General features: G+C 35.8%; 1 pseudogene; it reads right to left on the bottom strand.

The window, feature by feature from the left end:
- Window positions 1–46,153: 46,153 nt before the first annotated feature.
- On the bottom strand, window positions 46,154–46,435 carry LOC121032644 (coiled-coil domain-containing protein 167-like; annotated as a pseudogene).
- Window positions 46,436–72,089: the final 25,654 nt, after the last annotated feature.

Genomic DNA, 72,089 nt, shown 5'->3' with positions numbered 1-72,089 from the left:
TTCAGCTCTTTAAGATCGACTTAGGTGGTTTTTCTTACTAACTATGCTGCTTGGTTTTCATCGACATTCTTAAATCCATGGGTTGGCATTTTTAATCATTGTTGAAAACAATTTTGGCCAGTATCTTTTTTTTTTTTTTAATTTTTTTTTAACGTTTTATTTTTTTTATTTTTGAGACAGAGAGAGACAGAGCATGAACGGGGGAGGGGCAGAGAGAGAGGGAGACACAGAATCGGAAGCAGGCTCCAGTCTCTGAGCCATCAGCCCAGAGCCCGGGGCGGGGCTCGAACTCACGGACCACGAGATCGTGACCTGAGCTGAAGTCGGAGGCTTAACCGACTGAGCCACCCAGGCGCCCCTGGCCAGTATCTTTTCAAATATTCTTCTGTGTATTCTTTTTCTCCTTTCCTTCTGAGAAGCCAATTCTCATGTTAGAACTTTTAAGTGCATTCTACAATAGTTCCCAATTTCTGTGTTATACACTTCATTTCTTTGTCTTTTTTACCTCTATGATTCACTTTATAATTTTCTATTTATCTAATTTTGTATTCCAATATTTGTAAATAAGTCTACCAGATTCTTCATTTCAGATGGTTTATGTTTATCCCTATAGTATCCATTTAATTTATTCAAATAGATGTCTATTTGCTGTTGAAATCTTCCATGTTTTCACCTGTTCTTCCCATTTTATCCTCTACATATTAAAAAGTTAATCATAGTGATTTTAAGAGTCCTTTAATGCTAACCCCTATATCTGGATTATCTGTTTTCTGTAGGTCTGTATTAATTATACGTTTTTCTTCTTGATTATTGATCACTTGGTTTTTATATGTCTGATTTTTCATTATATTCTGAATATCATATATATATGATAGAATATCATATTTATGTATGTATATATATAATGTACAGATGATGGTATCATCCATCAGTGAGAGTTCACCCTTTCATCTATTAAGCGTGAAACTAGGACACTTATCACCTAAATCCATCAGAATCTAAGTTTCTCAAGGACAAATTGCAGTTTTATTGAACTTTAATCTGTCTCTGATTTGTCTCTGTTCTTACTGAATTATTCTCAAGAACTTTCACTTGAATATCTGGCAGATCTTTTCATCCTCAGTACTGAAAAAATATGAGAGATTAAATTCTATAAAGTTTTCTTTTAGTAATGTTTAGTCTCTTGATATAAACAATTGAAAGTTTGGCAAAAATTTTGAGATTGACAATTTTTTTGTATGTGTTTTTGACATTCCAGTTTTTCCTGTCAGCCTTGCTTAAATCTTACATATCAAAATTTCTACTTGTAAAAAAAAAAATCTACTGGTATCTTCAGCCTCTAGAAGGGCCTAGAGTCAGTTTATATTTTCAGGTGAAATGTGACTGTGAATCCTCAGTTTCAATTTATATCTCCCTCTATAACTTTATCTCTTGCATGTTTTTACTTCAGTACTCCTCTACCTGGATTACATTTTCATTCAAACCCCTGTAAAACTACAGATTTCACTCTTCCTTTGAGATATTTTAGATTAGTTTTTTTAACTGAGTTTTAAAAATTGATGTATATATAGACAGATAGATATGTGTGATATTTATGATACATATATATGTGCATCCCATAAACTACACTAATCTTAAGGATATACCTCAATAAAGTTTTATACATGTATACATTTTCTAAATCACAAAATTGATCAAGATGTAGAACATGTCCAGAACTCCAGATCCTTTTTTTTCTCATTTAATATTCTTAGGACCCTAATGAGCTTTAACACTTATGATTCTTCCCATCCAGTTCCCTCAGGACCACAAACCCTAATTTCCCTTCCTATTATATAATCCCAGAGCAACCATTATTTTGACTTTGTTCACCATATCTTAGATTGCTTATTCTTAAAGTTCATGTCAATGAAATCATGATACATACATTTTTTTCATTTTATCAGCCTAATATACATATTACATAATAACATGTAAAGTATGTTATATAACATATTATGTTATATGCATAGGTATTAACTTCTCTATCTTCTTGATAATGATTTTTTTTTCTAATTTTAGACTGGTATGTTTAAGGTTTCTCTGATCATTTTTATATATGACTTTAATGGGCATATGTCCTCATTTCTCTGGGGTATTTAGTGAAAAGTGGATTTTCTAGTTCATAAGATAAGTATATGTTTGGCTTTCGTAGATACTGCCAGTTTTCTAAAGTTGTTGTCCCAATTTACATTCCCACCAGAAATTCCAGTTATTTACATCCTCACCAACACTTGGTATTTTTAATCTTAAAAAAATTTAGTCATTCTAATACATGTGTTGTCTTATCTCATGATAACTAATGATGTGGAGTATCTTCAAATGCTTATTAGTCATTTTAGTTTTCTGTTTCTTTAGTGTCTATAAATTTTGTCTATTTTTTTAAATTGGGTTGTCTTTTTATTGGCCTGTAGAAAAATTTTAAATTTATTCTGGATATAAATCCTTGGATATCTTATTGCAGTCTATTATTTGCTTTTTATAGTCATAATGATATCATTTAATGAACACAGATTTTTAATTTTATTCAAGTTTAATTTATCAATGTTGTTTCCTATGGTTAATGCATTTTTTTGTCCAATTTAAGAAACACTTGCTTAAACAGTCTTATAAATTCTGTGTTGTGTGTTTTATTTTGTTATGTTTTGTTTGCCAGTAATGTTTTTTGCTATAATCCATCTCACATTAATGTTCTTTTGCCTACTGCCGAGCACAATTTATTAATATTTTTGTTTGCTTGTTTTGTTTTTGAGAAATTGGCTTTTTATTTGAGGACTCACAAGTCTTCAGTTTTGTCACTCTGATCCTTCACAATCTCTCTCCCTCACTTTGCTAATTTCCTCAAGTAGCAGTCATCCTCCACCTGGACCAAGTCCTGATCCAAAGGTCATGCCCAGAATAGGTATTTTTCTGAACAAAGATGGGGGGGCCAAGAAGGCCTTGGACAAGTTTAGTCATGGACAAACTTCTGGATTGTTTTTCCTTCTCTGGAATGTCAATTCATCTTGTCCTTTTTTCCTGCCACACTCTTATACTTTTGTAATTTGTCTGTGTTTGTATAGTGGGGAACAGAAATGTTGCCTGCCATGACCTACTAGATCCTACTTAGAAGCAGAGGTCTTTACTTGCTTAGTTATTGAATTTGAAATAAACTCTGTATTGCTTGAATGAAACAACTCATCATGTCTTATTATATATTTTTATATATCTATGGATTTGGCATGCAGGTTATATTTTAGGTATAAGTATGAGTGGCTTTTTATATTCATTTCTTATAATGACATTGTCAGATTTTGGAATTAAGTTTATTGTGGCCTAATCAAACAAATTGGAATGTATTTCATCATTTTCTAATCTCTGAAAGACTGCATAATTGGCATTACTTCCTTCTAAAATAATTGGTAGAATTCTCTAGGCAGTCATCTGTGCAGGCTATATAAATTGTATTTTTGCAGGAATTATCTGTTTCTGAATTTTAAAATGTACTGGAAATAAATTCAGTGGATACCTTTTTACAGTCTGTCATAGGTTTCTCTATATGTCATTTTCTTCAGGTACAGTGGTAATATGCCTTCTGTTTTTAATTGATCATTCTTTCCAGAAGAATATTAAATTGATTTTTTTTCAGAAAATTACTTAATCCATTGGTTACTTGATCATAAGTTTTAATATATTATGGATAAAAATCCTTTGTATGATATTCTCCCAGTATATGGTTTGTTTGTTTTATTTAGTCTTAATGGCATCTGGTACTATTAAGAAAGTAAACATAATTGTAAATGTGTTTTTAATTTGATTGATTTCAGCTATTATGTAAGTTAACTTTTTTCTACTTTTTTGTGTTTGTGTTTAGTTCTCTAATATCTTCAAGCAAATTTGATTCCTTAGGGATTTTACCTGCCTTCCTGAAGTTTGGCTACAACTTTAAATTAATTCATTTATCCATATATTTATATGGATATATAATATATATAACATTATCACAATTTTCCTGGCAACTAAGTAGGAAAAAGTTTTTTTTCATAATATCTAGATATCTAGTCTTAGGAGTTGCTCAAAACAGAAGACATTATTTTTACTTACCCTATCTTAGAATGATCTCCATCCTTTGAAGGCCGATATTAAATTCTTCCTGGATGACTTTTTTCTCAATTCATTTTTCCCTTTTTATTGTTTTGGAAGTTGTTACTTTTTCCCAAGTGGCTGTGCTAATATATTTCCATTTCAAACTTTGGAACTCTAAACTTAATCACTATTGACCTGCCTCCCAAACACTACAAGGTCCTTTAAAGGCCTTAACCCTGATGACTCCACTTCCTCTCTTATGAACTACTGATATCTAGTTGTTTTTTTTTTATTCTCACAGTTTTAAGCTTTTTTATTTGAAATGTTTTTAATCTTACGGGAAGTTTTCCATGAGTAGTTCAAAGAACTCCCATATCAAAATTACCAGCATTTTAACCTACCTATTTAGCGAATCATTCTCCCATTCTGAACCTTTTGTAAATTGTAGATATAATGCCTATAGAAATTTTCTATGCACTTACTAAAAATGAAGACACTCTCCCACATAGAGTGCAATCATCAAAACCCTAAAGTTGAAATTAATACTATAATGCCATGTAATCCACATCATTAATAAATTTTCCCAGTATCACTTGACAGGTCTAGTATTTAATTCTGGATTGCTTTCTCCATTTAGTAATCTTGTCTCTCCAATCCCTTCAATATAGAGCAATTCCTTTGTCTTTTTTTTTTTTTTTAATCTTCATGACTTGGACATTTTCTAAAAAATAACAGGCTAGCTACCTTGTCAAATACCTCTCAATTTGGGTCTGAATTTTCCCTAAGGTTGTGTAACTATGGCAAGTTATGCATCTATGACAGGAACACTGCAGTGCATCCTATCAATAGGTGCCTGATATCAATCCTTCCTGTTGCTGGAGATGCTAAATTTTGAAACTTGGTTAAAATAGTGTCTGCCAGTCTTCTCCACTGTAAACTTAATAAGTATTTTATATTTATTATTAATAAATGTTTATTTTTTGCTGTCATTTCTGTAAGATGAAGCCTTTTTATGTCATTTATGTGTTCTGTCACTTATATATGAATGTGGACTCAGGATTTCTCTTTTATTTAATTAGGTATAATCTATGGCTATCATTATTTATTTTGAAGGTCAAATTGTCATGTGTTTGAACAGTGGGAGTCCTTTCCATCTAGTTTATTCCTTGAGTACTTTCTTACTTAAAGGCACAGTAAGCTGTTCCAGGATTCATCTTATACTTTTCCCCACTCCAGCCGTGGAATCAACTATTTCTCCAAACTCTGCTGATATCCTATAGCAGAAAATTGTATTTGAAAACCAGGATATGGGTGTCAACTGTGCTAATTTCTCTTGAGGTACTAATGCTTTTAGATTTGTTGTAGTGGACAAAGTTAAGAAATACATCTGCATATGGACACATGTACACACATATACTGCATCTGTATACATATCTATACATATTAAAATATTATAGGGGTGCCCAGGTGGCTCAGTGGGTTGAGTGTCTGACACTTGGTATCAGCTCAGGTCATGGTCCCTGGTTTGTGGGATCAAGCTCTGCATCAGGCTCATGCTGGGAGTGGAGCCTGCTTAAGATTCTCTCTCTGCCTCTGCCCTTCTCCCTGACTCACACTCTCTCTCAAGTAAAAACAAAAAGTAAAAATATATATATTTAAAAAATAAAAATATAAAATATCATAAAGTTTATGCCAGTAACTCTAATTGCAGGAAGTTAAGTTTAGCTTACTCCTTTCCATATTCATAACTTTCTTCTCTGACAATAAACTATCTAAGTTCCATTACTTTTATATATTTTTTATTTGCTCAATTGCTTTGTAATCAACTTTTCTGCAAGTTGAATCCCCTAGTTGCTGCTGATTTTGTGGGCTACCATGTGCCAGATGGGAACCTTCCAGTCATGTAAACTCCAATGAACTGCATCATAAGAGCACTAGGGAGAAAAAGAGGAAGATAGAGAACCTAGTTTGCGCTTTTTTTTAGGTTATTCTTAATCTACAAGTTAGGGATAATTGCTATCATTATAAACAATCCTATTTGTCAATATTTATTTGCTGAATATTTCTTCTGGCATTCCAAATCTAACTTCTGGTATCATTTAACTTCTGCACAAAGGATATCCTTTAGAATCTGGTTTATTGAATGTTGGTGTTTTTCTGAAAACATTTTTTATTTCATTCTCTTGCTTAAAAGATAGTTTTTCTGATTATAGAATTTTAAGTTGACATCAATTTTGTTTAGGTACATCACTGATTTATATTATTATACAACCTGACTTCCATTGCTGATGTTGAGAAGTTGGTATTTGGTTGAATAATCATTCTTTCTCTTTTCTTTCTGGCTGCTTTTACACTCACATCCTATCCATCGACTTACTATAGTTTTCATGTGCATCCTTATGTATTTTCATTTTGCTTTCATGATTGAGATTTTATTAGGCTACTTGGATTCAATAACCGTCTTTCCAAATGTTGCCCATATTTTGAATGCTAGAAATGTTTGAACACTATCTTCCCCTGTTCCCTGTTGTCTTTCTTTCTTTCTTTCTTTCTTTCTTCTTTCTTTCTTTTTTTTGAGTTTGGCTTTGATATATATTAGAACTTCCCGTATTGTCCTCCATCACGTCTATCACATTCTTCATTTCTTTGCCTCACTGTGCTGTGTTTACAAGAGTAAACACTGAAGATACAGAAGTATCTTCCTCTTCATTTATTCGCTCTCCAACTGTATCTAATCTAAATAAAATATAAGACTTTATTTCAATTGTATTAATCATTTCTAGAAGTCACATTTAGTTCCTTTCAAGAGATGCTTATTTTTCCTTTATACCCTCCTTTCCTTTTTATGAGATGAAGACTTCATTTGGTTTCAAATATTCAATGTCGGCACTTTATATACTAACGTTTTTGATATTAAAGTATTGTGTCATTCTATTTTTTGGGTGGTGTTGATTAATGGTGACTTGTTTCTTTGTGCAGTTGTAATTTTTGACAGTGAGTGTTTTCTCTGGAAATTAATCTTAGAGATTATTTGTGCTCTGGGTTAAAGTAGCATTTTTCCTTGAGAATAAAGAGAGGATTTTTGTTTGCTTATGTCAGTCCTCTCTTGGGCACTATCTTAAACCATTCTAAACGAAACTCTCCTCTTTATGTTTTAAAGATCCTCACAAGAATTAATATTATAGATTTAAACTTACACACATTCGGTCCTGTCATTAGAAATTCTCAGAGAAGATTATTTTTCTATCAACTCAGGATAAATAATGAGACAAATAAATTTAGTCTTTATCATTTTTTTGCAGCAGATTTATTTTTCATTTAGCCCTTAGGGATTTCTACTTTATGTATGGGCTCTTATTGGATGTGCTGATCTGGCAATACTCAATGCCATATCTATATCTATATCTATATCTATATCTATATCTATATCTATATCTATATATCTATATATCTATATATCTATATATCTATATATCTCTATCTATCTATCTATCTATCTATCTATCTATATCTCCTTTTGAGGGCACTAAAGCAAAGTTTGAGGTCTCTAAGGTTTGGCATAAACCTTCAAGTAAAGCCAGTAGAGTGATTATTTCTCAGGCTTGGAGCTTTACTTTACTTTGATCACTGAAGATTTCTTTCTCTCTGGCTACTTTGGCAATTCTTTTAAACAGAAATACATATATCAGCATTTGGTTGTTTTGAATGGGAGAGTTGATTGGTGTATTTAGTCCACCAATAGCTAGAAAACAAAGCCAGTATTCAACTCAATGTTCTTTACACTACTTCCATTTATATATTTGGCTAACACATTTTCTCTCATCTTCTGTTTGTTCATATTCCTTTGTCTTGGAATTCAAACCCATTCTTATTTTTTTTCAGAAACTATCTTCACAATATTTTCCCTTTTCCTGTATTTTATATAACTGCACCCCAGTCACATACCACAAAATATTTGTAGTGAGCATTTGACTTTATAAAGAACTCTGAGGTACATTAACTATCTCAGTGGACCCTGTCTACACTGCTTTAAGTACCAGCATCATTGCCCCATTATGGAGAAGATGAAGCCATGTATCAGACAGGACAGATGGGGCAACCAAGTTCATATAGCAAAAATGTATAACATTTAGCAAGCTCCTGTATGCCAAATGTAACTCAGATGCTGTAAGTTTTCTTCCAAAACTTATTTGATTTTTAGTTGTTCTGTTGGACTTTAAGAGATGTATTTAACTTGAGCTTTTGAAAGAAATTTTTATAGAAAAAGAAGAAAGGACATATCAATGTTTCCAGATAAGGAGACTATATGTCTCACAACTAGATCAATGAATAAAAATGTTGGGTTCTCACATTATTTTATGAAAAAACAAAAGGCAAAACTTGTCAAGACCTTCTGTCTGTTCTTTATATATGATCTTATTATTTGACTCCTCAAGGAGGAAGTAGAAAAGAACCCTCATTTACCTTCATAAACAAATTTCTATTTATCATAAAAATAACTTAAAACCTAGTAAAGATATTATTGAGAAAAAGAAAAGAATCATTTCACTATCTTCTTTTTATGCTTCCTGTTCTTGGTTGAGTTTGTATTAAATTAAATCTTTGATGTTAAGAATGATGGTTCTTTTCTTCTTTTTTATTTTTTACATATAAGTAAGGAAAACTTGTAGCTGTTTTAGTGCACAGTATCTAGACAAAGTTGTATGATGCCTCAGATACTGGCTTAGCTCCTGTGAAGTAGGTGCATTTATCTTTGGCCAAAGGATCCACCCATTTCCATTCTCCCTGTGACCCTCTTCTTATTATGCCACTCCATCCTGTCTGTACCAGCGGCTTGCTTTCAGCATCTTTTAAAATTAATATTTGTTAAGGCTTGATGATAAAGACTCACAGAACAACTATTGAAATATACTCCTCAATTGTCTGTCTGTAGCAGAAAACCTGAGGTGCCTGTTAAACGTGCCTATTTCTGGTCTACCCTACCCTTGGGCCTACTGAATCAGATAATGTGAATATGGGGTTCCAAAACCTGTACTGTAGCATTTTCCCAGGTGACCATTATGTACCACAGAGTTCGAAAAGCACTGATTCAAACGCTTGCATTCCTTGACCTATTTCACCTTCCACTTAACATGTCCCCATCCATCCAAATCACATACACAGACAAACTAAGAAATTTGCATTCCAATCAAGGGCATAAATGTCCAAAATGAATCATTAAAATAAGGGATTACTTGTGATTTGTTCTCAGGTACTTTGGGGAAAATTAAGGAATATTTTTTCAGTACAAGAAATACTCAGAATTCATGAAATTGTATAATTGTCTATTCTTCCTACACATAAAATAAGCTCTGTGCCAAGAAGGCTTCTTAGCTCTTTACACTGTAGCTGCAGGTGAGTGCAGTTAATCACATGTTGAAACTGAGGTTGTGTGCGGAGTTTAGAGGTACCATGTGGAAGATTTCGGAAGCTCTCTTTACTGGTTTGTAATCTTTGTAATATTGTCAGATCTCAGGAAATCATAAGGAAGAGGAATAATAAGGAAAATAAGGTTCAAATATAGTTGGATATATAACTCAAATATTATTTAAAGGCCTTAGTAGCAGGGAGTCAGGAAGATGTAATAGGCAGAAATTTAAAAACAAAACAGATACTAGAGGGCAAAACAATATAGGGTGTTTAGAGTTTCTGGAAGCACCTTGAGGACTTCAATGGAGTTTTATCAGACAATCAGTGTGATAGAGGATGCATTTCAGTAACATTCAAAATGGCCATTTTGAAGACCATTTCTTGTACTCTTTAGGAAAATAAATTGTAACACTTCCTGAGTCCTTCAAGCATAGTTATTATCCAAGCATAATATATGAAGTACCTAATAAAGTAACACATACATGTAGCTACACACAGATCAAGATACAGCACATCATCAACACAGTGGCTTCCTTTGTGCCCCTTCTGGTCATTATCCACAGCACAGTTAATCACTACTCAGTTGACATAAACTTGTTTTATTTGTTTTTAAATTTAACTTGCATAATGGACGGACTTATATATGAACATTTGCAGTTGACTTGTTGGCTCTACATTATGCTTGAAGATTCATTCATGTTCTTGCATACAACAGTAGTTCACTCTCTGAAATTGCACACTATGACATTTTATGAACATACAAATGCATTTTTATACATTCTAGTGCAGATGAACATTTAAGCTTTTTTCAGTTTTCTGTTACACAGAATGTTCCTAGGAACATTGTTTTTGTATGTCTTCTGTTTCTCACATTAACGTATTCTGAGGGACTGGAATTGCCGGGTCAACGGTAAGAATGTTTTCACCTTTAGAAGACACTGAAAAAGTTGTTAAAATATCCTCACTTACATTCCTATAAACAGTTCTGAGAGTTGCAGCTGCTCCAAATCCTCCTAATACTTTGAATCATGTTATTATTACTGTCATTATTTTGTCTCTTTTTGTCTCACTTTTAGTTATTCTTTTTTCTGGTATTTTTGTTTGTTTTCATTTGTATTGTATCATTTCTCTTTTTTTATTTTCTTTTCAAATTTTTATTTAAATTATGATTAGTTAACATAGAGTGCAATATTAGTTTCAGGAGTAGAATTCAGTGATTCACCACTTATGTACAACATCCAGTGCTCAACATAACATGTGCCCTCCCCTCCTTAATACCCATTACTCATCTAGCCCATCCCCACCCACTTCCCTCCATCAACTCTCAGTTTGTTCTCTATAGTTAAGTCTCATGATTTTTCTTCCCCTCTCTCTTTTCTCCCTCCCATATATTCATCTTTTTTTGTTTCTTAAATTCCACATATGAGTGAAGTCATATGGTATTTGTCTTTCTCAGACTGATTTATGTAGCTTAGCATAATATACTCTAGCTCCAATCATGTTGCAAATGGCAAGATTTCATTCCTTTTGATGGCTGAGTAATATTGCATTGTGTGTGTGTGTGTGTGTATGTATGTGTGTGTGTGTGTGTGTGTGTGTGTACACAGCAAACTTCCTTATTCTTCTTTATCCATTCATCAGTTGATGGACGTTTGGGCTGTCCCCATAGTTTGGCAATTAAAAATAGAACTACCCTATGATCCAGCAATTGCACTACTAGGTATTTATTTACCCAAAGGATTCAAACATACAGATTCAAAGGTGGTACATACTCCCTGATGTTTACAGCATCATTATCAACAATAGCCAAAGTACACCATTACGTTTTAATATGCATTTTTCTAATGACTAGTGTTGTAGAACACCTTTCCACATTTGAATTTTCTTTTTTGTGAATTGTCTGTTTAATCGTTTTGCCTCTTTTTCCATTAGTTTTCACTTTTAAAAATTATTACTGATGTAAGAGTTCTGTATATTATCTAGGTGTAAGCCCTTGGATATACATGTCATGCATGTAGAGCCCCTTGTAATTCCTTATGCATTTTAGAATCAGTTTGCCAATTTCACAAAAGGAAAATCTTTGGGATATAATTGAGATTCCATTGTATTTATATTTTTAATTACAGTGAATTGATACCTTTATATTTAGTCTTCCAATCCATGAAAATAGTGTTTCTCCAAGTGTTTAGGTGTTCTTACAACTTTCTTAATTTTATATTATAGTTTTTAGTGTAGAGGTTTTGCATATTTTCCCTTAAGTTGTTTAATAGGTATTTTATTATTTTATTACTCTAAATTGTAACATCTCTTTAATTTTTTCCTATCTGATTTGTTGGTATATAATAATACATTGGTTTTGTATATTGCCTTTTATAAATTAATCTTGTTAAATGCATGTGTTAATTCTTAACGTTTTAAAAGATTTTCTGCAAACTCTCTTGTTTGGTGGGTAAACCAACAAGTTTTTTTTTTCCTTCCTTTCCACTTCTTATGCATCTGGTTTCATATTCTTGCTTATAGCACGAGCAATGACCCACAGTAGGTTGAATGAAAGTGGTGATACTGGGTATCTTTGTTTATTGCCATTCACAGAGTAAAGCCTTTGAGTACTTCACCATTGGATTTAATGTTTGTTCTATATAATTTTTTCTTTTCTTAATTTTTTTAAAATTTATTTTTGAGAGAGAGAGAGAGTGCAAGTGGGAGAAGGTCAGAGAGAGAGGGAGACAGAATCTGGAGTAGGCTCCAGGCTCAGAGCTGTTAGCACAGAGCCTAATGCGAGGCTTGAACCCATGAACCATGAGATCATGACCTGAGCTGAAGTCAATGCTTAACTGGCTGAGCCATGCAGAAGCCCCTGTTCTAGACATTTTCTTGGTATTCTTTTTTCAGATTAAGAAAAAATTCCTTCTTTTCTGGTTTTGTATATAATTATATGTGTTAATTTTTATACTTTTTATCTATTTATACAAACATCTTTTTTTATGTTTTATATTAATGTGGTGAATTGCTTTGCGTTTCTAGCTTACATATTTGCATTTGTTTTGCTCATATTTTATAAGTAAAATACAATATAATGAGAATTGCTGACTTTCTAATTGACTCAATTTTATTATATGTACTTATTTATCTTGGTATTCCTAAGGTCTATTTTTATAAATATTAGGATTTACTGATAATATTATTAGCTTTCCTTAGCTTTATGTTTGCATTACTTCTGTCATTCTTTTATTTTCAAATGTCTTTTTCCTCATAGTTTAGAATTGTAAGCCATATGTAGTGGATTTATTTTTATAGCCAGTTTGCAATGTTTGTCATATATTTGTACACTAAGTGTAATTATGAATATATCTGAATTATAGTCACTATATCAATATTTGTTTCCATATGCCTAATTTATTTTGTTCCTTTTTCTTATGTTGCCTTAATATTTCATCCTATCCATTGCCTGATACCCCTGTTAAATTATAACTTAAACATTATGCCACTTTCTTTTTCTCTTAGTGGTTACCCTGGAGACAGGAACACACATCATTGACTTAATAGAGATTTACCACATCCTAAGTAATAGTTCACCATATAGACCTTTAGGTCCATTTATCTCTGCATTTTTCTATTGTTATTAGCTCTGTAAATTCAACAAATTTCAAGTTTGTATTTCAAATCCCAGAAAACATCATTATTATTGTTTAAATGGCAAATATTTATTTATAATTACCTACAAATTACTTTTACTTGTTTTTCATTTCTTTCTATATTGCTTTACTTCCCTCAGGAATCTTGTTTCATCCATGTAAAGAAATTCCTTAGACAAGGTTTTTATTTTTGTGTAGATCTGTTCTCAGCAATTATTTTTCCCAATGATTTGCATTTTAATTTCATTTTTGAAACTTATTCTTACTAGGCATTGTATTCTGACTTGGTTATTTTCTTTCTATGTTTTAAAACTGGCATTCCAGTGTTTTCTGGATTCAAGTGTTTCTATTAAAGTATCAGCTGTCTTGTTATGCTTTGAAGATAAATATTTATTTTATCTGGCTGATTTCTTAAACTTTTTAATTTATCTTTAAGTTTCCAGAAATTTCCTCTAATGTGCATAGGTGTATCATTCTTCCAACTCACTACTTGGTGACTATATAGATTCTTCATTCTTTGGCTTTATGTTTTTCACTAGTAGTGGGAAATTCTTGGCAAGTGTACCTTCAGATATTTCATCTGTCTCAAATATCTCTTCTGTTTCTTGCGTTTAAATTACTTACATTTTGACCTTTCTATGATGCTCTATATATTTTTATCCATTTGTTTGTAATTAGTTTTTATAATACACTTTTTCTGGTTATTTTTGCTTCAAAAAGTACTGGTATTTTGTACTTACATGTCTTATTTTGGGATATTTTATTTTCTGCACTACACATTGTACTGTTAAGCTCATGTATTGAATTATTAATGGAAATTATTGATGTTTTAAATTATTGTATTTTCATTTGATCGTTTTATAGATACCAGTTTTCTGATAAAATTTAATATTTTATGAAATCTATTTTTAAATACAGATAACATCATGTTTATTTTAAAGTTCATGTCTGAACACTAATATCTTCATTTTCCATTGGCCTAAATTTATTGACTATTTTTTTTTCACTTGAATTTTGATCATTTTATTTTCCTAGTGTGGCTGGCAAAATTTGTTTTTATACTGTACAATATAAGTGAAAAAGTACAGAGGGCCCAAATATCATTATCTTATGTCCAGAAATAATATATGTGAGATAGAAAATGTATGGTATACTGCTATTTCATCTGTGATTAACACCAATTAATATTTCTTCCATGGTTACAACTAAAATGTGGGTTTTTAAGAAGGATGGCTTCTATTTATTCATGACTTTAAACTAAAAAAAAAAGTCTACATAGACTTTTAGTCCCTTAGAAATTGCTTTTTTTTTTTTTGATGTAACCATACCTATGTGCAACTGAAGAGTCAGCAAATTGCTCAAAGGAAGTTATGTGCAAAATGTTAAATTCATCTTTGAATGTTTGCTCTTCAGAATCTTAGCTCCCAAGTTTTGGATTATTTTGTTTCTTTTTCATACTTTCAAACAGTTATTCGTTGATTTTCATTTCTAGTTCTTGCTATGAGCATTCATCTAATAATAATTTGTTCTTCATAGCAAAAGGAGGACATTGGTTTATGTGTATTTAAATTAATAACATCCACTGTATTTTTCTCCAGATAGCAACAACTATTTTCTATTATCAGAAGTTTATGAGCTTTGTTATATCCCTACTTACTTACCAACGTTTTGCAATGTAACTGGTGTTGTTATATCTAATCTTGGAAATGTTTTCTTGTTGTTGTTTTACTTTTTTCTTTGTTTTTCTTTGTTTTTTGTTTGTTTGTTTTTTACTGATACATTTAAACATATGTTCATGTCCTCAATAATTTATGATTTTTTCTCCTCTATAAATTTCTCATTTCAAAATGATTTATATATACTCTGTCTTCAGGCTCTATTGTCTATTAGTCAAACACTTCATTTAAGTTATAATATCCTTAGCTTTCATTTGACTGATGGCTTCTTTCCTTTTTTGCTCTTAAGTGGCTGATTCTTGTTTGTTTTGGAAGATTCAGCAACATCATCTTTGGCAAGGAACCTTCTTTGATATCTAGACAAAACATTTTTGGTAGAAAGAAGGTTGGTAGAATATACAGCTCTGTACAGGTTGTAACAGAATAGGCCATATGGTACTAATTGCCACTACAGTGGACAAAAAGAGCAAAACCAGTTACCGCTCACAAATTTTCTAAGAAAAATTCCCACAGTTTCTGTTAAGAGCTTTAATTTATGTAGTCTCAGACTCAAATGCCCAGTTTTGCAGAAAGGCAAATGCTGTGTTGTGATTATTATCCCCGACACTGGGGTAAAAATCTACTTCTCTCAGGAGGGCTACATCCCCTTACTGTAGTTAAGACATTCCTTGGCTGATGCCCCAGTTATTTTGAGGTTATCCCTGGTAATAGCTGCATAACAAAGGTAATTCACTGAAGTCCACTTAAGAGAATTACTGGTAAAAGAATAAAGCATTTATCGAAATCAATTCTCTCTGCCCCAAACCTCTCAATTATAACTGTAGCTGTTAAAGAAATTGCTGCTGCTGAATGAATAAAACAGATTTTAAACCGGGATCTCTGAAAGGCATTTAATTCCAATCACATGCTGATTACTGGAAAGACTCCCCACCACCTTCATTTTTTGGCACTTGAACTTTCATGTTAAGTTTGAATGTGGATGGAAAGCTACAAAGGTTGGAAATACAGAAAGTGGCAAGGTTTCCTGCAGTTAAATGGGTAAATGTTCTCTCCCTAAGAGAAACTAGAGCTGTATGGTGACAAGAACAGTATCTTATACACATGTTTTGTCTATAGGAGGAGAATCAGTAGGTGCCCAGTAAATCACTCATGATGAATATGTAATTGAATTGAACTATTATTTTAATATATTTTCTGGGAAAATTTCCTGGATAGAGATCTACACAGAGAACTCAGAATAGGCCCTGCCCCCAAAGAACTGAAATTTAAATGGAATAATAAAATATAACTTTAAAAGTTAGTGTTCAATACTTCCTAAGTATTAAGATACTACAAAAATTGAGATGTTCATCATTTATTGCCATAGGGAAATCTTCATGAAGGAAGTGAGGACTACAATGAAAGACACTTGACCCCTCATCAAATTCTGACCAATCTACTATTCTTCAGTACCCTATAACACATCAGTGAATTGTACAAATCTTCCTAGTTTCCCCTGTTCCTCAACCAAGGGTTGTGAAACACCCATTAGACTTTCAAGGACAAAGATGATGTCTGTCTGAAGAATGTTGGTCTTTAATGTAGATATTCTTGAATTTGAAGTACATCCCTAACACTTATTTTACATCCTCAAACTGATTATTTAACACAGTGTTTGCTCAGGTACCTCATTTGTCAACTTGGAATGCCAATATAGGTCGGAACTTGCTTCATAGGTGTGCTGTGCGTATTAAATTAAATAATTCATATAATTCACAGCCTGACTCATGGAGATAACTCTAAATACTATCCATCTTGATTATCATTTTCATATAATATTTTTAGTTATTTTTTTAAAGTTTTTATTTAAATTTCAGTTAGTTAACATACAGTGCAATATTTGTTTCAGGTGTACAGTATTGTGATTCAACACTTCCATACAACACTGAGTGCTCATCACAAGTGTACTTCCTAATCCCCATCACCTATTTCACCCATTTTCCCACCACCTCCCCACTGGTAACCATCAGTTTCTTCTCTGTAGTTAAGAGTCTATTTCTTGAGGGCGCCTGGGTGGCTCAGTCAGTTAAGCATTTGACTTCGGCTTAGGCCATGATCTTACAGTTCGTGAGTTCAAGCCCCCCCATTGGGCTCTGTGCTGACAGCTCAGAGTCTAGAGCTTGCTTCAGATTCTGTGTTTTCCTTTCTTTCTGCCCCTCCCCCGGTTCATGCTCTGTCTGTCTCTCTCTCTCAAAAATAAATAAACATTAAAATTTTTTTGAAAAAAGAGACTGTTTCTCGGTTTACCTCTCTCTTTTTTTTCTCTTTTGTTCATTTGTTTGGTTTGTTAAATTCTACATATGAGTGAAATCATATGGTATTTGTCTTTCTCTCACTGATTTATTTTGCTGAGTGTAATACTCTCCAGCTCCATCCATGTCTTTGGAAATGGCAAGACTTCAGTCTTTCTTATGGTTAAGTAATATTCCATTGTGTATATATGCCACCTCTTTTTTATGCATTCATCAGTCATTGGACACTTGGACTGTTTACATAATTTGGCTATAATGTTGCTATAAACATTGGGGTGCATGCATCCCTTTGAATTAGTATTTTTTGTATTTTGGGGTAAATACCTGGTAGTGCAATTGCTAGTTCATAGGGTAGTTGTTATTTTTAACTTTTCAGGAACCTCCATACTGTTTTCCAGAGTGGCTACACCAGTTTGCATTCCCACCAACAGTGCAAGAGGGTTCCCCTTTCTCCACAGCTTCGACAACACCTGCTGTTTCTTGTGTTGTTGATTTTAGCCATTCTGGCAGGTGTGAGATGATATCTGATTGCAGTTTCTTTTGTATTTCCCTGATGATCAGTGATGTTGAGCATCACTTCATGTGTCTGTTTGCCATCTAGATATCTACTTTGGAAAAATGTTTATTCATGCCTTCTGCCCATCTTTTAACTGGATTATTTGGGGGGGGGTTGAATTGTATAAATTCTTTATAGATTTTGGATACTAACCCTTTATCAGATACATCATTTGCAAATATCTTCTCCCATTCTGTAAGCTGCCTTTTAGTTTTGTTTAGTTTAGTTTTGTTTCCTTCATTTTGCAGAGGCTTTTTTTTAATAGTTCCAATAGTTTACTTTTGATTTTGTTTCCCTTGCCTCGAGAAACATATATAGAAAGAAGTTACTATAGCTGATGTCAAAGTAGTTACTACCTGTACTCTATTCAGGAACTTTTATGGTTTCAGCTCTCAACATTTAAGTTTTCAATCTATTTTGAATTTATTTTTGTGTTTGGTATAAGAAAATGGTCCAGTTTCATTCTTTTGAATGTTGCTGTCTAGTTTTCCCAACACCATTTGTCAAAGAAACTGTCTTTTCCCCATTGAATTTTCTTTCCTACTTTCTCAAAGATTAATTGACCATATAGTTGTGGATTCATTTTTGGTTTCTCTACCCTATTCTATTGATCTATGTGTCTGTTTTTGTGCTAGTATCATACTGTTTTGACCACTACAGCTTTTTAATACAACTTGAAGTCCAGAACTGTGATGTCTCCAGCTTTCCTTTTTTTTCAAGGCATTTTCATATAATATTGTATTCCAATACCTACCATAGTATTTAGCCAGTAGAAGGACCTCAGTAAATGTATCATATATAAATTAATGTATGAAGTGACAAAGATTTGGCATCAGATAACAAAGTCACCCTGAGGAAAGCAAGAACCAAGGCATTAGCATCACTTTATCAGTTCCTGGGAGGCAAAATCAACATCTTATCTTAATTTTCTATACTTATTTTAGCATGTTTAGATAACACATGTAGGTGAACATATAAACTTAGGCAAAGAATTCGCTATTTTTAAAATGTTAACTTAGTTAATAAATGTGCAATAAATGATAAAATTAGCTTCCACTGCTTAAATTCCTATTATGTGCCTCATACTTCTGCTAAGTCTTTTAAATATATCTTCACTGCAACTTTTTAAGTAAAGTGCAGTAAATGAATTGAAAATTGTGCTAAAATATATAACCTAGGAAAAGATTAGAAAAAGAGAGTCTACATAGATCTGCAGTCTATGAGACATCAAAGCTGGTACGTGTTAGATAGTTTACAGGCTGGTGATATAAGAATTAGATCTTCAGGTAGAATAATTCAAATAAAAATCTCAATCAGGTGAGAATTCTAAAAGGTTAAATTCAGGAAAGAAGAAAATGTCCTCCAGATATTCAAAGAGAAGTGTGTAAGTAATAAAAGTTGCATGAATCAGACAATTGGTAGAAGTTCAGGCATCTGTGCCTAGTTTGGCAGGAAAAGCAGATGATCGAGGTGTGAAAAGCTTGTGTTCAGAGGTGAGAAATCTACTAGGCAGTGAGGCTACCAGTTAAAACTAAAGTCAGCATGAGGAACTTGATTTCTTTAGATTTCCAATAGGTTCTCAGTTACCTAGAATTCATTCTCAAAGAAACTTTCTGAAGAAATTAAATACAGGACCTCAATCAAGTCACTGGGGAACTGGGTGAAAAGTTCAGAGCAAAATGAACAACTGGGCCAACTGAAGAGGAGGGAGAGATTTACATTTGTATTCTTCTTGGTCTAGACAGGAAGATGAAGGAGGTCCTGTGAAAGGTGTTGAGGCCTCCAGAAATAAGAACCAAAATGATTTTAATTGCACATATGAAAAATTTCTAGTTATAATTTTAGCACCTATATACTAATCACATGTTAATTCTGTCCATAGCACATCTACCTTACCAAAATTGATAAGTGAAAAAGATACGTATTCTAATATTTAATTATCAACTATCAAGCTTCATCATGAAATGACATGTCAATCTCAACTTTGCCATTAATATTTTGTAAAATTCTTTTCTGTTTGTTTTGAGAGAGAGAGAGAACATGTGTGTGTGTGTGTGTGTGTGTGTGTGTGTGTGCACAAGAGGGGGAAGGGGCAGACGAAGAGGGAGAGAAAGAATCTTAAGCAGACTCCATGCCAAGCGTGGAGGTGGATGCAGGGCTTCATCTCAGGACCATGAGATCATGACCTAAGCCAAAATCAAAAGTTGGATACTTAACCAACTGAGCTACCCAGGCACCCCAATATTTCTTGAAATTCTTAATATTATTGAGTACACATGATAAGAACAGCATATACAATAAACAAGCTAAAACAAACAAAAAACAAATAAAACAAACCGACATATTGAGCATCTAATAGGAAACCCAAGAATTTACCTTGATACTTCCACTTAGCTCTGTGATTTTAAACAAAGTTGTTTCTTGTTTGTTTTAGCTCTTTGGCCTTCTATTTCCTCATCTGTAGTAGCTAACCATTACATACTATTTAGAATATAATAGGCATTCTTCTCAAGGCTTTACACAATTTAATTTATTTTGTACTCCTCAAAGCCCTAGATATAAGTAACACTATTGTCCCCATTTTACATTAGACAAAACTAAGACAGAGGATAAATTATTAGCCTAGATCGCATATCATTGGCAGAGCTGGTGACTGAGCCCAGCGGTAATCTTTACCATTCTCAGTTTTTACTTTATGCTTTATTTGTACATTTATTTATATCCACAGAGCTTACACAATTTTTAGCCTATGTTAGTTAGAGTAATCCAAGAAACAAATGTCAAGACAAGATTTATTGTGCAGGAATTTTATTAGGGATGCTTGCGTGAGAGAAAATGGGAGGGAGCCAAGAAAGGCTCTGAGGACTATAAAACTATGATACAAATCAGATCCCAAGTGAAGTTCAGAGGGAGTAAATATGGGGTGGAAGGATCCTAGACTGCTGTGTCAACCACAGAACGTGTGGCATAGACATTAGGGAAGCCCTAAGTTTCCCAGAAACAGGTCAGGCCTTAGTGTAGCCCCGCTGAAGTGTGGTCTCTTAGCAAATACAGACATAGACTCCAGAGTGAGGCTCTTGATCAGCTATACTCCTTAGAGTTGGAAGTCAGTGAGGGGAAGAGAATGAATTTTCGTGGCTGCCACATAGTTTAATGATACATCATTTTTTATTACCTTTAAATTATTTCCTATATATTAATCTTTTTAACTAGGACAGAAACACAGAAGATGGTAAACACATAGCAGGTGCTGAATATTTCTTGTTTTTTTTTATATGAAAATACTTGAATATTTTTTAATGGAATGGACTATTTAAGATAATTTCCATGTAAATGACCATATTAGAACTATTTTATATTATTTCACATTACAACCTTTCATAGAATAGCAGAAAAGAAGAGAGGTTTCTATGCAAAAATTCTGTTTTCAAACTTTAAAGGATTCTTTTGATATCATAGAGAAATTAGCAATTATTTATCACTAAGTGTCATCTTCAACAAAGGAAAGGGCTAAGGTTAAATAAAAAAGGTTGCACCACACTGTGAACTGGTTTTAAAGCTGAAACATGAACTTCATGTCTGGTTTTCCAGCCCAGAAGTACACTATCATGCTGCCTCCTTCCATGCCAGCTGTGTTACTTTATCTCTCATATATGAGATACTGATTTCTGGATTGAAATGTATGCATCCCTCACACTTATGCTTTAGCAGAGCAGTCAAGCTTGACATCGTTAACCATTAACCTTTCTGTTTGCCTGGTACAGGAGGTGAGAGAGGGTAGCAGGCAATGAGCCCTTAGGGTGCTGGAGTAATGCCAATGCAATTATGCTCCTCTGGCTCTCTGAGCTGGCAGCTGGGGCTGAGGTGGACAAGGAGGGTAGGTGAGGCATCCCTGGTCACCAAGATGCATGAAGACTTCAGTCATCTGCCAGTCAGCTAGGCCTGGCAACCTGAGAGCCTGTATAGCCAGTTCAGCCTGGGACCCTTTGGAGGGGAGGAAAGAAGGACTGAGTACTGGGAAGCCAATAGATGAGGGCTGCCTATCTGAGCCCCACGCAGAGAACTGCCCTCCGCCTGTCACTCCTGATTACTGTGAGGAGTACTGTGTGCATGATTAAATAGTGATGGCAAGGCTGCCCCTTCCATAATCACATCTTCTGACCTCTTGACGGGGTGGCGGTGGTTGCAGATGGAGTCCCACAAACACATAACAAGCTTTTGCTTTTTTTTCATGTAATGTTATCTCCCATGGATATATAGTTTAATCATCTTTTTCCCCCATTATATAAAATTCAACTGAAATTTTGAAAGACTTCCCCTATAATTCCGTTTTCATATACTGAAACCAGTATCTCTGTTGTCAATACAGAGTCTGATGATAGATTCAAATCCAGGAAAATAGCAATATTTTCTGATTTCTGACCTATTTAGGATAATATTTTATTTATATATAATAAAGATGTGTGTGTGTGTATATATACATATATATATATATATATCTGCACTTAACATGCCTAAAACCAAAATGAGATATAAAAGCACAAATGACAGAAAAATGAAATAGAATATCATAAAGTATTAAGCTAAAGAAAGACTCAAAAATTATAGTAATAAGCACTAAGAACTAATGATAATGTTATAACAATAGTATTTGTCATTTGTATAAAGCTTAGGAATGTTATGGCCATTTCACTTAAGACTTTTCCTCACTAGAGCTTTTGGAGATGGGAACAAATTATTATTTCTACACTAAAGATCAACATGTTCTTAGAGTGAGATGGTTTTTTTCAATTTCATATAACTATAACATGGCAGAATTTGGAAAGAACTGTAATTGATTGACTCCTAATAATATATGTCATGGGCAATAACAGAATTATCGAATGGAGTTATCAGAATCTTTCATGTTGATGTTGGGAGTTGAGAAAGTAAGATCAACCAACAAATGCTTATAGACCACTTTTACTCTGGGTCCATTTCTGCATGGAGAGCACTGCAAGACCTAACATCAGAGAGAGAACATGCAGAGGGTCTCCAATTATTCTACGCTGAGGTAACTCCCCAGGCGGTCACACCGAAGGGCCATTTTCCTAGAGGTAGCTGGTTGATTACTCTAACTTCCTTGAAGGACAGGTCACAAAGCTATTCCTTGACAATTGAAACTTCTAATAGAATATTTTAAAGGTAAAAAGTTTGAATTTCCCAGAATTCTTGTGAGATTCTAAATAAATCCCATGATATAATTAGAAAAGAAAAAAGAGAAAAAACACAGTGTATTCTTAAATGCTAGGTTTGTAGTTAGAACTCTTTGGTGCTATAGAAATCCAGATAATCCATTGTTTTATATTCAATAAATGCCTCCTATAAGAGATGTTACATTGATGTGGATCTGAAACAATAGGTAAAATTTAGATGAATAGGAAATAAAAGCACTTTAAAAAAGAAAGTTGTGGGGTGCCTGGGTGGCGCAGTCGGTTAAGCCTCCGACTTCAGCCAGGTCACGATCTCGCGGTCCGTGAGTTCGAGCCCCGGGTCTGGCTCTGGGCTGATGGCTCAGAGCCTGGAGCCTGTTTCCGATTCTGTGTCTCCCTCTCTCTCTGCCCCTCCCCTGTTCATGCTCTGTCTCTCTCTGTCCCAAAAATAAATAAATGTTGAAAAAAAAATTTTTTTAAAAAGAAAGTTGTGTTCAGTGAGAATGGTTGGGTACCTTCTGTGTGCCCAATAAAATTTTCTGCTGGGTTTGGGAAACTATTTAGATGAAAGAATTTTAGGGAAAGAGATCTGCTAAGGTCGTGAATCATCAATTCTCACTACCCAGATCAGAAATCCAAGTGTTTCATCCTTTAAAGTATTGTGTAGTAAGTTTGAGGACTTGTCAAGGAATATCATTGTGATCTGACCTATCAATAGTTAGGACTAATAATCAACTCACCACCTCAGGGAGAATGACCTAAGAGGAGTGCACCCTGCCTGTGTGGGCAGTTACCTCAGTAATACCCAATGGAGAGAGTAAACCTCAATATTAGGAGCATGCCTCTCCCATACTTTCATATTTCTGTACCTGATTATTTCTTCCAAAATAAAGCACAGACAGAAAACAAAAAAGGCAGGCTAGAATATTAGCCCCACTATTTAATACTAAAAATAAAAATTGTGTAATTGGCAAATATTTGTTTGAAGAATATCTCACTTTGCAGTGTTCACTCACCTGCCACTCCAGACTAGATGCTGAAAGTATTCTACACAGCCCTGTTCCTGGACTGTAGAAACTATAGTCTCCTTTTATACCCTGCAAAGAGTCTGATGAAAAAACTCTTCCTGAATGGCTTTTTTGGCTTATGGAAAAAGCTACTAGAGTAGCCAGTAGTGGCATAAGATCCAGTAATACTAGCTATTTACAGGATTTTAAACAAATTGAGATCTCTTTTGGTCTTAGTAAATGCTGGTGTTGGAGAAGTGATCTCTAAGGAATTTTCCATCTCTAATGCTTTATGATGTTACAGGAGAGATGTGAGTTACAAATGAATGAATGAATATAAAAGTTCTTCTAATAGCAAAATATATTTAATAAATGAATGTTGTGAAAATCATTCCAGGAAGTATACTCATAATATCCTGAAAGGAACAGCATCCTGGGAAAAGAATGACCACAAACATTGTTTGCTGATCATTTGCTCTTTGATCTCTCACATTGAACCTGCTTAGCCAGGCCCGTTGCCTATTTTGCCGCTTCTGCATTCCAAACATGGAGGATTAATCTCAATGCAAAGACCTTATGCAGCTACAGGGCTCCATCTCCAAAGATACTAGGGCAGGAGCTTTTTGGCAAATCACCTCCAGCCATGGAAATTACAGAGCCATTCTTAGACTGATTTGCTTTTTCAAGACAAAACTGGAAATTTGCGCATCCTGTTACAGGCACTGTGTCCCCATGCCACAACACATTCTACCTCCTTCTTTACTGTTTGTCTCTGTTTTGCCTGTTATTTCCATCAATACGGAGCAAGGCTAACAATGCAGGCATAGTGCCAGCTTCCATTGCTCCCTGATGGTCTGATGGGCTTTGGTTATATGCACATGTTGAGGTGACATTTAAATGATGTTTGTGTGCTACACAGTCAGAAAAACATTTCCACACTGATTCCTTTGATCTCCTAAAAGCCAGCCCTCATAATACAAGAGGATTTTTTAATAGATATAAATAAATCCAGGTGGCTCCAGCTTACCCCATGGGGCCTCATGTAGCTCCACTGGCTTATCCAGGTTTGCCTTTCTCTCGATTTTAATGGTCACAATGATTACTTTTCAAATAGGCTTGAATTACAACTACACAATTTGAAACAAATAAACCCCCTTTATACTAAGATGGCAAAAGGTCAGTGTTTGAGTTTAAAAAAAAAAGGAAAGAAAGAAAGGGGGAATCACAGTTTCTCCCATCAGAAAAACTCATGGATTATTAGCAGCCCTGAGGCAAAACAAAAGATTGGTTTGACTTCAGTTTAAACCTGGTGCCAGCATCAAAATACAGATAGCACTCTTAAATATGGAGAACAAGCAGAGGGTTACTGGAGAGGTGTGGGAGGGGGGATGGGCTAAATGAGTAAGGGGCATTAAGGACTCTACTCCTGAAATCATTGTTGCACTATATGCTAACTAACTTGGATGTAAATTAAAAAAATAAATTAAATAAAAATTTAAAAAAATACAGATAGCAACAAGTAGTAAATAGTGGATGGCAAATTCATTTGAAGCAAATTGGAAGGGGAGGGGATAACTCAGGAGGGGATAACTCTCCAAAACTCAAAAGACTTCACAAGGGAGGCATTTGACATGGAGAAAAAGAGCATTTTTAGCAGAGGAGAATCTATATGAGAAAAAAGAAGCAGACAAAAGCATGGCATATTCTGAAAGTTGTGGCAAGAACATATGGTGGGGCATGTATTGGGTGAGGGGGTAAAATAAGGAAGAGGTAAAATAAACTAGTAGGGGATGTTTGGACATCTGACTGAGAAATGGCAAAGACCTTAATTAAAGATGGCAGTGAGGAAAAAACAAAACAAAACATGGCAGTGAGGCTGCAGATGACAGAAGAGTGAAACGCCTATTTCTACACAAAAGGTAGGATTAGGAAAGCTTGAGTTGCAAATAACTATAAAAACTCTAGTCGGAGTTATTGAGTGAAAAATAGGGCTAAAAATACAGGAGAAAAATGTGATTTGGTAAAGTTAAGTTTTGTGTGCATTGCATCAGATACACTCATCTGGCCTGGATATGGAATACCTAAGCAGTTGCTGGAAATATAGGGCAGGATGTGAGAAGGAGAAGGGCTGAAAACTTAATGACAAAAATACAGGGCCAAGAGCTTAAAATTTGTGTAGCTTGGAAAGAGTTGGGAAGTTCCAAGGATAGACAGATGAGGGAAGTGATGGGTGTGGTAGGAAACGAGTGGTCAAGAATCAGGGAGAAACAGGCATGTGCAGGACATGAAAATGGGGACAGGAGGATGTTTCACAGAGTGTATACCTAACATTGTAAATATCACAAGGAATTCCAGAAATGTGAGAAAGAGAGAAAGTTGATAGGTGTGGTAATTAGAGTATTAACAGTACAAATAGAAGAGCCATTTCACGAGAGAGATAGGAAAAAGCAAAATCCCAGAACAGTGGGTGAGAGATTGTGAACTAGAGATTGGAGTGTAACTCATCTTTAGAACCATTTCAAAGTGAAGAGAAGAGCAATAGGAGGATACCATTGCAGTTTGAGGAGAAGAATATGACAGGTGAGGAAAAGTAGAGGGTGAAAGGAAAATTTGAATATATCTCAAATGTCAATCCCAACCACCGAGCCTCCGATCATCTCTTTGTAGAAGTTTTGGAAGAGAAGGTGTCTCAAGTATTCTAGGTTATCACCTTGGCTCCCATTTCTCAAGTTGTCCCTGTTAGCTGTTAGTAACCACCTAGAAGCTTTGTGTACAGTTTTCCTTGTTATGATGCTGCAGCTTCCACCCAGGCTTTAAAGAAGAGGACATGGTGCACTTTTCCACATGCCCACAGGCCAAATGGATGAGTAAGTCTCTATTAAGATGTTGCAGTAACTCAAGGGAAACAAGAGAGGAAATCAGAATCTAAGCTAATGGGAACAAGCAATATGACTGTTAAGAAAACTTGATGTTACATCTGAGTTGCTACATTCTCAATACAAATGGGACAGAAAAAAGAAAAGTTATGTAGAACATATGGCTTGTGATTGAATTTATATTCTAGAGCCAGAAAGAGAGTGAGGAATCAAGATGTTTGGCAAAAGAAAGAGACAGACAGGTAAGTCTGGAACAAGCAGGTAGAAGGATTGATGTTGAATCAAGCAAATGGGTTAGTAGGAAAGGGTACAAAACCTCAGATAAGGGTACTGAACCAAATGAGGAAATAAGTAGCAATTATCAGTACCCAATACTTTTTCCTCTGCAGAACTGTAGTTAGGCAAAACCCCAGGGAATAATTTAAAGTTTAAATGGTGGACTCTCTGATCATACCTCAAGAAGCAAGTCACATACACCCAAAGTACGTTAGAGAGAGCTGGTGTGGAGGTAAATACAGGCAAAGTGTCAATTCAAATTGCAGTGGATGAACTTTGAGAGCACCTCTCTGCATGTGAAGAGCAGTGACACAGATGTGACCAACTGGTGGGGCCTTTGTAATAATATCAGTTTTGATTGTTCCTGTTATATTTCATTATGATTTCCTCTCTACTGATCCACACAATAACAATGTTAGCAAAAGCAAGGGTAGAAATAATAATCACCATTTGTAAATGAGAAGAGGGTGAGCTAGCATATTAAAGTAATTATCTCAGTCTTTAAATTACTGGCTGAGTCAAAACTAGAACACTTGTGACTCCTTGTCTAGGGATTTTTTTTGGTGGTGCCCTATTTCTTTATAAATTTCAGTGATTAAAGCAAAATGATTGAGTAGCCTGATATGACAAATACAATTTTTTCTTCTCTCTTGTCTCTCTTTTTTCCTCAGGTTAAAGGTATGACAGATTCAGAATTCTACATTCCAAGGTAAAAAGCAATTCCTTTTCTTCTGCCCTCCAAACTTCTTAATGAGAGGCTAATAGGATCAAGAAGGATTTGATAAAACTGAAACAAATCCCAGGAGACTGAGATTTGTCTGCTTTTCCCTCCTCTGCTTCTCCTTGATCTGCAAACATTCCACACAGAAGGGCAGCAGCTAAGTCACATCTTCCTCTTGCTCAGATTCAGCCCTCCCCCTCTTTTTCTGAGGTCTTCCGTCATTTAGGAAATTAACTGAAATAATGAAACATTCCCTGTGAATAGTCCTGTAAATGCTACTAGTCTAGTCATTTAGAGCAATAGCTCTTCATCTCTGTGGGGGAAACAAGAAGTGAGTGGAGAGGGGTTTGAGGAGACAATAAAAATGACCAGCTAAATCTCAGATTTTTTTTTTAAATTACCAAAAAGAAAAGAAAGATTAACTGTTTTCTCAATGGTGGAGCCTTCCAGGAGACCAAATAAGTCTTCTATAAACTGATTTGCCTTCCTGACTGTGATTTACCAGACTGACACCTAATTTGTTCTGAGCACAGTTGATGCCTCAGACACAATGGCGGATGACAGCCCACATAACCTCTCTTTCAGCTTTCATCTCATATATTCCATTTGAAGTTGAGTTCCGACAAGAGAGAGGCACAGAATTAATATTACCTTGGATCAGCTCAGTCTCCAGAGGGAGCAGCAAAAGCTTTTCTGGAAACAATAAACCCTTTAAACATGACAGGGGGAATGGGACCTTAGGAGGTCTCTGAAAGTATCCATTATTAAAGAAAAGGGGGGGGGATCCTCGTGGACGACTTTGATTTTTTTTTTTCACAGCAAAAGCAGTGATGAACTGGTGCCAGTTTTACATACAAATTTAAAGATCTGGGATGGTTTATGCTAAAAATCTCTCTTTCCCCTGTCCCTTAACACAAGCAGTGGGGAGAAAGAATTCATTATGAATCAGGTTTGTTATGACATTGATACTCCCTTCTTGTTTAATCTTCACTAAAATAAAATAAAAATAAAAATCGATAACAACTTCAGCAATAAAATTCAGAGGTAAAATACATTATACATGATCACATATATAGAGTCAAATTTAATTATCCAAATGTACACATAAGGAGTATGTATGAGTCTCAAGAAACAGAGAAGATTTTAATTGAAAGTTAACCATGTGAATTTCCATGAGATTCAAACAGGAAAAAAAATCACATACATATGCATATATACATATGTGTGTATTAATGGATTTATAGTTTATAGTAGTGTGATACTTCATTACAATTAAAAATAAGTGTATTTACTCAGCACTTAGTACAGATGGTCTGATATTTTTCAAATCATTTTTTGTTTAGTAATTTGTAATAGCTTCTCTATGATATTTAAGGAAATAAAAAAGGTAGCTTCAGTATAATATTGTTGAACCTGGAGTCAAAAATCCTACTTGTGCAAGTTTTCTGGGCAACAATAGCATTGTCTATAAAATGGATATGATAATATTTATCTCAAAACATCTTAGGAGAATCAAGGGAGTCATTTATAGGAGTTGTTATAGGTAACTAGTGCTGAGGCACACTGGAACTCAGATTTAGGACGATGGGTACATGGGGCTGAGCATGGGCTTGGTTGGGCTAAGAGGCAGAATGAAAAGGTCTTGAAGTCCAGCTTCTACATGGTGCTTATCAGTGCTATAAGAAGAAGGGCCAGTGTTGGTGTCTCACTAGAACTGGGGAAACTGAGTGTTTTAATTATCTATTGCAGTATAACACTTTACCTCAAAATGTTATGACTTAGATCCACAGGCATTTATTATCTTACAATTTCTGTGGGTCAAGAATCCAAGCAAAATATAACTGCAAGCCTCTGACCCAGGATCTTTCACAGGCTGTAGTCAAGGTAATGGCCAGGACTACTCTCATCTCAAGGCTGGACTGGAAAGGATATGCCTCCAAGCTCTGTCACTTGGACGGTGGCAGGCCTCAGAACATCTTCGTCCAAACTAATTTGGCTAACTGTGGATAAGCCTCAATAGACATAAGTTCCTGCCTACACACAACATGGAAGCTTGCTTCTCCAAGAGTGGTGGCTCAGAGAAGTCAGTCTGTTGTAACTTAATCTTCAAATTGATATCCATTACTTCTTATGTAGTCAGTTTGTTATTCATTAGGTCCAGCCTACACTCAAGGGAAGAAGGTTACAGAGGACCAAAAACAAACAAACAAACAAACCAAAAAACAAAAACAGGGGCAAGGGTCCATGGGGCCATTGAAAGGCTGCTTACTACACTGGGTAACAATCAGAGGCTTGGAAGAACCTGATGGAGAGCACTCTGGAAACTCCAGAAAAGGTCAACTCTCAAAGAACAGGAAAGTAAATCATACAAGTTCAGGGGTTAGGACTTAAGTTCCCTGCCATCATGGCCCACAAAGGAAGGGAGATGTTTTAAGCACTTGGAAGTCAGAAGGAGCTTTTAATGATTTTAACATTTTCCAGCCTCCCTTTGTTACTAGAAGACTTGTTATTTTTGAGAATCTTATTTAACTCAGTTTTAAAAATTAGATCATGGAGATATGTATTCCCTAGTTGAAAGCTGAGGAGAAAGTCTGTGATATGTCCAGATAGTTTGATACAACGCTAGACAGTGGGTTAAGCTAGGTCTGGAACCCAAGTGTCCGTGGGTTAAGCTAGGTCTGGAACCCACATGATTGCTAGCCTGCTTCCTTTTAAGGTTGCCACACCCTCCTTAATGTGAAAGACACATGACCATGCAGAGCAGACCATTCCATGGCATAAACATCTGTACTGATGCTTGGGGTTTATTCATCAGGCACAGGGGATCCTGGCAGAGATATTTTTAACATCTCACTATGGAACCCGTGAGACAGGTCATTCAATACAGAGTTGCTCAAGAAGTGCTTTGCAATTTACCCTCACTTACTAGGTGCAAGGAACTGGAATACAACTGAATTCAGTCAAGTGCTCAAATACCGCACCCCGAGAATTTTTCTTTGAGGAGAAAGAAGCTGATTACAGTAAAATGAGCTGATGTTGGCAATTTTTCTCAAAAAACCACTTCCTGGCTATGACCTGAGGTTGGGACATACTAACTGAATTTCTTACACACTTAATTGATGTCCCTGAGGGATCACAAACTTACTCATTTATTCAAGGAAGATTCAGTGATATTAACCAGATAGGAATTAATGAGGCAAGAACATAGAACCACACATTTGAGAAAGTTTTCCACAGCCAAATGGGATTCAAGGTAATTGGGGTCTGGGGGTAGACCTGTTTCCCCGACTAAAGTAAAATAAGATGAAATCACCAGAGACTACCATAAAGGATGACCTATATGTGAAGAGCCAATCTCTTAAATATATTTAGTAGTTTTAATTTCTTCAGGTTAAAAGTAATACCACTAAGGATCTAAAATTCAGTTAAATTAAACTAACTGTAGTTTATTTTGTTAAGCCATGCCTTATTTTTTACAAAATATTTTTATATACATTATATCCAGCTAACTTCAGACATAGGCATTTGCCCATTACAAAAGCTTATTCGAACTTTTCCCAGGTGAACAACTTTGTCTAGATTTCTCTTGCTCATTACCATACTACCTAACCATACTTCTCCTGACACACACATACACACATGCTCTTCCCCTGGGCAACTCCTGCTTCCACTTCAGATCTCAGCTTAGCCCTTACCTCCTCTATAGTCATTCACATCCTGAACTGAACCTTAGAATCAACTTCAACTGGAAAGGCCATCCCCAGACCAATTATGTCAGGATCACTTGGAAAAGAGCCAAGCACCCATATCTTTTTAAAGTTCCCCAGGAGATTTCAATGTACATTCAAGGTTGAAAACCACTGCTTCAGATCTATAAATCTGAGTAATAAACTAGAATTGAAAGGTTTTGCATTGGAGCAGGCCTGGTTTTAGTCAGACCCAGGCAAACCAGAACTTAAATGTATTCTATCTTGTGAAGTTCCCAGATCCATTTCCCTGGACTGTGAGTAGCTATTGAACAAGGACTACTATATGCCTTTTGTTTTTAATATCTCTATGGCATGTAGCTCCTCTGTTGGTGAGGATGTGGAGGAAAAGGGAACACTTGTATACTGTTGGTGAAAATGTATATTGTTCTAGCCACTGTGAAAAACTAGCTGTACATCAGAATCTCTAGGGAAGCTTATGAACTACAGAAATTAGCTGGCCTGACTCCATACCTATGGAATCAGAGTTTGGGGATTCAGATAACTCTGATACTGTAGATTGAGGAGATTCATCTAAAATTTAGATGACATCAGTGTGAAGGGGCCTCGGAGTTCAATTACTTTGAAAACTTAACTAAAGCATAAACCACATACAAAACCCCCTGATAGATGCTTCAACATTTTCAGTGACATAATGTTCACCATTTTTCCTCAAGTTCACTTCCCTGTTAGACTACTGTGACATTAGCCCATTCTTGCCTATATTGTTTGAAAGCATATTTTTCTTTATAACAAATATTTATTAGACCTTGCTGTCATCTCTCAAAAATATAATAAGTATGTGGTTACAGTAGTAAACATGATAAATTGCTTGGCCACAAGAAACTGAGGGGTGCAAATTAAGATAATATGTTAAGTATTACCAAAGGAGTTCCAAACAGGGTAATGACGCAGGCTTATAGAATAGGTATATGTCAGTCTCAGGGAAGTCCAGGAAGTTTTCCTAGAGTAACTGAGGACTAAGATGAGGGCTAGAGGGTTAATAAGAATCATCTAGGTGAAGCATGTGTGGCTAGAAGGGGAGAGGGCATAGCAGTAAATAAGGGTATTGCAGAACAGTGTTTTAGGCAAATAGTTTCTCCAGAGATTAAGGTGACCAACAATACTCATTTGCCCTGGACCTTCCTAGTTTTAGCAGTGAATGGTCCATAGTCCTGGATTAGTAGCTCTAGAGGTTTAAGAGACATTACTGTGATGGGATGACCAAAATTATTTTACCAAAAAGAAGACTGTTAATAAAGTTCATCACTGATGCTTAGCCTTCTGTGAACATGCAGAGGTTAGGGAAGGGCTCTAAAAAGCATGGAAAAGGTGATTAAAGAGACACTAGGATGATAATAAGGACATATTTGGCCAATTTCACAATTTTTCTTGCATTATCTTGCTCATGCTTTCAAAATGACTGTGTGTATCATCTTTAACACAAATGCCATAGATAGAGACCTGAATCTTGTGCTAAACAGGTGCACCAGATCTAGTCTTCAGACAGACCTTGGAGAAATACTCAGGATAGAGGAACTCATTAAACCCAGAAACAGGTTTCACCAATCTCAGGTGATAAGAAAAGAGTTTGTTAAATTGCTTGGTCAATTTCAAGATTTAAGATGGAAGATTACCAGGAACAGGATACTCTGATCTCAGACTTAGAGAGAAGGCAGATGTGATGGGAGAAAGAAGACAGATGCGAAGCGATGCCCTAGAATTTCTTGGAACAGAGTTTAATGAAAAGTTCTTTTAAGTGGCCATGCTAGTGGGATTTTTAAAGTTGATTAGTTGACAAGACTACTTAGCATATTAGAACACTGAATACTCCAAAGTTAAAGATTAAAAAGATTTTTTTTTCTCCTACTCTCACTTAATTGCTTTTTGCAGCTTCCTTGAAACAGCTGTCTTCTTATCCTATCCTAATGAGGCACGACCGCTGGCATGGAATATTCAATGCCATTTTTCAAATGTGATTCATGGAAAAATAAAAATCCCTTTTTCTATAATTTTCCTGGTTGACACAAGGAATTAGGAGACATTGGCCCAAGGAGAAACATTAGGAACTCACCTGGGAGCTCTATGACCTAAGAGAAAATGAGAATTTCACTGCACAGATTAGCATTAAGGTGAGAGGGAATTATTCTGCTATTTTTTAAATGGATATTTTCATTTTGAATAAGATTTACAGAGGGGTGCCTAGGTGGCTCAGTCAGTTAAGCGTCCAACTTCCACCCAGGTCATGATCTCACCATTCAAAAGGTTTGAGTCCTGCATTTGGCTCTGAGCCTGCTTCAGATTCTGTGTCTCTCACTGCCCCTCCCACCGCTCAGTCTCTCTCTCTCAAAAATGAACATAAATAAATAAATAAATAAATAATAAAATTTACAGAGAAAGGACAGTGTTTAATCTGAAGGAAGTATTTCTATACTCTAGCAAATTGTGAAGTACTGAGGGAACTATTTCAGGTATGAGAGTAGGGGGCATTATGTCATAACAATGTAGGCTGATTCCAGGATATGTAACCTTATGACCTTTGTTATTACCAATTTACAATTATTATTATTATCATTATTACCATTATTAACAAATATTCACTCTGCATTGCATATGAACCAGACACTATTGACGACAATGAGGATGCAACAGGCACACAACAGATTAAGTCCATGCCCTCATGAGGTACTACTATTTTATTTTTCATAATAATTGGGATGCCATAATCATAATTAATTTTTTCTTAATATTTATGAAAGCAGAATGAACTGAGAATAAAGGAATTCATCATATCACCATTCAACAATATTGAGTTTTTCCTGCATGGCAGGTACTGCTCTAAGTGCTAGAATCAACACATTTTGTAGAGCTGTGCTTCAAAGGTTTAGTTCCTCAACTTCTTTTGAGAACCAATCATCCTGGCAACCTGTGACAGTGATATGAGTCTTCCCCTTGCTCTTATCATGATGGTTTCCCATATTCTTATTTTCTCTTTTTTTGTTACTTTTCTCACAATCTCTACACTATAATCCTGGTACTTACTGTTCTTTAGCTAAAGGTTTTCATATTTTAACTTCTTACCTATGTCTCTACTTCCTCTAAATTTTTAACTCTTCACAGGAACAGTTTTCTTCCCATAATCAGAGAGAGGATCTTGATTGAAAATATCCTTCTAATCTCCTCTTATTTGCTGATGAAATTTGTGATGTATGAAAACTTTTTTCTTAGTTTTAAAAGTGTTAAATATCCTTCTAATCTGCATAATACAGCCCCAAACTGGCCAATTGCTTTGCCGGAGTTGTCAAAACATGGTTCTGATTCAGTGACATGCAGTTCTTTCTGTGCTCTGGTTTGGGAAGTATGTTTCTTCCAGTGGAGAAAACTGATGCAGTGGCCTCCAACAATATAGAGTTTTCTTGAACATAAATTTTGTGGAAAAATATTATGAAGGATTCATTCGTGAGGGATTCATTCCCTCACCAAATATTTACTGAGTGTTGAACCATATGCTAAAAACTGATCAAGACACTTGGGATACAGCAATAAAACAAACTAACCAAACAACTGACCATCTAAGTCCCTTCCCTCATGGAGTTTGCTGGTTTGCTGATGAAATTTGTGATGTGTGAAAACATTTTCTTGGTTTTAAAAGTGTTAAATTTGGTGTAGAGTGTAAGATTTATTTGCTTGTGTGTTTATTTCATTGCATATTTATTTCTTTTAAGATTTCCAGAGAAATCTGAGAATGCTGTGTAGCAAATAGGAAAGACATTTCCCATAGTTTTGATCAAAGCCTCCTTCCTATTATGAAACTAAAAGAACAAAACTGCAATATTTATGACGATATAAAAAACAGCCCATTCAGTCCTTTTTCCAGGCAAATGGTGGAGTTAAAACAACTGGCAACTTCTGGTTTATGCATTAGACTGCTTATGTGGATATAATCTTGTATCAATATGTGTTTGTATACACAGATATGCATATGTCTTTGTGTTTTTTTCCTAGTAGGTGTGTAGCCACTTACCATTCTCTCCTGAAAGGTGAAAGAAAACTCAAAACTTCTAGAATTGTCTCCCAAGCTCACTTAACATAATCTCAGGACAAGGGTCTTATGAGTGTTGTTAGTATTCTTGCTGTATAAGATGTGACCTTATATATATTTCTAATGATTGGCTTTCAATTCGTACTTATTCTGTATTTCAATATTCTTATTCAACTACATAACTGAGGTATCTATCTATGCACTATTTTACCATAAAATACTAAGTTGATGAAGCTGCTAAACAAGGAAATTTGTTTTCATGTGTGAGATGTCTATGATTAGAAATTTGACAGTTGGGATATCTTCTTGTTTTTATCATTTGGGCACCATTGCTTCAGTGTCATCTGGCTACAACCATTTAGAGAAGTGGGTATAAGAGAGAAACATAAAGCGGATCTATGATTTCTAGTTGCCAAAAGTATACATTCAACTGCTAAAACATTGGTGGCCAATGATCTGCTACTTACATTATTTTATAGGTTCCTTAGTTTTAAAGCATTTACCTTAGTTTCCTTTGACTAATTATAGTAACAGAGTCAGTCTGATACATACAAAGATTGAGAGGTTCCCTAAGGGAGAAATTTCTAAAGCACTAGGATGACTGAGGATTTAACAAAACACCTCTTTCAGGGGATAAATACTGACTACAATTCTTTTTAAGAGAGATAAAGCCTTTATTTTCACTATTAGAAATAAGTCCAAAATGAGTCCTCCTTCTATGAGGGACAGTGGAGTAATTCACATTCATTTTTGAGGCATCAGGGCATATACCATATCTTTTCTCAGCAACGTATACTGATGTTTTATAAGGCATCATTAGTGGGAGGATTACATATTTTGGAAACACCAAAATTTGAAAAAAAAATTGTTCTTTAAAAAAGAAGAATTAGAGCATATATGATTTCCCCACTTGTATTTTGTTGGTATCTGGTTCAATTGCCTGGATAATGAGGTGAGCCCTTTGTGTACAGGACAGAGGCACAGAGAAGCTTATCTGGAATTGGAGGTGGTCACGGGGCTGTGAGGGAACTTCAGCAGTTCCCTGTCATCTTTCAGGTGACATTAGACTGTGGGATTTCCTAAATGCATTACATCACACTTTCATGGATTTATTTATAAAATAAATGGCTCCCTCCACCTTCTGTTCATGATATGGCCATAGTGACTCAGATATCATACAGCAAGCATTTTTTAAATGTACAATCAAGTGGGTTTTCTTCCTTTAGCTTAATGTAAAAATAACATGCTCATTTTAGAAAACTATTTTTTAAAAATGATAAAAAAATAAAACCAAATAAACAGCTTCCTCAGGAGGACAAGAATATAAATACATACCATGCCTACCTACCTTGCTAGAAAAGAGACAATTGTAGGTGAGAGGAATGGAGAAAGTGGAACGGGCCCGACTGTCTCCCTCCCAACCCTCCACAACTCCTAGAGGAAGCAATAGAGTAGCGGGGAGAGTGAAGTTTAGAGGAAGCAATAGAGTAGCGGGGAGAGTGAAGATAATAAAGACCCAAAGCCCTCTTTCTTGAGGTAATTCTGAGAAGTAGCAGATCTTTCAGAAACTATGCACAGTGAGGAACAGTCAACTAGGGGTGACTGTGAGGCTTTTATTTTAGATTGGATTATTTCCCAGTTCCTTTCTCTCCTATAGCACTGTTTTATATCTGCATGCCTCCCCTGAGCTCATGGACATTGGAGTATATTAAATTTGGAATCGGGCTATAAAAATTGCTTTTTCCAGTGTGATGTTAGCAACCACAACCTGAACAGTTGCTTGAAAATGTAACTTCTGGTTGAACATGTCCTCTTACACTGCTGTCATTTGCTATGAGAATGAAAATTCCTTGGGTAAATGCATGGAGCTTCTCAGTAGTCTGAAGCTAAATCCAGCCTCATCTGAACTCATTGAACCTCAGTTGACCCCACACATATACCAGAAGTAAATGGTCTTCACTGTAAGTCATTGAGTATTGAGGTGGTTTGTTGTCCAGCACTATTAACCAGCAGATTGCTACAGATGTCCAGTCAATTGGCCTGAAACTATCTCCAAGTTCTCCAGCCACAAGTGAGATGAGGAGAGACCCAAATACTTCCCTGTAGCCAAAGAAGATAAATATGAGGAATGGGGGAGAGTACCTCCAGGTCAATTAGGCTTCTAACAGAAACAACAATGTAAGTCACATTGTGTGTGTGTGTGTGTGTGTGTGTGTGTGTGTGTGAACTGAGAAGTTTAAAAGCTTCTTAACAACAAGATAATTACAGCCTCGAATTAGTGCACTAAAATAAACACAAAACTTGGTATACTAGAAAACGGGGGCAAATCAATTATATAAAATTAGGGTGTACTGACCTTCAAAGTTAGCTGGTCCTCACATTTTCTCTCTTAGGAATGTGAAAGTGAAGAAACCACTTGGTTTGGGTTAGAAAGGCAACAAATCAGTGCACAGAACTGGAGTTGGAAGTATGGCAAGCTTAGAACCCTATGAAAGTCAAAGCTATGATGGGGCTGAAAACAGTGAGTTAGCACAGATAGCTATTAGAAGAGAGAAGTGATTTCAACTCAGAAAAAAATCAGACACACAATGAGGAAGAGATGTAATTAGTAGACAACCTGTACAGCTACTTGGGTTGCTGGCAGTTTCCTGATTATATTTCTAAATCTTTTGATATTTATTCTGGCAATCAAATATCCATTACTTAAGTAATTTGGCTGGTTCTCTGTTAACCTGCAACACACAAAACAAAACAAAATACCTCTGTTATTTAAGCACCTGACAATTTGAAATAAGGCTAAAAACAATAACTTGTTTATATTTTTATATCCAATAGTCTTTTTTTTTTAATTTTTTTTAACGTTTATTTATTTTTGAGACAGAGAGAGACAGAGCATGAATGGGGGAGGAGCAGACAGAGAGGGAGACACAGAATCGGAAGCAGGCCCCAGGCTCCGGGCCATCAGCCCAGAGCCCGACGCGGGGCTCAAACTCACAGACCGTGAGACCGTGACCTGAGCTGAAGTCGGATGCTTAACCAACTGAGCCACCCAGGCGCCCCTATCCAATAGTCTTTGATTCTAAAATAACACATGACAACATGGCAAAGTTTACTCTGGGTGGCTGACAGACCTTTTATCTCATTACAAATGGCACCAATTTGTTTCAAGGGCCTCTCTTCATGAGTAGGTCTGGTAAAGTTTTGGGGTGATGGGGGGCTCATGGGGTCCAGAGCCGATGGCTAAGAAAGAATTCTTGAAGATGTCTTTGGTGCAAAAAGGTGATTTCATTAAAGTATGGGGACAGGACCCACGGGCAGGAAGAGCTGCACTGGGGTAGTGACATGTAATTCATTATATACCCTCAGATTGGGAGGGGTAAGAGTAAGTCTCCAAGGAATTTTAGAAGCAAGGTTTCCAGGACCTCGAAGGGCTAGCTATTGCTAGGGAAATGCCATTTATTACCATTTAATAAAACTTCAGTCATGAGACCCTTCAGATGTATATCGAGGGGCCATAAGCTTGGAATATGATTGCCAGCATGTATCTTGGGGCAGTTGAGATAAAGGAAGTTGACTTACAGGATCCTAGAGGTTGGGATAATGTTAAGCTAAGGTTCTCTTTTGCCCCTAGCAAAGTGTCATTATTGAGGTAGCTGAGCTTCTAGAGGGAGGTCACTCTGCTGGTTTCAAGAACTTGTTAATGGGCTATAGGCAGTAAGGGAATTTAATTTTTCATTTGTCTTAGTTTTCCACATTATCATGGCAAGCATTTAAACTCCCTTCCTTTGTTCTTGGGTAGTTGAAGTATCCAAAGAATATCACACAGATCCCACTGGCGTGGGAGGGGGCATGCTAGCTTATACTTTGCCCCTCAGCCTGCCTCATGCTCCCTCATCAGGTCTGTGTGTTTCTCCAATTTCCAATATGACTCAAAATTGTAATTTTTTTTTGGCATCATCCCAGGACTGCATGCCATTTTAGCAGAAATGGTGAATCCATTTCTAGGGGATACTAAGAAAATTCTTCTTAATCCATATTATCGCCTCAGGAGAATAGAAATGCCCATCTCCATTCACTAGTGCCATTCACTTCTTAACTATAAGAGAACTAAATGCCACCTCTCTGTGGTGTACAGACTTCTACCCTCACAAAGCAGCCAAAAAGCTAGGTCAACACAGGGAATTTGACCCCATAACTGAAACACTCTTTTTTTTTTTAATTTTTTTTCAACATTTATTTATTTTTGGGACAGAGAGAGACAGAGCATGAACGGGGGAGGGGCATAGAGAGGGAGACACAGAATCGGAAACAGGCTCCAGGCTCTGAGCCATCAGCCCAGAGCCTGATGCGGGGCTCGAACTCACGGACCGCGAGATCGTGACCTGGCTGAAGTCGGACGCTTAACCGACTGCGCCACCCAGGCGCCCCTGAAACACTCTTTTAATTGGGGGTGGAGTAAGAAGGAAGGAAAAAGAAAAATTGCACAGACTGCCTATGGAGTATAAGCAAGCCCTGCAGATTCATTTACGTATCTAAATTTAGCCAAATTTAGGCTCCTCACAAGCTCTCTTCCTTCCTTTAACTCACCACTTTAAAAGGATTTGCAAAGAGGTTCCCTGAAGTGAAATTGAAGCTGAGAGAAAACAGTGAAATATACTTATGTTTTCTCACTTGAATATTCTGAAGAAATATATTTAGCCTATATTTTTAATTTATGATGTACTCTTAACAATGACATTTCATTACTTATATGAATCATCAAAGAACTTAGAATTTAATACTAATATTGGCCTTGCTGAATTATAGAAACAGTAAGATCATTGACATATAGTATATGACTATGGCAATGATAATTTAGATAAATTATGCTCTAAACCCTTCATTTGCTTAATTATCTGAATATTTCAGTAAAAATGGCCTGGATTACAACACCAAGGTCACAATCTATAACAAAAAGAAATGGTATGCTGGACTTAATTAAAATTAAAAATTTCTGCTCTGTGAGACACTGGCAAGAAAGTAAAAAGACAAGCCACAGGCTAGGAGAAAATATTTACAAAATATATTTCTGATAAAGAGTGCCTTTATTGGGCATCTTTTGTATATTTGGATAACAAACATCCAAAGTAGTTTTTGGATACCAAACTCAGCAATAAGAAAACAGACAACCTTATTTAAAAAATGGGCCAAAGACTTTAACAGACATCTCACCTTAGAGATACAGATGGAAAATAAGCATATGAAAGGATGCTCCACATAATAAGTCATCAGAAAAATACAAATTAAAAAACAATGAGATACCACTACATACCTATTAGAATGGCCAAAATCCAAAAGACTGACAACACCAAAGGCTGGTAAGGATGCTGAGCAATAGAAACAGTCATCCATTGCTAGTGGGAATGCAAATTGGTACAGCAAATTTGGAAGACAGTTTGTTTCTTACAAAACTAAACATACACTTTCCCATATGATCCAGTGATTGTGCTCCTTGGTATTTACACAAAGGAGTTGAAAATTATGTTTACACAAAAATCACATCTATGTTTATAGCACACATCTATAAACACACAGATTTTTGTTTTATTATTATTATTATTATTATTATTATTATTTTAGAGATAGCATACAGGGGGTAGAGGGGTAGAGGGGCAGATGGAGAAAAAGAGAGAATCTCAAGCAGGCTTCATGCTCAGTGTGGAATCTGACATGGGGCTTGATTTTATGACCCTGGGATCTGATCTAAGCCAAAATCAAGAGTCAGATGCTCAGCTGACTGAGACACCCAGGCATGCCAAACACACAGATTTTAAGAGTAGCTTTATTTATAATTGTCCAAAATTCAGTAGGTGAATGGATGAATAAGTTGTGTGTATTCAGACAATGGGATATTATTCAGTACTAAAAAAACATGAGTTATCAAAAAAGACATTGAAGAAGCTTAGATGCTTATTACTAAGTGAAAGAAGCCAGTCTGAAAATGCTGCACCCTGTATTATTCCAACTATATGACATTCTAGAAAAAGCAAAATGATGGAGACAGCCAAAAGATCAGCAGTTGCCAGGAAATAGGGAGTGTTTGGTGGAGGTAATAGATAAATAGAGCACAAAGACATTTTAGGACAGTGAAACTACTCTGTATGATATTGTAACAGTAGATACATAACATTATACTTTTGTCCAAATCCACAGAATGTACAACCCAATAAACTATCAACTTTGAATAATCATGATGTGACAGTATGGAGGTTTATCAATTGAACAAATGTATCACTCTGGTCCAGGATGTTGGTCATGGGGGAGACTGTGCATGGGTAGAGACAAGGGGATCATGAGCTATTTCTGACCCTTATTTTCAGTTTTACTGTGAACCTGAAACTTCTCTAAAAATTAGAGTTTATTTTAAAAACTGGTCTAGATTGAGAAGGCATGCATTTATTTTTTATTTTTTAATGTTTATTTCAGAGAAAGACAGAACACGAGTTGGGGAGGGGCAGAGAGAGAGAGAGAGAGAGAGAGAGAGAGAGATAAAGAGAGAGACAGAATCTGAAGCAGGCTCCAGGCTCTGAGCTGTCAGCACAGAGCCCTATGTGGGGCTCCAACCCACGAACCACAAGATCATGACCAGAGCTGAAGTCGGACACTTAACCAGCTGAGCCACCCAGGCACCCCATGCATTTATTTTTTTAATCAGCCTCCATTTGACCAATATCAAGAGTATGCTTAAATATATTTTGATTGTTGGGCACCTGAGTGGCTCAGTTGGTTGGGCGTCTGACTTCGCCTCAGGTCATGCATGATCTTGTGGTTTATGAGTTCGAGCCCCACATCGGTCTCTGTGCTGACAGCTCGGAGCCTGGAGCCTGTTTCAGATTCTGTGTCTCCCCTGTCTCCGCCCCTCCCATGTTCATGCTCTGTCTCTGTTTCTCAATAATAAATTAACGTTAAAAAAATAAAACAATATATATTTTGATAGTTGCTTAATTCTTCAGTTCATCATTTGAGTGGATAGACAGGTCAATCAAGCATCATGAGTAGTTTGATCTTTAAAAAGAAAAGGCCAATACAGAGAGGTCCTGTAAGCAGGAAGTTATTCTTTTATCATTATTATTCTTTCAATCAAAGGGACCAAGGGTAGATTTATTGCATGTTTCCAGCTCATTCACCTCAACCTTTCCAGCTCATTCATTCCAACCTTTGAGAGCATTTATAGGAATTCTCTTCACAGAGTCATGAGAGGTGAACTGCTAAGAGTTCTATGATTCTTGAAAAATATTGTATTTATTCTCTGCAGACTATAGATGCAAGTAAAAGATGCTAGCATTGTGATAGGACTACTGGTTGTAGGGCAGATGATGGAACTCCTGGGAGGTAGAAGGCAGTGGTACGTAGTTGTCAGAGAAGAGTAGAGGTGGCAATCAGAATATTTTCATACATAGATATCTTTGATGATGTCTCATTGGGATCATGAGGCCCCTAGAAATAAAATCCTGCTTAATCTGATTTGGATCATAGCTCCTCAGCCAATTCTACTCCAGCAATATCTATATCTTAAACAGTAAAGAACAGTTTCTCTTGGGAAAAGAAAGAGGGGGGTGGTTTGGAGAAGCTTAAGAAAGACCTTTGCAATAATTTCCCAAGTATGTGCTTAAATTTTCCTCTGTGGTCCTCTCCAAACTAATTGGTATTTACATGATACTTGTTATAGGCACAAAAGGGTGGCTGTGGACTGGAGAAGGAAAATACCCAGACATTTTTGGAATAATTGAGTCCTGAATCTGAATTACTGTTAATCTTTAGGGACTCAGAAAGCCCTAGTAGCCTACTGGTCAGAGTGACAATTTATGCGATTTAGGAGGTAAATGGAGTTTTGGCTAAGGTTTATTCAAAGCAAAATTACCACATGGCTGTTCCCCAGTCCTTAAGTATATAGTTAGACTAGATGTACTCAGCAACTGACAGAATCCCTATGCTGATTCTACGACCCATTAGATTGGAGCTCTGGAAAAAGCCAAGTTAAAAAAAAAAGAAAAAAAGAAGAAGAAGCTCTCTATTCTTATGAAAAATAATAAAACAAACACAATAGTACGTTCATGGGAGCTTCTTGGAGATTGGTGCCATAATCAATAATTTAAAAGATATGGAGTGGTTATCCATATCATATCTCTGTTTAAATTACCAATGTGGACTGTACAGAAAATAGATGGATCTTGATGAATGAGAACAATTACCATAAACTTAATCAGTTGGTGACATCAGTTGCAGTTGAACCGCATGTATTCTCCTCAATAGAACAAACCAGCACAATCAGTGACATCTGATATGTACTTATTAATAATTTGAGTACATTTTACAGTATACAAATGTGCATAGTTTAGATTTTACCTGACTTGGGCAGTGGTATACCTTTATTCTGTTATATCAAGATTATATCAACTGTAATTAGTCGGCAAGAAATTTTATATTCTCATTTCGCACAGGACACGTTGGTCTACTCCATTGATTTTGTCATCCATGGGACCTGGTAAGCAGAATGTAGAAATGAAGAAATTTCCTGTCTTGGTAACTTGCATTTGTTACATCCAGGGGTCAGAAGATAAGCCCCATAAAAATTCAGTGGTCTGTCACTTCGTGAAACATTTAGAAATTATTCATCTGTGGCTTGTCAGGATATTTCCTTTAAAAGAAAGAAAAATTGTAACATCATGTAATGACAACTACTAAGAAAGTTTCAATTTTTTTTTTTGGTTGGGATCTTAGGATTTTGGAGGCCATATATGATATATCTGATCGTTTTGTTTCTAGTGAGTTATTAAGAAGTCCCCAAACTGGCAATTTTGACTAAGATCCAGGGAAAAATAAGGCTTTTCACCTGGTCCCAGATGATGTTCAAGCAAATCTGCCATTTGGCTCTTAAAGTGTCACGGCAGATTATAATGTCAGCAGGCTCTGAAAAGCTCTGTTAAGAGTATCATAGTGTAGTCTCCTAGAGGTTAATAACAAACCTCTGTTTCCCTCAGCAGATAACAGCTATTCTTTAAAGAAGTTGTTCTCGAACTTTTTGGTCTCAAGAACCCTTTATGGTCTTAACATTTATTGAAAATACCAAAAAGTTTTTGTTTATGTGAACTGTATCTTTTTAAAAGTTTTTATTTAAATTCCAGTTAGCTTAAATACAGTATGAGCTTCATGTGTACAATATAGTGATTCAACACTTCCATACAACACCTGTTGCTTATCACAACAAATGACTCCTTAATCCCCATCACCTATCTAACCTATCCCCCACTCACCTCCCTTCTGCTAACCATCAGTTTGTTCTCTACAGTTAAGAGTTAGTTTCTTGGTTTGCCTCTCTCTCTTTTTTCCTTTTGCTCATTTGCTTTGTTTCTTAAATTCCACATATGAGTGAAATCATATGGCATTTGTCTTTCTCTGACTTAATTCGCTTAGCATACTTTCTAGCTCCATCCATTTCATTGCAAATGGCAAAGTTTAATTCTCTTTTATGACTGAGTAATATTCCATCATATATATGTAATATACATTTGCATATATATACATATATATATATGGTGTTGATTTTAGCTATCGTGAGAGGTTTGAGGTGATAATCTCATTGTAATTTTGATATGCATTTCCCTGATGATCAGTGATGTTGAGCATCTTTTCATGTGCCTGTTGGCCGTCTGTAGGTCTTCTGTGGAAAAATGTCTATTCATGTCTTCTGCCCATTTTTAAATTGGATTATTTGTTTTTTGGGGTGTTGAGTTATATAAGTTCTTTATATATTTTGGATACTAACCCTTTATCAGATATATCATTTGCAAATATATTCTCTCCCATTTCATAGGCTGCTTTTTATTTATTTTATTTTACTTTTTTAAGTTTTGCAGACAGAAGCAACCTGGCTGTTCTTAATGCTTAATTATTTATTTTGAGAGAGAGAGAGAGATAGAGCATCAGTGGGGGAGGGGCCGAGAAAAAGGGAGAGAGAGAATCCCAAGCAGGTTCTGTGTTATCAGTGCAGAGCCTGACATGGGGCTTGAACCCATGAACCGTGAGATCAGACCTGAGCAGAAATCAAGAGTAGGATGCTTGGGGCGCCTGGGTGGCGCAGTCGGTTAAGCGTCCGACTTCAGCCAGGTCACGATCTCGCGGTCCGTGAGTTCGAGCCCCGCGTCGGGCTCTGGGCTAATGGCTCAGAGCCTGGAGCCTGTTTCCGATTCTGTGTCTCCCTCTCTCTCTGCCCCTCCCCCGTTCATGCTCTGTCTCTCTCTGTCGCAAAAATAAATAAACGTTGAAAAAAAAAATTTTTAAAAAAGAGTAGGATGCTTAACCAACTGAGCCACCCACATGCCTCCAGCATGGCTGTTGTTTATTACTTTTCCTTTGGACTGAGAGAGGAACCAGTACAAAGTCCTTCTGGAGACCCAAGCCCCACAGCAAGACCAGGGGGCAAGAGGGGCTGGGCCAACAGGAAGCCCTGCTCCAGTGTTTCCATTGAAGAGAAATGCTCCTGTACTTTTGTTGTCTTGAAGTTTAAAGGACTTGTTTCATTGTGACCAGGGAGCCAAGGGGAACCCTGTGCTGACTATGGAGAAATCTCAGGTTCACATTGCCTAATAGGTACAGATGAGGGTCAGGAGGATGAAGATGGCCAAAGAGCAACATGTTCTAACAGTTCTCCTGCTGAAGCAACTTTAGTTTCTTCTCATAGTTGAAGGCTTTGTTCATCAGGCTGTTTTTCTCCTTCTCTAGAGACTTCTTGGCCGTTTGGGTTTATCTCTGCCTCAGAGCCTAGAGTTTACAGCCTCCAGGTGCCTACTACACTGTGACATCTTCTCCTCAATCTCCTCCATCTCTAGAGCAATGCCCAGATTCTCCCACTTCTTTTTCATCATGCTACTTGCCAGGATCCCCCAGACATTATTGGACACCCGTGGGTTGCCTTTTAGTTTTGTTATTTCCCTCACTGTACAGAAGCTTTTTATTTTGATGTAATCCCAATAGTTTATTTTTGCTTTTGTTTCTCTTGCCTCAGGAGACATATCTAGAAAGAAGTTGCTATACAGACAATGTCAAAGAAGTTACTGGCTATGTTATCCTCTAGGATTTATATGGTTTCAGGTCTCACATGTAGGTCTTTAATCTATTTTGAATTTATTTTTATGTATGGTGTTAGAAAGTGGTCCAATTTCATTCTTTTGCATGTTACTGTCCGGTTTTCCCAACACCATTTGTTGAAGAGACTGTCTTTTTCTGATTGGATATTTTTTCCTGCTTTGTCAAAGATTTATTGACCATATATTTGTGGGTTCATTTCTGAGTTTTCTGTTCTGTTCTACTATTCTAGTCTGTTCTACTAATCTATGTGTCTATGGATTGTATGTTTTGATACTTACTATGTTAGAAACTAAAATTGAGGAAAAGTTAAAATACTTACTAAATAATTTATTGAGAGTAACAATAATAAACCCATTATATGACAACATAAATGATGTATTTTTATGAAATGTACACTGGTTTCTCACATTACTACCACACTCACAATACTTCTGACACAAGATGTGTGGAATATTTCTTGCTCCACATCAAGAAATTCTCTGTGACCTCAGCTGGGTGTCCTATAATTCAGTTTAATTCCAACATAAAAGGAATTAGTGCAAACCCCACAGATTAAGGAATTAGTCCCATGAGACTGCCCCACACCTTAGAAGCCAATTGCAAGTAGTAAGCCCCTGGGTTATCCACAGTTTCTGTCTACAAATTGGCTACAAATTGGACGTTCCCATGACCTCCCTCTTGGACTCAATTATTTGCTAGAACAGCTCACAGAACTCAGGAAAACACTTACTTCTATTTGCCAGTTTATCATATGATAAAGGATATGATAACATTAATAACCAGATGAAGAAATATGTACGGCCAGATCTGGAAGTACAGGAGCCTCTTTCCCTCTGAAATTAGAGTACATCATTCTCCCAGTATATGAATGTTTTCACCAACCTGCAATTTTGGGATTTTTATGGAAACTTTCTCAGGTGGCATGATCAATTATTAATTCCACTTCCAGCCCCTCTCTCCTCTCTGGAGAATGGAAGATAGGGCTGAAAATTACAAACTTGATCATGGCTTGATCTTTCTGATGACAAGCCTATATCCAGAAGCCATCCAGAAACTCACTCAGGGTCATCTCATTAGAACAAAGGATATCCAGGCAATTCCAAGAGATTTAGAATCTCTGTTTCAGGAACCAGGGTCAAAGACAAAATATTACAACAAAAGATACTCCTAGTGTTCTAATCGCTTAGGAAATTATAAGAGTTTTAGGAGCTCTGTGCTGGGAACTGGTCAAAGACTAAATGTTACCACCAAAGGTTCTCCTAGCATCGCTATTTACAAGTGTTTAGGAGGCTTGTTTCAGGAAATGGGGATCATCTATCTATCTATCTATCTATTCATCCATCCATCTTTCTATCTTTTTATCTTATTGTTTCACACTCAGCCACCTCTGTGCTGGTTCATTTGGCTCCTGAAAAAGAGATCAAAGTGAAAATAAAATAATTCATGGGTTAAAAAATATGGATGATCCCAACAAAGCCAATCTGGATACTACTACTGAATGCCCAATCTATCAGTATATCCAAGAAGACTAGCTAGTCATCTGCTGTAAGAACAGTTACATTGGAAACCATCCATTATGGATTGGGAAATGATTTGTTCTCATTTGGGCTGCACTTACATAGCATATGGATTTGCACTGACTTCCTAACACGCATCTACCAGCAATACTATCATTCTATCTGAATGTCTTATTCACCACTGTAATATCCTAGACTACATTGCTTCTAATTCAAGAAATTTATTTTGCAACAAAAAAGAAAAAAAAAGTCTAGTAATGAGCCTATTCTGAAGCAATTCACTGGCTTTACCATCACTAAGAAAAAGTGGGACTGATATATATGGTCTGCCTTTTTGAGAAATTAGTTATAAAGCCAATTAAGAGATGTTTTCTGACATACAATGCTTTTTTCCCATAAACAAAGTAGAGTGACTGAGAAACATATGATGGAAATGTGATATGTGCTTTTCAGTACAACATATAATGAACCATTCAGAGGATGCTTGCTTACTAATAATTTGACTTTAGAAACTTCAGGTGTAGTAGTCTTCATACCCAAGAAGGAATCTTTCTTTAGAAGATGATACAATACTTCATTTTAATTGTAGATTTGAATTGCCACATAGCATTTTTGGCTCTTCATGATTGTAGTGAGCCATCAGACATAGAAGGGGCAATTCTTCCCTTCCCCCTATGTCTGTTAGGATACTTACTCTTTTTTTAAAGTTTTATTATTGAATTATAGTTGACATATCAGGTACTTAATCTTGACTCTAATGGAGAAATTAATATACTAGTATATAAGGGAGATAAGAAGTGTTTATGGAACACATGGCATATTCTGAAGTTCCTCCTCCTACTGCTGTGTTGTGAAGCAATATAAAAACTCACATATACACTGGGTGTTGTATGGAAACCAATTTGACAACAAGTTTTATATTAAAAAAATTAAATAAATAAAAATATTTCTGAAACCTTAAAAAAAAAAAAAGAAATTCACATATACATAGGGCAGCCAAATGTCCTGGTTTGCCTGAAACTGTCTTCATTTATACATCTTATTACTAACATAATTACTAATATCACTCTCATAGTCAAAAGTTTCTCAGGTTAAAATATAAAGTATATTATGATCTTAATCACATTGTGAATCTTCAGAATTTGTGATATGGATTGCTCCACTAGTAAAAGACTCCCAAAAACTAGGTCTTGGTTGAGGACAAGAGGAATGTTGAATGAGCAGTGGAGAAAATGTTAAATATACCAGCCCAGCTTTGTGGCCAGCTGCAGAAATGAGAACTCTAGAACCTACTTGTTTTCTTTCTTGCTCTCTTTTATCTATCTATCTATCTATCTATCTATCATCTATCTATCCAACTATCCATCTAGATATGTATCTATAGACATATGTTTCCATCTATATATGTGGAAAGAGCTTTAGATATATACATATAGTATAATATATATAATATATAAATGATATAGACAGATATAGATATAGATGTATCTTGATATGCAGATAAACCTAGCTAATAATTTATCTAATATATATGTATGTGGGTATAATTTATTTTTTCCTACCATCTTCCTATGGCATGATGATTGTGATTAACTATAACTTAGTGCAAACTTTTCTAGCTGTAAAGATAGGATTGAAGTTAATTCTAATTCCTAGAAGAAATAATAGATGGAGCTTGGGCCATCCAATTGTAAGAAAAGGTAAGTGCATTTTCAATTATTTGAAGATTTGTGTTCTGTCAGGAAGCAGGTTCTTTCTGACGTTGTTAATTATTGAAAAATTAAGTATGGGAAGAAGTATAGGGGAACTTCTTAAATATGTAAAGATATGTATATGTGGAAATAGAAACATATGGTCTTTTTGTCTCCAATAGTTGCTTATGAACTAAATGAACTTAACAGAATTTAATGAAAACAAAAACAGTTATTATTAATGGCATACCTTTTTTTACTCATCTTAACAAAGATTTTGCTAGCCATTGTTCATTCTGTGGCCTGGCACATAAAAATTTGCATAATAAAATACATCATGAAAAACTATGGAGAAGGAAAGGAAGAAGAGAAGAGATATACAGTGACATGATTTTCCTCTAATAGCTGAAGTTTCCACAAAGGAATTCACTTATCTGATGGATTTGAAGTAATAGAGGAACTGTGCATGGTCTTGAATTCAACTTGGACATCCTATGTCATTCCAATCACACAGAAGCTAAGTAAACTCCCAAATGTTCCATTTTAATGTCTGTTGTTTGTTGCTCTATGGAGTGAAGGCTGAGACATAAAAAGTACTTGTGTCATTCCACACTTAGGCAGGCATAGCTAAAGGGAAAGAATAACTCAATTTGAAAATTGATCAGAACTCAGCTAGGACTAAAAGCTGATTCTGGGTAGGGTAGCCTTCTGGTGAGGGCTTAAAAAGTAGGAGACAGCATAGAGTTTAGAATCCTGACATGACAAACAGTGACAGAAGATTATACCTTAGTTCAGATAATAGGATCATTTTCATAAAATCCAAAGAATTAATATATACAGAATAGTTCTGACAAAGTAGAATTAAATATTAAATTAGTAATAAAGGGATACCTGAAAAAAAAATTTTGGGAAAAACCCCCAAAACACTCCTAAATATCACTAGGTCAAAAATAACATTACAGAGAAAATTCTCCACAATATTTTCAACTGAATGATAGCAAAACAAAACAAAAGAAAAAAAATCCTTCCTCCTATTAGTTTTTTTTTTTTTTAATAGCTTTACTATAGTATAATTGAACAATAATTTGTTAGGTGAGACCAGAGCAGCATTTAGTCTTGGGCCAATTATTTCCCACTACTGAAGCAAGACCCTTCTGGGTTTTCTACCCAATGCCCTGTGAAGCATGAAGGTTTCCAGGATGACTTACAGAAACAAATATTATTCGTCTACCTGTGTCAACACCAGCCACTCTTACCTCCTTGGTCTTGGTTAGTTTCCTCACGCAATTCACTAGGCAGCTGTCCGCTGAATAGGTGAGGAGAATCCTCTATAGACTTCCAGAATTCTCTCCCTCTGAATTTCTCTTTTCTCTGGTATGCTGTGAGCATCAGCCACCTCTGTCTCCCTGGACTCTCTCAGATCTGTCTTCTCAAGTAAGAGATTCACAACTTTGGCTTCAGTTCCACCTTTTAGAGCTGTGGCTTAGAAACTCTTTAGGGCAGTCAGCTGGAACTATCATTTTATTTTCCAGTTCACAGGGATCCCTGCCCTTCATCACTGATGTGCAGTGTCCTAAAAGTTATTGTTTCATATATTTTGCCCTTAGGGTAGAGGAAGTGCACTTGTTTCAGGTGATAAGGTAAACACTATTCCTATTGCAATACTTTAAATTGGTTAGAAGCAAAAGACCACCTTCCATTAGTTTTAACGAAATAAAATGAATTACTAACTAGATACAAAATTTTGTATTGTGTGCTCTGATTCAAAACAATTTTAAGATACATTCAAGAAGTTTAATCTCTTGTAGGGAATATAAAGCATGAAGGTTAATCATTGAAATGCAAAGGCAAAAAAGGATAAGCACCAAATCAATGGGATAAAGGGATATGAAAGTTTAGATATGAAAGATTGTTCTCAGCTCATAGCAGTAGGGAAAGTTTAATAGAAGAAAACACTTTTGAGGTGGATGGAAACCATAGGACAACCAGGAGAGGTAGAATAGTGGTCATTACAAAGTAAAGATAGACTGGTAGAAAGTCAGGAAGAATGTCAGGTGACAGACACAAGAGTAGCAAATTCTATCAAACATTTATGAAAGAAGTAATAAAAGTCTTTAACAAACTCTTTCAGAAAATACAGGAGGAGAAAGCCCTCCCCGACTCATTTTATGAGGTGATTATAACTCTGATACCAAAACCTGGCAAAGATACTGCAACAAAAGAATATTACAAACCAATATGTGTCATGAATATTGACATAAAAATCCTCAAAACAGCATTAGCAAATTAAATTCAGTGATATATAAAAAGAATATTTTATGACCAGTGTTGTGTACCCCAGAAATACAAGGTTTATTCAGCAAGATTTATTTCAATTTATTAATTGAAAAATAAATTAATGTAATTCACTGCATTAATAAAAAAAAAGGAAAAATTATACTAGTTTCTCAACAGATCTAGAAAACGCAATTGACAAAACTCAACACACATTCATGAGGAAAATCCTTACAAACCAGGGAAATACCTCAGTCTGATAAAGGGCATCAAAAATTCCTTTAGCATATAACATTCTAAGGAATAAAAAAGGCAACACTTTACCCATATGAAAGGAAAGGAGGAAAATATGAATGTCATTAAGTGCATATGAGTGTGTTCAATATTATTAGTTATCTGGAAAATGTAAATTAAAATCACAATGAGCTACCATTACACATCCATCAGAATAGCCAAAATTACAAAGCAGCACAAACCTAAATTAGTGAAGATATGGAGAAATTGACACACTACCAGTGGTAAAGTTGGTATTCTATCAGTGGCAAAACCACACTGGTAAAGAGTTTGCTGTTTCTTAAGAAGTTACACCTGCCGTATGATCCAGCAATTCCATTCTCATGTATTCACCTACAAGATTTGAAAATGTATGTTTGTACAAACATTTACTGATGGATATTCACAGCAGCTTTATTTATAATGGCCCAAACTGAAATCAATAGGGGGATAGATAAATAAATTGTAGTATATTCATACAAGGGAATAATACTGAGCAATAAAAATAGCCTGTTGATAAATGAAGCGCCATGGAAAAATATGCTGAGTGAAAGCAAGCTGAACACAAAAGGGTACATTTTCTAATAACCCATTTGTATGAAGCTTAAAACAGGCAAAGCTAATTTATGGTGATAGAATGTTGAGCAGTGATTGGTGAACATACTGGGAGGGGAATAAATGAGCTTTTGGAGGGGGTATAAGTGTTTGGTATCGTGATAGCAGGGTGAATTATATAGGTGTAAGCATTTATCAAAATGCATTGAATTATACGGTTGAAACAAATACACCTCACTTTTATGTACTATACCTCAATTTAAAATAAACTAATAGAAAAAAATGACACAAATATTTTCATGAAAATGTTATATATATATGTATATATATGTACATATATATGTATATATATATATACACATATACATATACATTTCTGATATATTCCGAAGAAAGTAAGAAGTCCCTATATTGGATTGAAGCCTGTGACAGTACTTTCAAACATAAAGAAGTGCTGGATGCCAAATTTTATTTACAGAAATCATTGAGAACAAAGCAGAAGATTTATATTATGATGTTCCATCAAAATAAGACCCACAGATTCTTTCTGAACAGGAAGTATCTTGTTAAAGTAATGTTTTTAGATAAGTATGTACAGTTGTAAGGGCATGTGTAGAGACTAGAATTAGGTAGAAAGGGATCTCTGCTCTACAAAACTACAACACATAGCTTCCTGTAAAGGAAAATCAGGCTGCTGGACAACTCAAGCTGCAAAGTCGAAGGCCAAGGAAACAGTGCAGTGTATGAGCATCATGGAGCATAAACAAGTCCAAGGACATTCTTTCAGTGAATGAAGGACTCTATTTATTATTGAAATCTAGGAAAAGGATGGGTAATGGGCTAAAGCCAGAAAGTATTCACACAGGAGCAGCCAGTCTATATCTTAACCACATAAGCATTGAATTAGCCTGAAGGCACAGAGTCAACACCCAATTACTGAGGCAAGTGCAAAGAGAAGAGACATTGCAGTGCATTGAATTTAAATGCCTAATAAATAGAGATGCCCTTGCCTTTTCAAAAGATGCAATTAAGGACCTCCAGTTCCAGTAACCACATGCTCTGGAATTAAAATGGTTCTTTTTTATTTTTTTTTTTTCTACAGATGGTAGATGTTCCAGCATATGCTTCCTTCTAATACATTTTAAAAAGAGATTCAGTTCACCATTCAATCCATAGACAAGTATGGAGCATAGTTGCAATAAAGTCAATTCTGTGGGTATATAGGGGGCAGAGGGTTGATTAAAAATGGTAATGATCAATATTATTCCTCCATGAAAATGCAAAACTTATATTTGAGTTGAGGTGACAAAACTCATAGTCAATCTGTTTGGTGTTTGTTTGTTTGTTTGTTTGTTTATTTTTTAACAAACCTACATAGCCAAATGAATTGTCCTTCTAACAGTGTCTTTGAAGCTGAATGTCTATTTCATCATTAGACCATTTTGAAACACCTTTAATAATTGTGCCAAGAACCTATGACATGTGATTTTACTAAGTATTCTGAAGAATTACAAATCGTGACTCTTTGAAGTGTCTTTGGTTTTTTTTAAGCAGTAAATAGTTCCTTCAATATAGATATTTCAGATAAAGAACAAGGTAATCCCATTATGGTTTAAAAAAGGGGGAAGAAAGGGAAAGAAGGTGTTGAGACAAACCAGATTCCTTGTATGGAATATGTTCAGGCTCTGAAGAGAAATCCATTTTTAAAAAATGAGAAACTGCCCTATCAAATGTCTGGATGTTTCCAAATACCCAGCTGTTTAGCATTATACAGTTCCTTCATCCGGTTGATTGAACAGTGAATGTTTCATTGTACATCTGCCTGTTCACTGCTGTGTAAACACTATCATTAGCTTTGTTATCATCGCTGCTACAATCTGACCACCTAAATAAATCCTCACATATACAGTTCATTAATGTTTTATACTTTTCCAAAGATTACTTATCTTCTGCAATCTTATCTTATCCTACAATCTTAAGTAAGTGTGTCAGGTATGACTTGACCCACTTTCCAAATAAGACACGGTCAGGGCCTTGATTTCACTCACTGGAAATTTGTGCAGGTTAGGAAAGAGGACAAGGAGATTGATGCCTGAGCTGTGAAGGAGTCCTGCCTCCCTGCTGATTTCCATATTGTCCCCTATGACTGACTTCCAGGGAGGATCATCTCAGGAATGGTCCTGTTCCACACTTGTGCTCCAAGTATTGTTCTCTGTCTGTTAAAATTTCATCCCATTGTCCTCAAGAACTAATTTTTCCCTTTGCATGAGAGAGAACTGAACATAAAAAATATTTTCACCTATATCTGCTGTAGGCAGATAAATCATTGGAACTTTTCATTCTCTTATTTCATACTCTGATCTCTTTTGAAATTGCTTCTAAATCATTTTTATCACATAATTACAAAATAGTGTTCTTTTTGACTTAGGTATCTGAATAAACCAACACTCATGTTTATTATTCTACTTAGGGGAAGAATTCCTTCTTGGGGATGGAGGACAAAGAAAATTTAAGATTATGTATTGGAGTTAGTTCTCTTGAGTAAAAGAGAACCATGCTTTTTTATAGCATAGAAATATTTTTGCAAGTGAAATCATATAATAGTTACAGACCACATCAGTAGCTTCTTGTTAATTCAGTAATAAACAAAAGTCACAGAGGATCAAAGTTGTTTGCTCTAAGATCTCCTAGAATGGAACATACATAATTGGGGATATAAATTGAGTGCCTCTGCCATGCTTCACCTTTACTCCACCCTTCTGTTTTCTGTTTAAGCCTGTCTATTCTCTGTCATAGATTTGTTATAGGCACAGTTTTAAAATTTAATTTTGCTAAATCTGGAACATCCATCTAGTAAATATTCAATTTAATTCTCAAAGGTATTTTTAGCTAACCACTGTTCTTTGCCTTTAATGTCTAACTCTTTAGCCTAAATTTGCACTTAAACTTTCTCAAATCATATCCTGTACATCATATAAGCTCTTTAAAAAACAGCATGATAAATCTTATTGAGAGGGTGAGGGGGATTTAGTTCTAATCCATGTAACTAGCTGAATATACATTTAAGTTTAATTCCAAAATATAGAAAGATTTCCAACTAGCAACCCAGTGATAAAACATAATACTACCTTTATATAACAAAGGTATACCTCAAGCTGTACTGTGAACATAGGAAGCCCTCAATGATTGCACCCTGCATTTGATGGACAGAGCTTAGGGAATAAAATTATATTAAATAAGTAAAATTACTAAGATTTTATGAGTACTGATTCTGAGAGACTAACTGTCCTCATGACAAGCCTACTTTCCCTTATAAAGAGGAAAGGCAACTTGTCCAGCATCACTCCATTGTTAGGTGGTGACAGGCTTATACTCTGAAATACAATGCTATACTGCCTCCCTCTTAGAAAAGAGACTGCCATTAGTACATCTGCTCAGGTTCTTATATATTTCTCCTAATTTTCCCACAAAGTTTTTACTGGAATTCATAGAGCTTGTCCCCAGTGCCAGAGTATGCATCAGAGACAGAATTTGAATATAACTTATGAACTAATCCAATGTTTTGTGTATCCATTTGAGAAACATTTATAAACTGCATACTATGTTCCTGGCACATGTAGGTGAACATTCTGAAAGGAAAGTGGGTGTACAGTTAGTCACAATACAATGCAACGTGGGTGATCACAAACCAGAGAGGAGCTTCAGCAGAGGATGGAATGAAGTGTCTTGTGTCATAGAGCCTTCATGTCCACACTCAATGTCTACTTTCATTCCCTTTAGCACACTTGTCAAACTATTTCTAATTCTCCAAGCTGGTAATCCTGCCTCTGCTCTTTTTTTTTTTTTTTTTTTCTAAATTCTAGGTCCTCTACCACAATCTTTTCAATTCTCTCCTTTCCCTCTGACCATCACTATATCACCACCAGTCTTTCTTTCCTATTTTTAATTCCTGTTTACCCTTCCACCCCAGCTATGGATAGTAACCTTGCCCATCTCCTCCAGGTCCTCCAGGATCTGGCCTCATAATTGCTTCTTCTGATTATTTCCCCTCAGACTAAAAATATACCCCAAGTATCTCATATGCTTAAAAATGAAAAACACAACAGCGATGATAAACTTTCATCTAGCCAGCTGAACTATTACTTTTCTATATATTTTTTCCTTCTCCAAGAAGCATACCCACAGAAGTGACTGCTGCCACTTCTCTCTCCATTGCACTTTTAATTCAAATCACACTACACCAAGACTCTCTTTTCTCATCAGTTCAAATCCAATGTATTGTCCTCAGCCTCCATTCTGTTTTACACTTCATCAAAATGTCACTTTGACCCAATTCCTTCCTCCTACTGCCTTCATATTCCTAAATTCCATAAAATTTCTCTCAAGCAGTATTTTCCTGACTGATTCTAATGTATCCTCAGCGCTCTTTAAATATCATTCTAAATATCTTTCTCTACCCCAAATCAAATATTGCTTCTGCTTAGAATGGACTTCCTGTTATCTGTCTGCTCAAATTCTGTGCATCATTCAAGGTCCAAAGTGAGTATCATCCACTCTGTAAATACCCTGTTTTCTCTTCACCAAAATTTAGTGCTTTCCTCTGTGCTTACCATAACACTTAGTAATATTTTTCACATTTGACTTTTGTTGTTGTTTCTTAAATTATGACACTTTTCAAAAGTAGAGAGAAAAAAATGTAACAACACTTATGCCCCAACAAACATTAACGTTTTCTATATTTGTTTCAGATACATTTTTTAGGAAAAAGTATACATATGACAAAACCCTCTGCTTTCTCAGAGAAAAACCACTGTCTTAAAATGATTCTACTTAGAAGTAATAGACTATCTGTTCTATGTTTTGAATGCCTACATGTATGTATGTATGTTTATATATATTTATAGTACACATATAAATGCATGTATATATATATGTGTGTGTGTATATATATATGTATAATATACCCTTAAATATGTAATACTGACGTCTCTGTTTAATTTTTTTCTATAAAGTGGTGCTGCACGTATACTTTATAACTGTTTTTTTGTGAAACATGTTTACTAATTTTTATAGGTTGATATGGTAAAAAGGGATCATTAATTTTAAATCTACATAGGAATTCAATCACACCTACCCATTCATATATCAATGGACATTAAGGATTTTATTGTTTTTGTTTGTTCCATTTTACTCTTACAAACATTGCTAGGATAAACATTTTGTATTTGTTTTTTAGGGTATATGAGCAGATATTTTTGTATAGTGTATCTAGAGTGACCACAAAGTCTTCATATACTGATAGGAAGTGATTTGAATGCTCTCTTCTATTCTAAATGTAAAGTTGATTTTTCTCATCTGATCTTGCAGACACTCCCCTGGAAGTCATTAAGACAGTTCCTAATAGCTCTTTTCAGATCATCCTATGAGCAAGGATCTCATGTATGGAGGCTATGTAGTTGCTGTGTACAATGGAAAGGCATTGTTGAATCATTATTAAATGTTGCTAAATAGATTGGTCCTATTCAAACTCCCAAAAGGAATACATAAAAGTTCCGTTACTCTAAGTCATTGCCAAGAATTTGTATAGTCAGATTTTTAATTGTTTTTCCTGATGAATTACACAATTTATGAATCTCATTTGTTAGTGAGTTATTTTAGTTAGTAAGAATTTCACTTGGTGTAAGTGAAAATTAGCATTTTTTGTATATATATTGGCAATAACTATCTATCTTAAGGCTTGTCTATCCATAATCTTTGCCTACTTATACATGCTATTGTTTACTACTGAATTCCAGAACTTCTGTGTAGAGTCTGTACTAACACTTTGTACTATGTATAAATATGTACTTTCCTCTGTAGTATATCACATTGGTAATGTCATTCTGTCTTCATTTAAATGCAGTCAAATACATCAAAATATTTCTATATGATTAGACATATTTAAGTAATCATCTTGAATGTGATCGTTCTGAAGATATTTGGTAATAAATTGTTATTTTATGTATTTTATAAAATTTTGAAGCTTTTTTTTTACACTTACATTTTTGGGGTCCCTGGGTGGCTCAGTTGGTTGAGTGTCCAGCTCTTGATTTCGGCTCGGGTCATGGTCTCATGGTTTGTGGGATCAAACCCTACATCCGGGTCTGTGTTGACATTGCAGATCTTGCTTGGGATTCTGTCTCTCCCTCTCTCCCTGCCCCTTCTCCTGTTTGTGCACTCCCCTCCCCCCCTCAAAATAAATAAATAAAACATTTTTTAGAAGTTTACATTTAGGTTTTTAATGCGTCTAGATTTTACGTTGTTAAGGTACAAATAAGTTGATTTGGGTTGGAGATAAAAGAATAGAAAAAGAATGGCAAATTATACTTTCATTTTACTGTAATCCATATCTCTATGAAAATTTTCCTTAAATAACAATAAGCATGTATTACTTTATCTTTTTAATAAAAATGAGATTAATATCCAAACATTCATTTCCAAAGTCAGTAATATCAAACACATTAACAATGTTGATTCTTGATGCCCTGAAGAGAAGAAAAAAAATTAAATACTGTTCAATTGTAAGAGTTACACAACTGCTACAGAAAAGATGGGGGAAATTTTATGTGTAATTTCATCAGTGGCGGTGAAAAAAGATCACTGCAAGTCACTATATAGTCTTTTTCAAATAGCAGTGACCGTGATCATAATAAAAATATCCAAGGGGCTCCTGGGTGATCCAGTTGGTTACGTGTCCAACTTTGGCTCAGGTCATAATCTTGTGGTTGGTGAGTTTGAGTCCCACCTCAGGCTCTGCGCTGACAGCTCAGAGCCTGGTGCCTGCTTCAGATTCTGGATCTCTGTCTCTCTCTGCCCCTCCCCAGCTTGGGCTCTGTCTCTCTGTCTCTCTCTCTCAAAAATAAATAAACATTAAAAAAAAATTAAAAATCCAAGTAATTTTGTATGCTTCATTCCTGAAATACAAATTTAAAAAAAAATTTCTATTCATTTATTGTGTGATGACTGTGAATGTTTTCCAGAAGATGGGTCCACGTCAGCTAAGTACTATATCATAGATTTTTTTTTTTTTTTACATCTACCTTCTCCATCATATGTAATGTCCTTGAGAACAGATACAAGAGTTTGGGAATTTTTGGAAAAGACAAATTTCTGAGTGGAGTGAACATACACTTTAGGTGCTCAGTAGTTTATTAGCTGATTAGAACTGAAATCCTTTGTACCCATAAACAATGGGGCTTATAGAAGTAGGACAATGAGCTATCTCAGGCCAAGGATAAGAAGATTCAACTCTATAAGAGTTGTTTTTATTGTTTTATAAATTCTTCTTTGTTTTTGTTCACATTCTTGGAATTTAAATTACTTTCCCCACTTGAACCCCCACAGTCTAGCCACATTCTACCTTTCTGGAATACTTCTAACTCACTAAGTATCCAAACAACATCTACTGCTCCTAATTCTCTGAAACTATAGAACTCCACATATAGATCCTTAGTTTTTCTACTATATTCATTTGTTCCTCCTGAAATAGACCTATGATAGAGTAGTTCCCAATTCCATTCTACCATGTGCAAAACTCACTCAACCTCCATGGTTAGTTTTGTCAAGCATGTGTTTACCAATTACCATACTTTTCAGCGAAAAAGAAAGACCGTTGAGGATGATAACTTTCCACAATTAAAAAACTGAAAAAAAAAAAAAAGGTAACTGGAAAGCCTAGTTGTTATCTTTATTCAGATATTCATCTTCTTAGGGTCTCATTTTATTTATATAAAATGAGAAAGATTGGAATACTAACTCTTATAGACCATTTCTAGAAGTAATATTCTATCCAACTACTCATTTAAGAGCTTGCTTTGGTAATTTCCCATGTACTGTATGTTTACTTCACATTTTTATTGATCTTTCAGTTGCTTTCATTGTAACATGCTCATGTGTCATGCTATTCCTGATTTATTGCAAATGTTAGTTATATAAAGTCAAATAGAGCTTTTGCTCTTAAAGGTCATGTCCCCATGCAAAATTCCTTCTTTCCACAAATACCTTTCTAGAGAAGTCCATTTATTCATGTAGATGTGGCCAATTATTACAACAGAGAGACAAATAAATCCAAACGAGCTGTTTGCACTTATACAATCACCAAGAATGAGTTGCCTGCTGCGCTCCTGGAAAATCTTGATATACTATTTTGTGATTGTTTCCCCAAATTCAATAAGATTTTTCTGTGAAATACTAGTACCTGGGCTGAATTGCATATTAATTTGTAAACACAAATTATGCAGAAATAGAATTACTGTATTTTTATTCTTTGACTAGGTCATTTTTCTCTCTTAGCCACAATACCTTGGAAGAAAAAAAAAGGGGATGTTTACAGAATGAAATCCTTTCATAAAACTCATGATTCCTCATATTTTTTTATACTATGGATTAAATATTTTCATACATCTTTCTTATACAATAGGACATACATAAAAATGCACATTGATTTTAAGTGACAGAAATGAACCTCTTTATTAAAGTAAGATTATTGCAAAAAGTTCCATAACATTTGACATATAAAGAAAGTATTTATTTTCCTTGGATAAAAGAATACCTGCGTGAATGAAGAGCTTTACTATGTTCAAAAATAGACCTAATGTCCTAAAAATATCCATTTTTACTAAATTAATCTATAAATTTGATACATATCAAAAATAATTGTGAAAGAAAATTTTATGGAGGAAAGCAGCTAATTCTAAATGTAATATGGAAGATCACAGAATCTTTCCAATTCAGGGTAACAAAAAAAGAAGACTTTCTAAGCTATCAAGACTTACAGTAAAGCTGCATAAATTATTTGTTATTGACAATAGGAAGCAAAATCAAGCAGTGGAACAAAGGGCATAAAATAGACCCAGAAATTATGGATTTTGTAAATAAGACTAAAATACTTTTCCAAATCAGGAAGGAAAATAATAGACTATTCCTGATAAAATAGATTAACCAAAAACACAACTATGATACATACCTCATACCATGTACAAGAATAAATTCCAGATGGATTTAATATTTAAATACACCAATAAAATTTCTTAAAGGAGAAAATATATAGAATAACTTTATAACCTCAGATAGAAAGGGATTTATGAAAACAAGATGGAAAAAGTTATAGAATATAAGCAAAATTTCATATTTTATTACATTAAAATATAATTCTTAAGTACAGCAAAATAGCATACCTGATTTTAAAATTAAAACTACACACAAGGAAAATTTATTTACAAATACTCATATAGCAAAATATGAGAATCCACAACATGTAAAGAGCATCAACAAACCAATTTAAAACATGCAAACACTGAGTAGAAAAGAAGTAATGGAGATTAAGAGACATTTCAAAGAAAAAAATTATTAATAGCCAATAAATGCAAATAAAGATATTCAACTTCACTTGTAATCTCTAAGTGATTTTAAAACAATAGATACCAATTTATATTAATTTGTTTGGCTAAAATGGAAAGAGGAGAACAGAAGATCATTATTAGGCAAACACTGCAATAATAACTGTTTTGGACAAGATGCATTAATAGATGCTAAAAAATAGGTAAAATTTTGAAGAGAAACAGATCTTGTACAATCTTAGAGTATCTCCCTCAAGGTATTTATTAACTACAAAGTGAAAGAGAGTAATTTCACAGTGGAGAAACTTAAACACCACCTTACCCAAGTGATCAAGGTTAACAACACCAGTAATGATATGCTGATATCATTAATCCCTTGATACCATGCACCATGGACATGTCAAGTCTGTGGCATCGTTGCCCACCCCCCCCCAAAAAAAACCCCACATAGTCTCAGTCCAATCTTGATAAAACATGAGATAAACCCAAACTGAGGGATATACTAAAAAACAACAGATCAGTATTCTTCAGAACGGTCAGCACTAAGAAAGACTGTGGAAATGTTACAGACTGGAAAAGCCTAAGGAAAAATAGCAGCTAAATGTAAGGTGGGATTCTTAATAGGATCTTAGAACAGAAAAAAGAGAAAAGATCAGAGGAAAAACTGGTGAAATTTGAATTAAGGTCTGTCATTTAGAGAATTGTATTGTGCCAATGTTAGCTTCCTGGTTTTAATAATTGCAATATGGTTACATAAGATATTAATCTAAAAGGAAGCTAGATGAAGGACATATGGAAACTCTCATTTAATATTTTTGCAACTTTTCTGTAAGTATAAAATTATTTCAAAATTAAAAGTTAAAAAGAGATAATGAACTGCATGTAAAGAAACAAACTTTCATTAATTGTTGGGGAGAGTTTCAAGAGAAATTTTATAACACATGGGAAAGTTTAATATAAGCATACTCTTTAACCCAACACAGTCTCTTCCAGACATATAGTTTAGGGAATTATTTTCAAATTTGAGTTGTAATCCATTAATGGGTAACTAAATTGATTTAGCGGTTACATTAGAATCTTTGAGAATTCAGAACATAACAATAGGAGAGAATAGAAGAGAAAAGATAATGTCAAAGCATATCACAGTAACAGAATTGTTTGTGAATATAAAATTTGCATATGTGTGTACTGTGCCAGCATGTACAGGAGACAAGAAGCACCCTAAACTTTTATATGAGTTGCATCTCTATGTCTGAGCAGTGAAAACCCTGCATGCAGGTACACCACACTGTTGTGTGTAAAGGATTTTATTGTCAAATATATTTCTTATTGAGAATGGATATCAGGGGGTGCCTGGGTGGCGCAGTCGGTTAAGCGTCCGACTTCAGCCAGGTCACGATCTCGCGGTCCCCGAGTTCGAGCCCCGCGTCAGGCTCTGGGCTGATGGCTCAGAGCCTGGAGCCTGTTTCCGATTCTGTGTCTCCCTCTCTCTCTGCCCCTCCCCCGTTCATGCTCTGTCTCTCTGTCCCAAAAATAAATAAACGTTGAGAATGGATATCAGCACCATTTGTCTAGAGAAGTTCTAGAACTTTTAAGAAATAGGTTAGAATAATTTGAAGGTGTGTCTGACAGAGTGATATATTGGAAACAAATGTGGAGCTAAAAAAGAATGATTAGTCAAACTGCTATGTATGTATACAGTGGAATACTATATACCAAGAATTGACAAATCTGTCCCATTGTCTGCTTTTGAAAATTTTTATTATAGCATGACCCCCAATTTTTTTATGTATTGTCTATATCTCCTTTTACCTATAAAAGCATATTTGAGTAGCTCCAACACACAGTGGATGATGTAAACTAAAATAGTTATTATCTTGCTCTTTACAGAAAAAATTTGTTGACCCCTGCTACATAAAAATAATAATAATAATAAAAGTGGAGCTACATATGTCCACATGGTTAAATCTAAAAAATATAATGTCCCATGGAAAACAGTTGCAAAATAATATGTCATTTTAGGACTTTTAAAGTGTATTTAAAATATATAGTTTTATTATATTTATATAATAAATGTTTGTAATATAAATGTATAATATACACAAATATAGTATTCATATGTGTACAATCAAATACATTAAATATATTATTATTTATGTACATAGTTTTTTTAAGTATATTTTGAGAGAGAGAAAGAGAGAACATGAGGTGGGGAGGGGCAGAGAGAGAGGGGGAGAGAAAGACTCTCAAGCAGGCTCCACACTGTCAGCCTGGAGCCTGGTACAGGGCTTGAACCTGTGAACCTGTGAGATCATGACCTGAGCTGAAATCAAGAGTCAGACAATAAACTGAATGAGCCACCCAGGTGCCCCTATAAATAGTTTAATTGTGAAAAACATTCATGTGTTAATTTTTCTACATAACAAATTACCACAAACATAATGGCTTAAAACAAAATCCACTTATTAGTATTCCCTGATAATTGTTTGTATCTCTGAGGGATTGGTTGTAATCATTCCATTTTCATTCATGATTTTATCTATTTGGGTCATCTCCCGTTTCTTTTTGAGAAGCCTGGCTAGAGGTTTGTCAATTTTGTTTATTTTTTCAAAAAACCAACTCTTGGTTTCGTTGATCTGCTCTACAGTTTTTTTAGATTCTATATTGTTTATTTCTGCTCTGATCTTTATTATTTCTCTTCTTCTGCTGGGTTTAGGCTGCCTTTGCTGTTCTGCTTCTATTTCCTTTAGGTGTGCTGTTAGATTTTGTATTTGGGATTTTTCTTGTTTCTTGAGATAGGCCTGGATTGCAATGTATTTTCCTCTCAGGACTGCCTTCGCTGCATCCCAAAGCGTTTGGATTGTTGTATTTTCATTTTCGTTTGTTTCCATATATTTTTTAATTTCTTCTCGAGTTGCCTGGTTGACCCACTCATTCGTTAGTAGGGTGTTCTTTAACCTCCATGCTTTTGGAGGTTTTCCAGACTTTTTTCTGTGGTTGATTTCAAGCTTCATAGCATTGTGGTCTGAAAGTATGCATGGTATGATTTCAATTCTTGTAAACTTATGAAGGGCTGTTTTGTGACCCAGTATATGATCTATCTTGGAGAATGTTCCATGTGCACTCGAGAAGAAAGTATATTCTGTTGCTTTGGGATGCAGAGTTCTAAATAGATCTGTCAAGTCCATCTGATCCAATGTCTCATTCAGGGCCCTTGTTTCTTTATTGACCGTGTGTCTAGATGATCTATCCATTTCTGTAAGTGGGGTGTTAAAGTCCCCTGCAATTACCACATTCTTATCAATAAGGTTGCTTGTGTTTATGAGTAGTTGTTTTATATATTTGGGCGCTCCAGTATTCGGCGCATAGACATTTATAATTGTTAGCTCTTCCTGATGGATAGACCCTGTCACTATTATATAATGTCCTTCTTCATCTCTTGTTACAGCCTTTAATTTAAAGTCTAGTTTGTCTGATATAAGTATGGCTACTCCAGCTTTCTTTTGGCTTCCAGTAGCATGATAAATAGTTCTCCATCCCCTCACTCTCAATCTAAAGGTGTCCTCAGGTCTAAAATGAGTCTCTTGTAGACAGCAAATAGATGGGTCTTGTTTTTTTATCCATTCTGATACCCTATGTCTTTTGGTTGGCGCATTTAATCCATTACATTCAGTGTTATTATAGAAAGATATGGGTTTAGAGTCATTGTGATGTCTGTATGTTTTATGCTTGTAGTGATGTCTCTGGTACTTTGCCTCACAGGGTCCCCCTTAGGATCTCTTGTAGGGCTGGTTTAGTGGTGACAAATTCCTTCAGTTTTTGTTTGTTTGGGAAGACCTTTATCTCTCCTTCTATTCTAAATGACAGACTTGCTGGATAAAGGATTCTCGGCTGCATATTTTTTCTGTCTAGCAAACTGAAAATCTCGTGCCAACTCTTTCTGGCCTGCCAAGTTTCAAAAGAGAGATCAGTCACGAGTCTTATAGGTCTCCCTTTATATGTGAGGACACGTTTACCCCTTGCTGCTTTCAGAATTTTCTCTTTATCCTTGTATTTTGCCACTTTCACTATGATATGTCGTGCAGAAGATCGATTCAAGTTACGTCTGAAGGGAGTTCTCTGTGCCTCTTGGATTTCAATGCCTTTTTCCTTCCCCACTTCAGGGAAGTTCTCAGCTATGATTTCTTCCAGTACCCCTTCAGCACCTTTCCCTCTCTCTTCCTCCTCTGGGATACCAATGATGCGTATATTATTTCTTTTTAGTGTATCACTTAGTTCTCTAGTTTTCCCCTCATACTCCTGGATTTTTTTATCTCTCTTTTTCTCAGCTTCCTCTTTTTCCATAACTTTATCTTCTAGTTCACCTATTCTCTCCTCTGCCTCTTCAATCCGAGCTGTGGTGGTTTCCATTTTGTTATGCATTTCATTTAAAGCGTTTTTCAGCTCCTCGTGACTGTTCCTTAGTCCCTTGATCTCTGTAGCAAGAGATTCTCTGCTGTCAGCTATACTGTTTTCAAGCCCAGTGATTAATTTTATGACTATTATTCTAAATTCACTTTCTGTTATATTATTTAAGTCCTTTTTGATCAGCTCATTAGCTGTTGTTATTTCCTGGAGATTCTTCTGAGGGGAATTCTTCCGCTTGGTCATTTTGGATAGTCCCTGGCGTGGTGAGGACCTGCAGGGCACTTCCCCTGTGCTGTGGTGTATAACTGGAGTTGGTGGGCGGAGCCACAGTCAGACCTGATGTCTGCCCCCAGCCCACCGCTGGGGCCACAGTCAGACTGGTGCGTGCCTTCTCTTCCCCTCTCCTAGGGGCGGGATTCACTGTGGGGTGGGGTGGCCTCTCTGGGCTACTTGCACACTGCCAGGCTTGTGATGCTGGGGATCTGGCGTCTTAGCTGGGGTGGGTAGGCAAGGTGCACAGGGGCAGGAGGGGCAGGCTTAGCTTGCTTCTCCTTAGGTGATCCACTTCAGGAGGGGCCCTGTGGCAGCATCAGGGAGTCAGATCCGCTGCCGGAGGTTTGGCTCCGCAGAAGCGCAGAGTTGGGTGTTTGCGCGGAGCGAGCAAGTTCCCTGGCAGGAACTGGTTCTCTTTGGGATTTTGGCTGGGGGATGGGAGGGGAAGATGGCGCTGGCGAGCGCCTTTGTTCCCCACCAAACTGAGCTTTGTCGTCCGGGGGCTCAGCAGCTTTCCTTCCCTTTGTCCTCCAGCCTTCCCGCTTTCTGAGCAGAGATGTTAACTTACGACCTCCCAGCCGCTAAGTCGCGCTTGCTGTCGGAACACAGACCGTCAGGCCCCTCCGCTTTTTGCAAGCCACACTTGGGGGCTCTGCTTGGCCGGCGAGCCGCCCCTCCGCCCCGGCTCCCTCCCGCCAGTCCGTGGAGCGCGCACCGCCTCGCCGCCCTTCCTACCCTCTTCCGTGGGCCTCTCGTCTGCACTTGGCTCCAGCGACTCCGTTCTGCTAATCCTCTGGTGGTTTTCTGGGTTATTTAGGCAGGTGTAGGTGGAATCTAAGTGATCAGCAGGACGCGCGGTGAGCCCAGCGTCCTCCTACGTCGCCATCTTCCCCTAATTCCAAAATCCACTTATTAGCTCACAGTTCTATAGGTCAGAAGTATGAACCTTCTGACTATAGGTCAGAAGGTGCTGGGTGACTGAATTCTTTTTTCAGGGTCTCACAAGATTGATATCAGGGTATTGGGTGGGGCTGCTGTCTTATTTGAGGCTGGAGTTTCTTTCCAAGCTTATCCAGATTGTTGGACAATTATAGTTCCCTGAAGTATACAAAGAGGCTGTCGTTTTCTTGTTCTATTAGCTGGAGTTGTTCTTACTGTCTGCATTCCTTGCCACATGGCCCCTTCTATTCTCAAAGCCAGCAAGGGAGCATCCCCAGCACCACCACCATAACTACAGTTGAATCTTTATTACATTTTGAATGTTTTTAACCAGGGACAGTTCTTTTAAGAGTTCCTTGATTAGATCAGGCTGTTTGAGAATAAACTTTTTGTTAAAGGTCAGTTGATTTGGTGCCTTAATTATATCTGCAAATTCCAATCACAGCAGCACATAGATTAGTGTTTGAATAATAGGAGAAGGTGAGTGTGTACCAGATGCTGGGAATCTTGGGAACCACCTTAGAATTCTGCCTATACAATGTTATAGAATGATAAAAAAAAAACATTTAATATTATTATTTACTCCAGGAATGGTTAGATACAGACATATTTATTCTAAGAGGTATTTTGATGTCTTGAAATATATCTGTAATATTTCTTTCCTCAAATAAATGAAAGAAATATGGCAAATTATTAAAGTGAAATTGTGTTACATATTTAAGACATAGATGTGTATCAAAGTGTTCTTTATCTTCTGTATGTTTGAATTTTCCTAGTGAGATAAGAATAAATTTGTCCTCAAGCTTCATTTCAAAATCCTCCTCTCAGCTGAGCACTTTCAACATTTTCTTCATTCTTGTTTAACCAAAGCCCCTTTGTGTTCTCATAAGTCTCTTATCATCAGAGATAATACAATCATTTCTGAACATCAAATGCATGTCATGGACCATTTTTGTGCCATTTACATATATTTCCACTAATCAATATATGAAATCTGTAAGAAAGATATGAATATCTATAGGCCAAAGTTAAAAAACAAAGTGAGACCCACTAAGTTGAGTTTCTGATATTTTCACAAGTGCAGGAGTTTGGTTGAATTGAAACACTTTGTATTTTCCACTTTATCTAACTTTGTTGTTAATAATCAGTGCCTGTGTCTTCCTTGGTACTAAACTCCAAAATCTTGAAGATAAAGTGTCTTGCTTTATTTTTCTTCATAATTCATAGCACCTAAAACAGTAATGTTCATATAACAGGTACACCTTTAATTGATTACATGGATTACATGTTGTAGGAGGGTTTGAGCATCAGGTAAAAGGATGCAGTAAAAGACTGAAATTCCTTTATAAATGGGACAAGAGTGGGGGTGGAGGCCGTGGAAGTGGGCAGGGAGTAAATAGAGGGTCACATTTTGAAATTGAGAGTCAATGAAAAATTCTGTTCTAATTCTGATGCTTGGAATCATACCCCCCAAAGATTGGAACATTGTGTTACTTTTTTTAATGTTTATTTATTTTTAAGAGAGAGAGAGAGAGAGACAGAGAGGATGTGAACACAGGAACAGGAGATTGGCAGAGAGGGAGGGGGACAAAGGATCCCATGTGGGCTCCGTGTTGACAAATCCAGTCTGGGGTTTGAACTCATGAACCGTGAGATCGTGACCTGAGCCGAAGTTGATGTTTAACTGACTGAATCACCCAGGAGTCCCCACTGCATTACCTTTTAACAATGAGAACTTATTTTCCCTGCCCTGTTCTAGAGGTTCATCAGCTGTTAACCTTTTGCTTCTTACATTTCACCACTTTGTTAGAATCTCAAATACTCATTTCTCCTTAGAAATAATTGTCATGGTATTAACCATGAGTATTAATAACAACACTTACAGATTTCACAAAGAATTGGAACTTCAAAACAGCACACCAAAACTCTCACTGTAGAAAATATGATGTGAGAAAATGTTTATATCTACAGATATTTAATCATATTCATTTTTGATGAACCAGATACATAGTCATGTAATAGTTGACGAGCTATTGGAACTCCTATTCTCAAATATAAATTTCTCTCCTAGCTACCAGCAAATTCCCCAAGAGATACTCCTAAAAGGTATTCTGACTTGCCAGTTGCCCAGGCTGCAAATACTACAAGCTATACTAACATATATCTCCCATACAGACCTCATTAAATGCTGCAGGCATGATATAAATACCAAGAATAATGGACCAAAGCCCAAAAACATGGATTTTAGAAATATCCTTAGGTACAACAAACTCTGAATTTAAACAGATGAAATAAGTTATCTAGAACTCATATGATTCAATCCTTAAGTCAGGATAATGTGTATTACCCACTATATTAATTAAGTTTTCGATGCATGCTTCAAAAAATAAGTATGACTGTATAAACAAGGCAGATTATTATTTTTTTCCTGCTCTCCTTCTCTTTTTTCATAAATGAAGTCTGGAGCTAGGCTTTCTAGAGCCAGTATATATGGCTTTATGAGTATTTCCGGGGCCTAGGCTTCTTCTGGGTCTAATATGGGCAGCTCATAGTCCTCAGTGCATTGATTAAGTTCCATCCTTGGCATCTACATTCTTGGTAGCAGAGCTAAGAAAGGAACAACAAAATGTACAAATTAATGAAGTTATGTCTTAATGTGGTTTCTTAGAACCTCTTACACAACCTTTCTGCTTATGTTGGCCTGATATTTTGCCATCCTATTTGTAAAAAAAGTAAGCAATACAGTGTTAGGGGGTCACATCCAACTCAAAGTCAGGCATTCTACCTCTATGGAAGAAAGGGTGAGGACATATTAGTATATGATGAGCAATTCCAACTACATGAGTAAATCCAAGGCCTGGGCAGATAGTGAAGTATAACTTCCACATCTCAGAGTTATAATTCTATAATCTTTGTCTATACAAGCATGTAAAAATCCTCACCATATGCACATGCACACATATATTTAACCTGCCTGTCAAATTTATGAATATGAAAATCTAGCATAAAACACAATCTTTTTGATATGCACAGCTTTTTAAAAATAACATTTCCATGAGGCACTAAAGCTTTAATATCTACAACATTCCTAAAAAGGGAAAAAAACATACACATACCACAGAGCTTAGAACCTGCTATCAATTCCATTCACAGTGGCAGAATGGCTCTAATAGCAAAGACATTTATGAGTCATAAATTACCATTTATAAATGCAATGTTTAGCGTTCATTTCAATGGACGACATATGGTCGCAACATTTCCAAATAGCTTGAACTGATAAATAGGCCACTGAAGTGGTTCAATTTGTTAAAATGCTAACACATTAACTCCTGCAGGAGTCAGGCTGCAGGTTTCCATCTGAAATGCTGAGCACTGACTTTGAGATTGCAAGATGCTACCTTTGGAAACTGGGCTAGGATTTATGAAGTGGGCCTTGCAGTCCATTTTTCATCATGATTTATATGATTCCATGTGGAGAGACTTAGTGATCCATCAGGGAAGAACCCCACTTATTTCCCTTCAAGTTTCAGAATAAGACTGCCTCCAATACCAACAATGCCCTACTGTTTTAGTTGAGCTATATCTAGTGAACGTAAGTGGGGGCCAAGGGATTTCCAGATATTTTAATATAAATTAGGAAAATCCTATAGCCTTTCCAAAGGAAAAGTAAAGAACTAGTAGAGAGGAGAGATGTCTGACCTACAGTTAGCACATTTATATTAGAAATTAATTTAGAAGGTGCAGCATATAAGGAACTAAAAAGTAAATCACTGAACAAACTGAATAAAAAGGGGAAAAAACCCTCTTAGATATGTGAGAGAACTTAGGTCACTGGGAAAACTGCTGAACCCAAAATTTGGAGAGATAGACAGGTGGATAAAGAAATTTACAACTTGCCAGAGTTGAGACTTCTAAGCAGAAGCAGTACTTGAGTAAGAAAACTTGAATTGTAATTGACAACTTTCTAGGGGCTCAGTGTGGATGAGCCCAACCATTATAACCTCCAGGGGGACCCAGGCTAAGGGGAGCACACACACACTTTCTTGAGTTTTACTTTCAGTTCTACCAGATTCTTTCAGTGTGTTGTCAGAGAAAAATCCCCCTGTGCTTCCAGCAGGAGGAGAG

This window comes from Herpailurus yagouaroundi, unplaced genomic scaffold (genome assembly GCF_014898765.1).
Source record: "Herpailurus yagouaroundi ecotype Mexico unplaced genomic scaffold, PumYag 142, whole genome shotgun sequence".
NCBI lineage: Eukaryota > Metazoa > Chordata > Mammalia > Carnivora > Felidae > Herpailurus > Herpailurus yagouaroundi.
The sequence above is the reverse complement of the archived record's forward strand: the minus strand, read 5'-3'. Positions and strand labels throughout refer to the sequence as shown.